This window comes from Aegilops tauschii, chromosome 3 (genome assembly GCF_002575655.3).
Source record: "Aegilops tauschii subsp. strangulata cultivar AL8/78 chromosome 3, Aet v6.0, whole genome shotgun sequence".
NCBI classification, from domain to species: Eukaryota; Viridiplantae; Streptophyta; class Magnoliopsida; order Poales; family Poaceae; genus Aegilops; species Aegilops tauschii.
Genome location: NC_053037.3, coordinates 18,595,263 through 18,666,312, shown reverse-complemented (window position 1 = coordinate 18,666,312; position 71,050 = coordinate 18,595,263). Strand labels below are relative to the sequence as shown.

At 43.0% G+C, this 71,050-nt stretch overlaps 5 protein-coding genes and 1 pseudogene across 6 annotated transcripts; all 6 read right to left on the bottom strand.

Annotated features, from left to right (window-relative positions):
• Window positions 1-8,956: 8,956 nt before the first annotated feature.
• Window positions 8,957-12,480, bottom strand: LOC120976367 (serine/threonine-protein phosphatase 7 long form homolog). Its single transcript, XM_073511470.1, has 7 exons — window positions 12,351-12,480; window positions 11,903-11,988; window positions 10,918-11,325; window positions 10,532-10,827; window positions 10,178-10,442; window positions 9,649-10,092; window positions 8,957-9,569 (listed from the first exon to the last, which is right to left on the bottom strand). Exons 1-6 carry the CDS (start codon window positions 12,478-12,480, stop codon window positions 9,862-9,864), a joined length of 1,416 nt encoding a protein of 471 aa, XP_073367571.1. The 3' UTR covers window positions 8,957-9,569; window positions 9,649-9,861.
• On the bottom strand, window positions 11,433-18,009 carry LOC109739033 (uncharacterized). 2 transcript variants are annotated; one of them, XR_012204075.1, is made up of 7 exons: window positions 17,772-18,009; window positions 16,765-16,906; window positions 16,483-16,523; window positions 16,352-16,405; window positions 15,476-16,266; window positions 11,850-11,988; window positions 11,433-11,766 (listed from the first exon to the last, which is right to left on the bottom strand). XR_012204075.1 is itself a non-coding variant. In XM_040402084.3 (5 exons), exons 1-5 carry the CDS (start codon window positions 17,885-17,887, stop codon window positions 16,167-16,169), a joined length of 453 nt encoding a protein of 150 aa, XP_040258018.2. In that variant the 5' UTR covers window positions 17,888-18,009; the 3' UTR covers window positions 15,064-16,166. The 2 variants fall into 2 exon arrangements, 1 of the variants encoding a protein (XP_040258018.2); XM_040402084.3 differs by lacking the exons at window positions 11,433-11,766; window positions 11,850-11,988 and having other exon boundaries at window positions 15,064-16,266.
• Window positions 18,010-33,767: 15,758 nt separating this feature from the next.
• LOC141042620 (LEAF RUST 10 DISEASE-RESISTANCE LOCUS RECEPTOR-LIKE PROTEIN KINASE-like 1.4) lies at window positions 33,768-34,317 on the bottom strand. Its single transcript, XM_073511469.1, has 2 exons — window positions 34,312-34,317; window positions 33,768-34,166 (listed from the first exon to the last, which is right to left on the bottom strand). Exons 1-2 carry the CDS (start codon window positions 34,315-34,317, stop codon window positions 33,768-33,770), a joined length of 405 nt encoding a protein of 134 aa, XP_073367570.1.
• Window positions 34,318-35,399: 1,082 nt separating this feature from the next.
• LOC109775211 (LEAF RUST 10 DISEASE-RESISTANCE LOCUS RECEPTOR-LIKE PROTEIN KINASE-like 1.2) lies at window positions 35,400-40,719 on the bottom strand. The gene is made up of 4 exons (XM_020333959.4): window positions 39,843-40,719; window positions 37,133-37,177; window positions 36,533-36,802; window positions 35,400-36,446 (listed from the first exon to the last, which is right to left on the bottom strand). The coding sequence occupies exons 1-4, from the start codon at window positions 40,615-40,617 to the stop codon at window positions 35,533-35,535; spliced, it is 2,004 nt and encodes a 667-aa protein (XP_020189548.1). The 5' UTR covers window positions 40,618-40,719; the 3' UTR covers window positions 35,400-35,532.
• A 2,814-nt stretch (window positions 40,720-43,533) lies between these two features.
• Window positions 43,534-47,679, bottom strand: LOC109775210 (COBRA-like protein 5). The gene is made up of 2 exons (XM_073511468.1): window positions 47,578-47,679; window positions 43,534-43,953 (listed from the first exon to the last, which is right to left on the bottom strand). Exons 1-2 carry the CDS (start codon window positions 47,677-47,679, stop codon window positions 43,534-43,536), a joined length of 522 nt encoding a protein of 173 aa, XP_073367569.1.
• A 22,486-nt stretch (window positions 47,680-70,165) lies between these two features.
• On the bottom strand, window positions 70,166-70,782 carry LOC109739082 (COBRA-like protein 5; annotated as a pseudogene).
• Between the last annotated feature and the right edge of the window lie 268 nt (window positions 70,783-71,050).

Here is a 71,050-nt window from a genome sequence, read left to right as displayed (position 1 = left end):
CCGGTGTTGCAACCACCACAGCAACGACCGACGAGCGACCGGGACAGCAAGAGTAGATACTGGAGGCAGAGGGAACCTCTACTGGCGACAATGGGGGCGAGATGCTGCAACCGGCATTCGTGGTGCTACAGCGGGCATCACCGGAAGCTGGAACCAGCGTTCCCGGTGCTGGAACCAATGCACCATTTTTTGCGTTTTTGCTACCACCGTTTTGTGGTTTGCTACAACCATAGTCAATTTTTGCTACCATCCCCTTTTTGATTTTGCTGGAACCAAGGCTCAGTTTTGCATTTTTCTACCACATGTGTTTTTTTTGCTGGAACAATACCAATTTTTGCTACCACCATTTCTTGGTTTGTTGGAACGCCTAAATATCCCAATTTTTCTACCAATGTGTTTTTGATTTTTGCTGGAACCATCATGCTGTTTTGCTACAACAGGCAGCAATTTTTGCTGCGTCCAATAAATCGAGGGCGAGGTACAACACAAGCTCGACGACGAGTGTTGTGGCGCCCGTCGCCACCGGAGTTGCGGTCATCTCTACCGGAGATGCAACGGCGGGGTGCACTGTGCACTCTGTTGCATGCGTGCCGACGAGAAACGCATGCGGCGACCAGCGGGGAGGGCGGCGGCCGGCGGCGAGGCCGGTGATCGGTGGTGACCGGCGGCGAGGGACCTGCGGCGGTGGGCTTCGAAGGTTGTTGCCTGGGTCATCCATGGCAAGTGTTGGCGGCGGCCACTGTTTTTTTGTGCTCCCCTCTATTTTTTGTTGGATGTGATTATTTTATAGGAAAAAAGCGATTCTCGGGGCCGTGATCTGATGGCTACACGCAGTTAAATCGGACGGCTGCGCATTGACCGGCCGAAAGTTTAGCCGGTGCGCCAGCGCCTATCAATGCCCTTTTTTATTATTTTCTTGATTGTCTGTGTGTGAAAATTCAACCGGGCAACGCTATTCCTTTTTTAGTGAATCACAAGTATTGGGGCCGACTTCAAGAGAAAAAAAACTCAGACCACCTGAGACAATAGCATCTCTAGAACATTTGACAGTTGTGTATAATAGCATTGTATTTCGAGGTTAAATGACAGTTCATCGCACCACATGATTGTCCTTATCAAAGCAGTTGATCAACTAATCTAACACCCATAATAACTATAATTTTGTGGGGTTTCCCGACTCCAGTAAGTGTAACAACCTACAATTACAATACTTTGTCGATAGGCTTCAACTCCGTTGGTAAATTGTCATAGTTGCCCGGAACAAAGTCAAACTCGAGGACGCGCTCCTTTCCATCAGCGTCCATCTCATGTTGTTTCACCACCTTACAATCTTGATCAAGTGTTTGGCATCTGCATTAAGATAGGAAATAATCTTATCAGTACAACATTAATCAGAATATTCGTAAACAAAACATATTGGTTTAGTTCATGATACTGCTAGCGATAGAATCATATATATGTGACATAGACTGCAACCTGGGCTCTCTGTCCTCAACAAGAATTCCCAATCCATACGATCTTGTACCTTTTGAATGATCATTTTCAACTGCAAATAGGAAACATTGTTAAGAAAGCGGATGAAAGGTTGAAAGAACACCAACATCTCTACCACAAATACTTAGCTACTGATAATTCTTGGTGATATGTTCATGTATTTGGCAAAATACCTGTCCCGACCCCCGCATCACCTTGCTCGGGCGACACCAGGGGAACCCAGCACCGCCGCCGCAAGGCCTCCACTCCTGCCCCCCCCCCCCTCCGCATCGCCGCCGCCTAAGCCCGCACGTTCCACGGGAAGGTGGCGGCGGGGCATTTCCTCTGTCTGCGTCATTGCGGCGCGAGGGTTGTGGCTTCTGGTGGATCTGGGCGCACTTCTCGCGCATCTGCTGCCTGTGGTGGCCTTTGCGGCGGTGCTGCGCTGTCGCTCATCCCGATGACCATGGTGGCCGACAGCAAGGCGGATGGGCTGTATGGTGGTCCCTATGTGGCGACGGCGTGGTTGCTGTGCAGGCTAGCTTCGGTCGGCTGCCTGAGGGTGTTCGTCAGGTCTGCTCCGAGTGCAAGCTTTGCCCAGCTGGCGGTGGCGGCGCCTTCGGGTGTCGTTCCCTTTCTTGAGGGCACCAACGTGGTGTTCTTCGACCCGCTTCATCCTTGGATCTCGTTCTTCAGGCGAAAGTCTAGAGCCATCTAGGTCGGGCAACGACGCGCCGTTTCCCCCTTTGGGGCGTTGCTTTGAAGACCGGTGATCCTACCATGCGCTTCCCTTCGGCTGGACATGAATGGCATCACGGTTGGCAAGTGCCCAACCGGTGATGCGAGTGGTTGGTGTTGCGACTTGTGTGGCGACAACGATGATGTTGTGTGGAGCTGGGTCGCGGCTTGTCCTTCTGATGTCGACGGCCCGGTTCGCCAATGAGTGTGCCTGCGCTTATTTCTCACAGCGACAGAGAAGTCGGAACTGCGTGTGGCGGGGGCCGTGCGGCATCGATGACTCCTTGAGGGTGGTTTGAGCGGATGGTGCTCTCCGGAGGTTGCGTTGGGTTAGGTCGGTGCGAGGCGTGCAACTTTCTCCTATAAAGCGCATCGGCGAAATCGGAGCTGCCGATCCTCGACTCTTCGGTGATTGTTTGGCTTTGGCTGGCGAGGTCGTCGTGTGTCGTTTGTTTCGAAGGGGTCTTCATGGGTCGTCTGCGGCGAAGTTGGAGTTGCCTGCTCGGGGAGAGATGATGACGATGACAATACATGCAGCCTCGACGGTGTCCACTTCTCGGCGGTGTGTGTGGTCTTGTTGGTGCCAGGTTGGCCGGGTGACCTTTCTTAAGGGCGTGTTGTAACTGTTTTCGCTCGGGTTTCCATAAATTAACCGGGCAACTCTATTCTAATGAACTGGGCCTAAGAGACCGTGTTTCAAAAAAATAATATTATTGTTCATGTATTGTGTCTTCATGGTCTCCTTAGAAATCATTAATTTACAATTCTACTTGTCTAACAAAAACTATAACATGAGTTAAAGGCCGGCATCAAAACATCTTGCATCAGATTCTCGAGCAGTCAGTCCACAATATATAGGAACACTAAGGTACTTAGTATAAGCAGGTAAGATATTTAGGGCTGAATGTATTTCGAAAATTCTGCGATGAATATGGGAAACATTGGGTTTTTGTTGAACAAGGCATAGAGCTGAATTAGATAATATATTATGGCCACATCAAATAGAGAAGCTCGGGAGCAATTTTTTATGTAGCCTTTAAAAAAATACTTACTTTGTATCAAAATATAAGACGTTTTTTGATACTCCCTTTGTATCAAAAAACGTCTTACATATACAGAAGGAGTAGGCTATAACAAGGTTGTGCCTGCAAATAAATTATTTCAAGGAATTGAAGGGTTGCAAACCTGTGACACTACATGTAAAGAAGGGTGGAAACTTATACGCCAATGCTGCAGAAGACTTGGAGGGGCCTAACTTCCCCTGGTAAGAAAATAACAATGATGAGTCTTAAATAAATCAAGACATGAATAGATAACTCCAAATTTAGTACATATTATATAACTGGAGGAAAACGTTTGAAGGAAGGCAAAACATGCAAGTTATAAATCTCCCACAGGGTGAGTTCTCCTGAATATTGCCACCGCGTTGACTACTCGACAAAAATATTTTTCAATGAATTCTTAATTTTACAGGAATTTCAAAATAACTTCAAGTGAAATAGTTCAGTTCCTGCAGGATTCTGTAAGAAATATGCAGTACTCCAAAACAAACCATCAAGACAGGAAATGCTTATGAAGCATTGGTTGCCAGGATACAGTGTCATAAAAGAAAATAACTGAGGTGCAGCTGACCTTTACAAGTAAATCAGTATTAAGCGGCCAACTTGCAGCTACCTGAAACGAGGAATTGCCAACATCGTCTGTTGGTTTGTCTTTATCCACCCTAAAGTTCACACAAGATAGAGTTGTAGTAAACTGAATCGGTCGCAAGACTGACAAATATGTCTTCTTTTACCTTGTGGCTAGCTCAAGTCCAAGATCAATGTAGTTTAAAGTTCCAAAAATATCTGGTTCACCCCGATACTTTAGTTCCTGATGTCATATAAAGACTGTTGGTTAGAATGAAATATCTAAATAATGCAATTTCGTCTTTGAACTCATGAAGGACAAAATTCTTTCTGCTAAGTGTCGCTCCTGTAATTCACCGGGTGGTTATGATTTCTCCTAATTTCGTAATTTTAGAAAGTAATCCCAAATTGGATTTTATTCTGCTAGAATTCCAAACGATGTGATATTTGTTTTAAATGCTCATAATAAAATTTTAATGCATGCATTAAACATTATTATTCGAAGAAATGAAATATAATATACCCCCAAATTAAATATTGTAGCCTATCAAAATGTTTTGCTAAAACCTTTCAAGAAAAATGTTTTCCTAAAAGATCAAATAGAGGACAAATAAACCAGTCACCAAGGGCTAGCAGTATGAACTGCTTGAGTAAATTACTAACTAGGATAAAGGAGATATCTTTTAAATCTCGATTCTAGTTGCAGGAGGGAACACTAGGTTTCAAGAAATGAAATGCAATTGCACTTACCTTTCCAGAAATATGGTGCTGATAGAATGATGCAACCAGCTGCACACCAAGGACACAGAAATGCCATTGTGTGAGAATAGTTACATGTAAATTTTATTGCATATGAGATTTGATGAAGGGAAAACTACATGTAAGATATCAAGGTTCCCCTTTAGCATAAGAACTCTGTTTCGCTGTGATTGATCATTGGTTAGAAAGAAGTGCATAATATATAAGTAAATAACTTATGAAAATTATAAACAGAGAATGGTATAGTTTGATAATTTTTCAGAGAATAATCATGTTCACAATTCAGCAGTATTAATTATTTAAAGATCGGAGCATCTTAATTATATGCATCACTGCATCAGATACACATCATGGCTGGCAGTCTGTTTATAATCTTGCAAAACTATGTAAGCCATTGCAAGCTAACAAATTAATACACATCATGACCGGCACTCTGTTTATAATCTTGTGAAAATACCTAAGCCATTGCAAGCTAACAAACAATAGGAATCTTTCTTGTCAAATAATAAGGAATAAATATAACAAACCTGTGAACTTCTAATGAGCTCTAGTGCAAAAGTAAATGAAGGACTGAGTGGGCTAGTTGAGCCAAGACCATAACCGATTGCAAAATTCCAGTTCTTCAAGTCTGTAAAAGGCATAGGATCCTTGCTTCCACCTGTTGGGATTATATATTTTTAGACAGAAGAGAAAATCAAAAATGCTTTCGCCAGTGACACACAATAAAATGCTGCGAAGTGTAAATACAGTGAACATCTATATCCTGATCATCTTTATGTAAAAAAAACCACATGACTCCTAAGAGGAAAATGCTTGTAATAATAAATATATGCCATGTCAGCAGAACATTAAATTTGATGCAGTGCAAATTACAATAACCTATAATCGCAACTAGTTAATACCATAGCTTGCAAAATGGTCTTACATTATGGGACGGAGGGAGTACATAGCATGGAATTTATAAAAAGAAAGGTCTCCAAGTGCACAGACTTGTGGATACATGTACTTGACTAGTTGGCCATTTATTTCTTTAAATTCCTTGAGTATAAAATACACAGTAGGTTCTACTAATATCCTAGTTAAAAATCTACTGTAGATAAAAATCAAGTGATATGACATCATGCTGTTTATTGTTTGCACTTAGCTTCCCAATAAATTATGAACAATACACTATTTTTTTACAGCAAAAATGAATTTGCAGCTTATAAACCCTTATAACATAAAAAAAAACTTATTTATGGTCCTTTCTAAGTCGAGTAAAACATTGTAAACATAAAGCCTCAAAAATGTAAAGAAGCATCTTCCATGTGGACACAGAAGAGTATCAAATATTCAAATAAAAAAGGATATGCAAGAGCCTCATTATCTTTGGCCTAGAATGTATTGCTCTGACAATCAGTGAAAGTTTAGTAACACAAACCTAGTGGTTTGTATTGTACGCCTGCACTTAAATTCCCTTTTCTCCCAGCCAACCATGCACCGTAGGGTACCTCACCAGGCGCTACAAACAAAAGTAATATCAGCATACCATGACATAACTGAATGCAAGTATTTTATTAGAGAATAACATAAGAAATAGATTCAAAATTGATACTAATACGTGGAACACAATATTTTGACTCTGTAATTATAATTCAATACTCCAACTAGAACTATAAGTAATAACATACAAGGAAATGGGACGAAGGAGGCCCCAATTGATAGATTCTCTGAACCATATCGTAAACCCATGACACCATAATCTTCTGAGCATGCTCTGCAAAACAGAAGAATAAAATTCACCATGTTACTAATCATATTTCCAAATCAAGAAAGAGAACATCTTTTACTTGGTAATGGAAATGTCTTGTACTTGGTCATGGAACTCTCTCATGAAGATGTTAGTGGGAAGCTATGTACAACTAAATGGATGATTGACAGCCACAGTCAAGATATACAACCGACCTGTTTGCGCTAATTTTTTTTAAATAATACATTTTTTATTAAATTACAGAAATATTACGCTGAAAAAATAATTTTCAAAAATAATACACCGTCGGCCCGCTGCAGGCCGACTGAGCCTAGTCAGCCCACAGCAGGCCGACTGGTGGCCCATCTGCTTGCTGCTGGCCGATTGGGCTGTCGGCCACCAGATCAAGTCCAGTCGGCCTGCAGTTGGCCGACAGGGTCCAGTCGGCCTGCAGTTGGCCGATAGGCCCGCAGTGGGCCGACTAGGCTCAGTTGGCCTGTTGTGGGCCGACTGGTGCATGCCACCATTTTTTTCCGAATGATCCCTGATTTTTTTTGTAAAACTATGACGTATTCCGCACAACCCTTTCCCGCCATATGTTCGCGCCAACTATTTCCCGCCACCCGTTTCCCGCCACCCATTTCCCGCCAACCCTTTCCCGCCATACCGCAGTCGATCTTTCCCGCCATTTTCTCCTCTCTACCTATAAAACCCCCTTCAGACGGAGGTGGATAAGCATTGCAGTGTAGTGTAGTTGAGATGTCCCATTATCCTTTCGATCGTAGTTTTCACCCTGGGATGAGCAGGACTCTTCTGAGGCTAGCTACCAATTTCAGGATGGATAATAGGATAGTTCCATGGGACGAACTCACCGGTAGTGACACCATAATGAATGAGTTGGCTCACCAATTACGTAGGTCTGGGTGGCCTGAAAGGACCTATGAGGAGGTACGTAAAGAACTTCTTAGGTTGCATGACAGGTGGAAGAAGGTAGTGGTGCCGAAGAGTGAAACTTTCAGAAGGATTGCAGCAAATAATCCATGTTTATGGACTGAGGAGAGCGAGGACGAAGATGATATCTTCATGCCGCCGCTTCCGGGTTCTGCATCATCGAAGGGCAAGAGTTCTTCATCATCGAAGGGCAAGGTTTCTACATCGTCGAAGGGCAAGAGTTCTTCATCGTCGAAGGGCAAGAGTTCTGCATCGATCGAGGATGACGATGATGACTTCATGTAGTTTTTATGCTGTATGTTGTGAGTTCAGTTACGTACCATTTAATTTAGATGTAGTTCTATCTAGTTGTTTGTAATGTCTCGTTGTATGAATATTATGTTCTATCTAAATATGATATTGTAGTTCGGATAACAGAGTACTAAAATAGAGTAGGCATATGTCTCGTACATAAGTACATAGTCATTTGTCTCATACATTGAATAGACATAAGTCTCACATAGAAATAGATGGTAATGTCTCTACTGATAGATAGAAGCGTCAGTGACGACGTCTGGCCTGGCGGAGAGGCGGATCTCGAATGACAAATTCATCACATATAACTCGGTTTCCTGTAGCAATGCAACTCAACAACCCTTTTCCATTCCCATTCGCTCAGCATTTCTTGAATCTTGCCATCATCAGTTATGTCAATCAATTTTCTTTCCCCAGGGCCATCTGACTGCTTCCTGCTGACGTAGTACACAAAATCGTCTTCCTTCAACCCTTGCTTCAACATGAATTTAGTCTTCAACCAATCAAAAGTGAGGTCCACTTCACTAACTTGCACAACACTTGGAGAAAAGCCTTGGACATGAACAATAGGGCTAAGCACCCACTGAGTACCCTTAGCCATCTGCAACACACAAATCGCATTGAGTACCTAACCTACCCCTTAATATCCCCACTAACAAATATTAGACATGTCTATATATTACCTAGCTATATATTACAGAATATTAACGGAGCAACTAATACAATTCACCCACCTACAAGTATATTACGAATATTTGCCGTAGCAACTACAAATATTGATAGATTAATATATTTGACTGGACTGCCTATAATACGGACCTTTTTTCTGGACTACTACATATACTGACACTCCTAAATACTTGACATCCACATATAGTACGGATTATTACCGGAGCAACTACACATTTTTACACAACTAATTAGTTGACATCTAAATATATTTACGTATACTACCGGGGCAAATAACAATAATCGCACACCTAATTTATTTCACATCGAAACATATTAACAAATACTACCGGAGCACCTACGAAAAATAAAATGTGGGCTGAAATATACCTTTGAAGCGTGTGTGCGAACGAAGAACGACGAACGGCGGCCACCAAACTGTCGGTGCTCCGCCTCCAACGAAGAACGACGAACAACAGCTTCACCTCCACCACACTGCCCCAACTTCACCACCACCACACTGCAATGCTTATCCACCTCCGTCTGAAGGGGGTTTTATAGGTAGAGAGGAGAAAATGGCGGGAAAGAACGACTGCGGTATGGCGGGAAGGGGTGGCGGGAAATGGGTGGCGGGAAACGGGTGGCGGGAAACGGGTGGCGGGAAATAGTTGGCGCGAACATATGGCGGGAAAGGGTTCTTCATCATCGAAGGGCAAGGTTTCTGCATCGTCGAAGGGCAAGAATTCTTCATCATCGAAGGGCAAGAGTTCTGCATCGATCGAGGATGACGATGATGACTTCATGTAGTTTTTATGCTGTATGTTGTGAGTTCAGTTACGTACCATTTAATTTAGATGTAGTTCTATCTAGTTGTTTGTAATGTCTCGTTGTATGAATATTATGTTCTATCTAAATATGATCTTGTAGTTCGGATAACAGAGTACTAAAATAGAGCAGACATATGTCTCGTACATAAGTACATAGTCATTTGTCTCATACATAGAATAGACATAAGTCTCACACAAAAATAGATGGTAATGTCTCTACTGATAGATAGAAGCGTCAGTGACGACGTATGGCCTGGCGGGGACGCGGATCTGGAAGCGGCGACCATCCCAACCTGTCGGGTGCCCTAATGTGACGAGGAGGAATCTCAGACTCTCCCTGGTTATGCTGTGTATCCTATATGGGGCCTGGTGGAGGAGTCGAAAACATGTTCATCCACTGGGTGTGCTGCGACATCTGAGTCTGTATGTTCTCCTCGGGATGTTGATCACTCCCCCACGTATCATGTGATGCCGACATAGACGCCTGATATCCATAGACTCCTACGCGATGGAACGTTTCATCATGAAGAATGAGGTCGCGTCAATTAATATTGAAAACAATAAATATGAAGACACATACCTGCTGGCTGTGACGTCTGCTCTGGCTCAAACACGAAACTGGACGAGGGACCGTGCTACTGTGGCTGTGGAGATAACACGAAGCTCGGCGAGGGACCGTGTTGCTGTGGCTGTGGAGAAAACACGAAGCTCGACGTGGGACCATAGTGCTGCGGGTGCCACGTAGAACTGCCAGGTTGGTCAGGACGGGGTGGCCTGGTTGTCGGCTGATGTGCTAGACGTGGACGTGGTTGATGTCGGTGCATGGAGTGACGCGGCTGCTCCTGCTGGTGCTGAACAACATCGGTTCTCCGGGTGCACGTGATAGCCTCGTACACAGTCCGTATCTTATTCTGAATTCTTTCGAAGAAGGGTTGTAGCACTGGACGATGCTGAAAAGAGGTCCAGACAATAGTGATCGTCCAAAGGTGGTCACGTCGTCGTAGAGTTCGCGTGTCAAGGTAGCCTGCAAATTTCCATGACGATTAATAATGTCTGTCTCTTGCACGTCAAAGTATGTGACAACATTACGTAAAGAAAATATATCTTACCGCGTACTGCCTAGAGCCCGAAGTATCATAGCTCGGGTACATATCCGACGGAGTAGGATCCGGTATCTCCTCTGGGTGGGAGTACTCAACAATGCGTAACCGTGTTCCGGTCATGTAGCGCCGCAAATAGAGATTGAATTCATCGAGATCGAAATTGTGATTCTCGTGCCATAGATTTGTGTTTGCTGTCTCCCATTCTATAACATACGGCTCTAGTCTGACTAGCCAGTCAGCAGTAGTCCTGGTCATGCCCTTCCTTGTCGTCCTAAAATTGTGGTGTGTGTTCAACAATTACCTAAAGCTTCGAATGGAGTACTATGAAAGATAATGCAACATTAAAAAACTAGTTAATACCTGTGGATGTGTGCTGGCACCGGGTTCTCTATAGGGGGAGGTAGCTCCAACTGCAGAAGACCAAATTGCCTCATAACCCTCTGTTGTGCCATCTCCTCGACGAAGACATCCAAGATGATCTTAGATTTTGTCATCCAGTAATCTCGGTCCCTTGTGCATAGCACAGACATACCACCAGGGTATCTCGCTTGTATGGCTGCTTCCGTGTAGGGCTGCCAGATGACCCCGGTGTACGCATCGAGCTGCTCGTTCAATGCTGTGTATGCCTTCCTGGTCTGATCACTAGCAAAGCGTCTCTGCAGAGAAGAAAAGTTAGTAGCCGCTAGCATCAAACTATCTCTTGTGCAGAAAAAAGTTGCATTAAACTACAACACGGTGCGCCATACCTCGCGACGTGTCCAACACAGACCGAAAGTAGACATGTCGATGCCGTCAACATCAAACATGGCGTCTATAGGCTCATGAACACGTACATCTGGTCGCCTTATAGAGAACCTCTCCCACGACCACAGCTGTAGGAATAGAGGGCATCCAAGAAGGGCTGGCTTTCTCGATGTAAGCTGGCAACCGTTGCACATACCTCGGTATGTAGCCGCTAAGACCGCCGAACCCCAACTCCTCTGTCTGATCTGATCCGCCGTCTGAGCGCTCGCTATCTCGAGTGCCATAGGGATGTAGAGGGCGCTAATAGTGGTGACATGGTTCTCCGTGAACATCACCTTGCCGAAAAGCCACAGTAAGTAGGCCTCCAGGCTCCGAGTGATCTGTTCCGCAGTCAACGGCGCCCGGAAGTTCTGGATATGCATTAAGCGAAGAGAAAGTTTTAGTAAGCCGCAATTATTTTCTGTAAAACTGTATGCACGATAACTTGAAGATAATAGGTAGGGGAAATTACCCGGAAATTTGGCAACCACTCATACTTAGGTCCGTGATGCTCCCATACCGGATCCGGAGCATCCGGAAAAACACCATGAAAACGTTGTGTAAGAGCTCGCTCCCAACCAGCCGGTGCGTCCAACGGTCCTACGACATGACCTGCCAACGGTAGTCCGAGCAAAAGTGACACATCCTCCAGAGTAGGAGCCATCTCTCCCCATCTGAAGTGAAACGTGTGGGACTCTGGCCTCCAACGGTCCACTAAGCAGCTCAGCAAAGACCCATCGATGGCGAGGCGTTTCTCACCCGGGATAGACTCAACCAGACGCGCGAAAGGTAAAAGGCCGGCCCATTTCAACCTTCATCAGAGAACTTTTCAGTTACTGTCTCCCATCTCAACCATTAATATGCATGTCAGTGTGCAAATTAATAAAACACATACCGCTGAAGCCATCCTGAGTGTATCTTCCAGTTTTCCTTAGGAGTGCGAGTGACCAGAGGCTCACGCTTGTGCTCATACCATATCGCAGCACGATGACCCCTATAAATGTCCCCATTCAGCAACCACAATCCCGACATTCCTGCACATACAAAATTCTGAACATAGTGTCACACTTAATAATAATTCAGAACATAGTGTCACACTTATTACAAATTCAGAACATAGTGCCACACTTAATAAAAATTCAGAACATAGTGCCACACTTAATACAAATTCAGAACATAGTGCCACACTTAATACAAATTCAGAACATAGTGCCACACTTAATACAAATTCAGAACATACTACTGCTAGCTTAGCTTCTTCCTCTTGCTCTTACTCCTCTACTGCCTCTACCTCCGCTTCTTCCCCGGTTGCCTCGTCCACGCCCAGTGACGAAAGTGGGACAATTAGTGTCCCTATGGCCAAATTCATTGCATAGAATGCATTGCCTAGTCGGACCTCCTGCTTCAGATTCATCCATATCATTTCGGATGCGCTGACACTGCCGTCTGCCTCTACTTGTACGCATATGCTCTGGGTTTGGAATGTAACGCCTTTCAGCGGGGTTGACGCTGTTGAAATTACCCATTGATCGAAAACCCATCAGCTCACCTATCCAGGTATTGAGGACAGACTCTTTCAGAAAAAATGGAGACACAAACAATATTGCGTCCATTCCAAGCTGCCCGCAAGCAGCAAGTACATGTGAGCAAGGTAGGTGAAGCAATTTCGGTTTATTGCATGTGCACTCACACGTTGGCCAGGCTTCATTGCCAATTTTCACCTCATGCGTCCTCAACTCATTTGCACATCTGAATTTATTGTTGGCTAAGCGGACCTCAAACCTTCTTTCTTGATTACCGATGGCGACTACAGTGTGTGACCTAGCTTTTTGCATCTTGTTGTCCATGTACTTCGTGACTCTTTCACAGTACCGTGTATTTGGGTTGTTCAAGATATGCTGCTCTGCTTTTTGACGTCTGTCTCTGAAATACTTGGCGGTGCCATAGAAAATACTCTCAACGATGGCTGTAAGTGGCAATGCCCGGTTTCCTCTGAGGACAAAATTGTATGTTTCCGCGAGGTTCGTTGTCATGACACCGTACCTTGCTCCATGTGTGTCATATAGCAAAGACCACCTCTCTAGAGGCTCATGCTCTATCCACTGCTCAAAGGTTTTAATCGACCTCCCGAGCCTTCTCCTAGTACCAGGTGGGTCAAAGCCTGACAGGTCACATAGCCCAACAGGCTCCTCCTCCACGGCCGCTGTTCCTGTTGCCAACTGTGCAGCTACTGCTTCAACATGTGCCCTCACCGCTGCATCTCTTGCAACTTTCCTGTCCCTCACGTGTCTCTGCGTGCACACATTAAGTCTGTCGCGTATCAAATTGTACTTCCATAACTGGTTCTGCTTGCAGAGTTTTTTGAACAGATTCATCAGGTTCTTATTTCTAAACTGCGAGAAGAAATTAGCCCCCAGATGGCGCATGCACCAACGGCTCTGCAAGTCCTGCCATGGAACTTGTTCCTCAGGGCCTGGGTTTGTCAGTGTCCTTATCGCACTGAGTATACCTGCATGCCTGTCATGAAGGATGCACACATTGGGCTTCTCCTTCACAACTGATATTTTCAACTGCCTGAAGAACCATGTCCAACTTTCAATGTTCTCACTCTCCACAAAAGCAAATGCCAGTGGGACGACTTGATTTTGGCCGTCTTGACCTATGGCTGTCAGGATCTGACCCTTGTACTTGCCTGTGAGAAAAGTACCGTCAACACATATCACCGATCGGCAATGCCTGAAAGCTTCAATGCATACACCGAAAGAGAAGAAGAGACAATGCAACACCCTCACAGTTGGGAACTCTGGCATGAACATGTCTTGGATATCAATATAGGTGCCTGGATTCCGCTACTGCAGGGTGTGGAGGAGGTGGACAACAGAGTCATATGCATCAAAATAAGAACCAAATCTCCTCTCAAGCGCCGCATGCTTAGCCCTCCAAGCCTTGCCATAAGAAATTCTGTACTTGAACCTGGCGAAGACTTTTGTCTGGACTGCCTTCACTTCCATAGCTTTGCCCTGCACTATCTCATCGTAAAACAATCAAGTAATAAGCGTGGATGAAAGGTTGGCATGATCTTGAGGGGTGCAGGGAATAAGACAAGTGTGATTAACTAAGTCACTTATCACCCAACTTGTGCCATACTTAGGGAGAAAGCCGTGCACCCTGGCGGGACAATCTGCGTTCTTGCATACCATTGTCAGGAATTTCTGACTGGACACCTGAGCTGTGAAAACCTTTGCGTGGACATTGCCCAATTAATTATTGCATCCTTCAGGGCTAGCTTGTTCGGATACATAGCACCCGTCGCAATATTGTTTTGGTGATATTGCCAGGCTGAATCATGTCCATCATTCACGGTCATTGCAGATGATAAGTCATGATTCCACCATGCAGGATTCGGGACCTCCTCTGCATTTTCTTCTTCATCTGACTCGTCAGAATCATCGGCATGACCCCTTTCAACATCGGTGTCTTCTTCTTCCATCTGGTTCTGCATGTGCCCATCTACCTCGTCAGCGTCCACCTCGCCATTGTAATCACCATCGGCATTTCCTCCTTCTACCTGACTACTCTGCCCTGGTTCATAACCATAAGCATTTCCTCCTTCTACCTGACTGCTCTGTCCTTGTTCGTATCATAAGCATTTCCTCCTTCTACCTGACTGCTCTGTCCTTCGTAGCCACCCTCGCCTTCATGTGCAGTGACCTCCTTCACGACGGGAAGCACTAAAGCAACAGGATTGCATCCCCTTCGTTCACAACCTTGTAACCACCGCACCCAATCGGAGTCTCCCTCTATTGGCCTCAAATAAAAGTAAATTTTTGAACTTGACCGTGTCCACAATGCATGAACACCGACGGTGTGTGTTTCAGTATCAAGACCTAAACTTGCCGCAATCCATTCTTTCAACTTACTGACAGACCATGTTTGTGGTGCGCTCATTGGCACCTCTATGTGAGTAAATTCACTCAGATCTGCTCCCAACTCAGTTGTTTGGACAGTACCAGGACCGTAGTAAAATCTGAACTTCACTACATCGGACATCTCGACTCACCTATTTTTTTTTCAACAACGAAATACAAGTATTAAGCAACAACTTAATATCCCCACTAACAAATATTAGACATGTCTATATATTACCTAGCTATATATTACAGAATATTAACGGAGCAACTAATACAATTCACACACCTACAAGTATATTACGAATATTTGCCGTAGCAACTACAAATATTGACAGATTAATATATTTGACTGGACTGCCTATATTACGGACTTTTTTTGGAACTACTACAAATACTGACACTCCTAAATACTTGACATCCACATATAGTACGGATTATTACCGGAGCAACTACACATTTTTACACAACTAATTAGTTGACATCTAAATATATTTACGTATACTACCGGGGCAAATAACAATAATCGCACACCTAATTTATTTCACATCGAAACATATTAACAAATACTACCGGAGCACCTACGAAAAATAAAATGTGGGCTGAAATATACCCTTGAAGCGTGCGTGCGAACGAAGAACGACGAACGGCGGCCACCAAACTGCCGGTGCTCCGCCTCCAACGAAGAACGACGAACAACAGCTTCACCTCCACCACACTGCTCCAACTTCACCACCACCACACTGCCCCAACTTCACCACCACCACCTCCACCAAAATGCTCACCACGACCATCACGAGCTACCCCATCAGTAGATCGAGACCTCTTTTGGCTGCCCTAACTGAGTTGAATCCATTCACGGTGCCAAAATCGCGAATAACTTGCTCATTTAGGTGTATAAATTAGTGGCATTTTTGTGTAGAGAGAGGAGAAGGTAAGAACAGAAAAGAACAGAAGAAGGGAGGAAGGGGAGAAGAAGAAGGGAGGAAGGGGAGGATAAGGCAGCAGCCGGCCAGCCGCGCGAGGTGGCAGCACCCTGTCGGCCAGCAGCTGGCCGATCGGCCCGCGGTAGGCCGACAGGGGCGCACCCACGCCGACAGCCTACTCCCTCCCCCTCGCGACGTGGCCCGCCCAACCAGAGGCCGCCGCGTGCCAGCCGCGCCTGCAGTCGGCCTGCTGCTAGCCGATCGGCCTGCTGTGGGCCGATTAGGTCCAGTCGGCCTGCAGCGGGCCGACGGTGTATTATTTTTAGAAATAATATTTTCGGCGTAATATTTCTGTAATTTAATTAAAAAATGTATTATTTAAAAAAAATAAGCCCTGTTTGCCATATTCAAAGGGAACGTCCCAAAGGCGCCAATACCATACTTCGGATAGTAAACGCTTGAAGACAGCCGCATTGTGCTGGAAAATATAAGTTATAGGCTGAATCAGTACAATTTCTGCACCTTGCATAACAGAATTAGATGACTAACAAGAGATCACTTACGGTTTCAGAGTTGACACAAGAAAGTCCACAAATATATGGGGGTCGTTCAAATCCCTACAAAAAAAATTGTCATCACAAGCATGCATTAAAGAATTAGGGAATATAGCTATGGTAAACTATGCAATAAGCACCTCTGCCATCGAAAGTGAGCTTCCCCCCCATTTGTCGACATCTAATGAATTAAGTCAGGGAAAGCAACTTCTCTTGCAGGAAAAGAGACGATCCTGAAACAGAGCAGCTACATATATATAGAAAAAACAAAAAGAGTATATACATAAGTTAAGAAACTCGTTTTACACCAAGCTTCAACAGCAACCATATATATACTACTGAAACACAACCAGATGGTCATGAACCGGACAGAGCCAAATACAACAAAAAGCAGCAATCGCATATATTTGCTTGATGGATACGGTGGCATTCAGATCAGCATGAGAATCTCCCAACTGCTTTAACACAATATGCGCGTCCACACCCCCAGAATGGAAATAGTCATCAAAGAGGCTGCGTCGCGCGAGCTTCCCGAACATGAGCTCATATGCCGGGACCAACATCCTGCATGATTGATTAGGTACTTGAGTGCATATACACAAATCAAGAGCAACAGAGATATATATAATGTTGAGAGGAGTGGACATATTGCATCTTAACTGCAGAAGGATCACTTCCGGCACACAGATACCCAAGGAGCATGGAGGCACCTATCACATATGCATATATCTACTCCCTCCGTCCCCACAATATAAGATATTTTTGCAACCTAAAACAGCTTGCAAAAACGTCTTATATTGTGGGACGGAGAGAGCACATCTGAACTAGCTGGATCGAGGTTGGGCAAATGAAAGGCAATCCTTCCGCAGAAGAGTGGTAGATTGTCATGTCAGATGTCTGAATGAAAGCTAACTCTGGAGAAGAGGTCTTGAGAGGCAGACTGTCAGGATGTCAATTCTTTCAGTTCGTCAGTCAGCAGCTCTTGTTTTCTTCTTCAGTTAAAACGAAACCATCAGACAGTCCACAGCGAAGCAGGAGATGTGAACGGCTCAGATGGGCCAAGCGCGAGAAGGAGATCTTTATCAATTTCAACTTTCAGCTAAACTGGTGTTCAACTGCTAATCGCCGGTTAAACTCAATGCCATAGTTTTCCTCAATCCCCATGGTTTCAAATGCCAAAACTTCTATCTAGTTTCTCTCCAGCCCACTGTTTGTATAGCTTAGAACATCTCTAGCAGACCCCACTAAATCCCAGTTCACTCAATCCCCAATTTCCCTGCGATTTGCGCTACGAAATCGACATACATCATCAGTTGGTGAGGTGGTGTTCCTCCTCTCGGAGTCGCAAGCGATAGGAATCAAGAGGGGGAAGTACTAATTGATAATCAAAAAGATATTTCAAGAAAGAGAGGAGTCGACGGACGGCGACCTGGTGCGGGCGGCCAAGGGAGGGAAGTCGAAGACGGGCGGCACTAGCACCTGCGGGTCCGGCTTTGGCTTCTCCGGCGCCGGCTGCGGCTGCAGCTGCGGCTTCTTGGCCCCCATCTCCTGCTGGATGTCTGGATCCAGCCTACCCTCCTCCAAAAGCACCTCGCCGCAGATAAAGATCAAGTCATTTCGCCAATTATTTCGACGAACCTTATGAGGGTCTCAAGGTCCGGCGGTGACTGTATCCTTTCTTCTTGCTAGACAAGAAGAAGAGTACTACTACTAACCATGGGCCGATCTATGCGGGCCTCGTGGCTATGTTTTTTTGTTTCATTAGATAAAGGGTAGTGATATGCGCCGGTGCACCGGCCCAACGTTTCGGAAGGTCGCGCGCGGGCCGTCAGATCAAATCGCGGAGACCGTCAGATCTAGGTAAAAAACGATTCGCCCAGCTCCCTTCTTCCTCTCGCAGAAACGTTGTCTCCTCCCCCGAGCGCCGCCGAGACCACGCCATACCCCGCGAGAAAACGGCCGAGCTTGAAGCACCACCGCGGCGTTCCCTCGTCGCCGGTGGGCGCCCTCGCCGGCCTTCTGCGTTTGCCCAAGAACAGCGGTCGCCATGGATGCAGCTCCGCCGCCCGCGCTCGTCAGAGATCCTCGCTCGCCATGGATGTAGCTCCTCTGGCCGCGCTCGCCATGGATGCAGCTCCACTGGCCGCGCTCGCCATGGATGCAGCTTCGCCGTCCGCGCTCGCCATGGATGGATCCCGCCTGCGCACGCCATGGATGCAGCTCCGCCTCGCTGGCGATTGACTGGTTCCAGCAAATATAATTGGCCGTTGTAGCATTTTTCGTTGTTGGTCGTAGCAAAATGGAGACACGGTTGCAACAAAAAAGAAAGGTCGCCATTGTCGCTGGTTGTAGCTCGCCGTTGCAGGTAGCAAACATTTGCATTCTAAAAAAATGAACGGATGCAACAAAACCCGTTGCCGGACGTAGCAAATACCTATGACAGTTGTAACAAAAAGCCGTCGTCGTCGTCGCGGGTCGCAGCTCGGCCATGATGGATGTAGGAAAACATTATGCCGGTTGTAGCAAAAAACGATGCTAGTTGTAGCAAAACCGCGACGCCGGTTGTGTGTTGTAGCAAAACGTGACGCTAGTTGTAGCAAAAATGCTATGCCAGTTGTAGCAAAAATCTATGCCGCCAGTCAATCAACGCCATTTGAATGAATGTAGCAAAAAACTTCTGCGGTAGTAGCAAAATCAAACTACGGATGCAGCAAAAACGCCATCGCCGCCTTCACGAGGTCGCAGCTCCGCCTTACATGGATGTAGCGAAAACCCCCAACGTAGTAGCAAAATCCTGCTACGGTTGCAGCAAAACATCGTTGTCGTCGTCGCGAGGTCCGAGCTCCGCCTGATGGATGTAGCAAAAAGCTTCACCGGTAGTAGCAAAATTCAACTACGACTGCAGCTTCCCCTTTTTGTGCAGTGCCATTGAAGCTTTCTATGTCTATGGTTGAAGCTTTTTTCAATGGTTGTTGAAGCTTTTCTAGGTGACGGTTGCAACACTTCTATACGTGGGTGGATCCGGGCATGGCGGGCAGGCAGCCATGGCGGGCGGCGAGGGAGCGCCTGGCCGCCGGCGACGGAGCTTGTGGTGGCCCAGTCGCTACCCGGGAGGAGGAGGGGGGGAGGGGATGCGCGCGCTTGAAGGCTCTAGGTAGGGGATGGATCTGGCCATGGCAGCAGGCAGCCATGGCGGCCGGCGAGGGAGCGCCTGGCCGCTGGCGATGGAGTCCGTGGTGGCCTAGTCGCAGCCCGGGGGAGGGGAAGGATGCGCGCACATAGGCTGGAGGTAGGGGATGAAGGCGCATAGGGAAGGAGGCGGGGATGCGGGGCCACTGCGCGGGCGTGTTTGCCAACATGGCGTGCGAACCGGCGCAACGTTTCGGCCGGCGCACAACGTTTCGGCCGGCGCACCGCGCCCAAACGTTTCCCTTAGATAAAGGGCCCCCGGGCTTACGGCGAGACCTAAACGGACAAGAAAATATTCGTTTTTAATTTGTTTGGATGGCTAGATGGATATGGCCTTGTCCACCATTTCCTAGTCCACCCTGTTCGCTTTTTATTAATTTATTATTATGGCCATTCTATACTTTTTCTGTTGGAATAAATAAAATATTGCATGGGATTAAAAAATAAGTCACATAGTTTACAATCAAATAAATAAAAATCATATAGTTTACAACCAAATAAATTTAAAATTGTAGCAATTAAATTGGAAGAAAATGAGAAGATAGAACTTGAAGGAACTGTTGAAACATTGCCAAGTGCACCCTTGGGCTCAACCAAATCAATGATACTCCCACCCTTGTTCATAAATTCTATCATTATATCCATCCTCTACGATTATGTTGTGCATGATCACACAATTAGTCATCACCTATAACACAATGTCAACACTCCATATTTTTTTTCCTTCCGTCAGAGTCACGGTTTGCTTCTTCGAGAGGCATGGTTGTGCTTTCACGAGTGACGTCCGTGCCTTTCGAAAACGAAAAAAAAACGTGTCTTCTCTTTTTTTTTCGCGAGAGGCACGGTTATGATTTCACGAAATGAACGAACGTGCCTCTTTCAAATAGAGGAAAAACCCGTGCTCGCGGTTCGGTTTACGTAAAACTTTGGTAACTTCACGTATGTGCAGAATCAGGTTCGTAACTTCACGTAGGTGTAGAGTTATTGTTGGATGACTATAGACAGTCAAGCATCTAGCTCTTGTCGGCCATTTTCTGGATATTGCACTAACCGAGGCAATCCATTTGGTCCGCCCTGTCCTTTTTCTAAATTAATTTATTATTTTGTCCATTCCATACCATTTTTATTGGAATATTTTAAAATATTGCACAGAGTTAAAAAAATGAGTCACATAGTTTACAATCAAATAAATAAAAATCACATAATTTACAACCAAATAAATTTAAAACTGTAGCAATTAAATTGGAAGAAAATGAGAACTATTGGTTTCCTAAGTGAGTCGACATATACTCAACCAAAACATTTTAAAGAATAATATGAGTTGCTCGATCGTGCATTTCATGATAAACTTGGGGGAACTATTCAATCGTTGCCAAGTGGACCCTCGGGCTCAACCAAATCACCCTGATACTTTCACCCTTGGTCATAAATTCTATCATCACGCTTATCCTCTACGATTATGTTGTGCATGATCACACAAGCAGTCATCACTTGTAACACAATGCCAACGCTCCATGTTATAGCAGGGTGTCGAATAATAGCCCAACGATATTGGAGCACACGAAAAGCACGCTTCACATCCTTACTAGCACTCTTTGTTCTTTGGCAAATCTAGCACTCTTCTTACTTGGGGGATTGGAAATCGCCTTCACAAATGTAGACTACAGAGGATAGATACCGTCAGCTAGCTAGTATCCCTTGTTGTACGGATGACAATTGATCTCATAGCTGACCTTTGGGGACTTGCCTTTCAAAAATTTGAGAACACCGGAGAGCGCTGAAGCACGTTGATGTCATTTTTGCCATGCCGAGAAAAGAGTGCCAAATTAGGAGATCTTGTACTGCCACAACTTTAAGTATGATTGTGCACTCTCCAACATGTCCCTTATATTGCCCCTGCCAAGGACAGTTCTTCCACACCCAGTGCATACAATCTACTTCCTCCGTCCGCGAATAAGTGTACTTCTAGCTTTTGTCTTAAGTCAAAGTTTTGAAATTTTGACCAACTATATACAAAAGAGTAATAACATATATGACATCAAATTGATATATTATGAAAGTACATTTCAAAATAGAACCGGTGATATTAATTTAGTGTCATAAATGCTAGTACTTTTTCCTATAAAGTTGGTCAAAGTTTTAAAACTTTGACCTAGGACAAAAGCTAAAAGTACACTTATTCACGGACGGAGGGAGTATGCTTCCAAGCATCCCAAAAAGCCTCTCGAATCATTGATCGACAACAACCGGGTTGTATCTTCAGTATTGATTAGTCCCTTTAGTGATCCGGTAAAAGAGTAGAAAGGATTCTCACATTTTTTTTCCTCATAGGCTTAATCCATCTATGGTTTAGCTCATGACCCAATGCCAGCCCATTGCATACCAGCCTCCACATGTGAACTCTAACCTTATTTGGAACATTTGCACTACATAGGTTCAGCCAACATCAGCGGTTTGCCAGCCCATTGAAGGACAATGCATATACATTATAGTTAAAGTGGATGTGATGAACCAACTTGTAGTTGGATAGTTAGGAGGATAGTGGTATCAGCACACCGTTAGGGTTCAAGTTCTACAATTGGCATGTTGGTGCTCGCATCTTTCTGAATTTATTTCAGGCTTTTCAGCGAAGTTTGTTCAGTAGGAGGAGATATTCCCTCAACTATGAGGCGTGTATGTTGACTTCATCAATCTCAAAATATTGTGTCGGCTCGGTATCTCAGACGTACTCATAGGGGTAGGGTGTGCGTATATTCACTAGTAGAAAAAGGGTCAAATGTGAAGCACATTAGTGCCGGTTTGATTTTGAGCCGGCACTAATGTGTCCATTAGTGCCGGTTCCAACAGCTAGGCGGGAGGAGCTCTTTAGTACCGGTTTGTGGCGAACCTTTAGCACCGGTTCGTGCCACGAACCGGTACTAATGAGGCTGTGGCCCCACGAGCACCTTTAGTACCGGTTCGTGGCACGAACCGGTACTAGAGTTTCTTACTAAGCTATTTTTTAGTCCCACCTCGTGAAGAGAGAGGCACTAGGAGCGGTTTATAAGTCGTGAGTGCAGAGACGATGAAGAAGAGGCGCAATGCTCACCTTCACGTTGCTTAGCTTCAAGCCTTGAGGAATAAGGTAGACTGCATGGAGCTATGTGCAGTACAGTCTACACTATTCCGAAAGGCTTGAAGCTAATTAACGAGCATTGCGCCTCTTTTTTATTTTTAATAACTTATTACAACTCCGGACTTCTTGTGTTACGGCAAAAACAGGATGCACTTAGTGTACAAACTGGACAATCTCTTTCGAAGTATCAGGGCCGGTTTCGGACGAAAACTCATCTATTACACCGGCACTTTATTTTTTAAACTTATTACAACTCCAGACTTTTTTTGCGTTCAGTAGGCACCATTCAAAGCAACGTCATCAATTTTCAACACTTTCTCACATCATTTGATGTTTTTCAGTCATTTATCGATTTCTTTTCAGAGCTAAATGATCGTGAAATTGAAAATCGCTACAAAATGAACTCTGAAAATGTTGAAACTTGGCATGGTATCATCATTTCACCCACATAGCATGTGCAAGAGAGTAGAGAGGGTTACGGCAAAAACTGGATGCACTTCGTGTACAAACTGGACAATCTCTTTCAGAGTATCAGGGCTTCGGACGAGAACTCATCTGTTACACCGGCACTTCATGTTTTTTAAACTTAATTGAATTCCAGACTATTTTTGCGTTCAGTACGCACCATTCAAAGCGACGTCATCAATTTCCAACACATTCTGACATCATTTGCTGTTTTTCAGTCATTTACCGATTTGTTTAGAGAGCTAAATGACCGTGAAATTGAAAAAATCGCTACAAAATGAACTCTGAAAATGTTGAAACTTTGCATGGTATCATCATTTCACCCGCATAGCATGTGCAAAAGAGTAGAGAGGGTCTCGGCGAAAATTGGACGCACCTCGTGTACAAACTGGACAATCTCTTTCGGAGTATGAGGGTTTCGGACGATAAGTCATCTGTTACACAGGCACTTCAATATTTTTAAAACTTATTTGAACTCTAGCCTATTTTTGCGTTCAGTATGCATCATTCAAAGCGACGTCATCAATTTCCAACACCTTCTGACATCATTTGCTGTTTTCCAGTCATTTACCGATTTGTTTAGAGAGCTAAATGACGGTGAAATTGAAAATCACTACAAAATGAACTCTGAAAATGTTGGAACTTGGCATGGTATCATCATTTCACCCGCATAGCATGTGCAAAAGAGTAGAGAGGGTCACGGCGAAAACTGGACGCACCTCGTGTACAAACTGGACAATCTCTTTTGGAGTATCATGGTTTCGGACGAGAACTCATCTGTTACACCGGCACTTCAATGTTTCTAAAACTTATTTGAACTCCAGCCTATTTTTGCGTTCAGTATGCATCATTCAAAGCGACATCATCAATTTCTAACACGTTCTGACATCATTTGCTGTTTTTCAGTCATTTACCGATTTGTTTAGAGAGCTAAATGACGGTGAAATTGAAAATCAATACAAAATGAACTCTGAAAATGTTGGAACTTGGCATGGTATCATCATTCCACCCGCATAGCATGTGCAACAGAGTAGAGAGGGTCACGGCGAAAACTGGACGCACCTCGTGTACAAACTGGACAATCTCTTTCGGAGTATCAGGGTTTCGGACGAGAACTCATCTGTTACACGAGCACTTCAATGTTTTTTAAACTTATTTAAACTCCAGCCTATTTTTGCGTTCAGTATGCATTATAATAAAACAGAAAATAAATAAAACAGAAAAGACAAAAACTATATAAAAAAATTACTCAAAAATAAATAGTAGAAAATTTAGATATCTGAGATTTGATGATCTAATTAAAATATTAATATATAGAACTAGCTACTTTATTTTAGTAAGAAAATTAATAGAACAAGTTTATTTTTATTAAATGCTTAGTTGAATTAATAGAACTAGTTGAACTAATAGAAGTAGTTGAATTAGTTGAATTAATAGAACTAGTAAGTGTTTAATGTTTCACCTATATGAACATAGGAAATGTCGTCTGACGACAAAAAAGATTTCATTAAGTGCAAATACTGTGAAGACCAGCGCGGCCTGTGCGACAGAAATTTCCTTGTTGATGATAGGCGCTTCAGTATCAAGCTGGATGAGACCTTCGAAGTGGATACAGTAAGTCACAACGACAAGTCTTTTTTCGTAATTAAGCATGACTTATATATGCTTCATTTGCTTCAACTTATAATTTTAAATTTTCACTATTCTACTAGCGCATCCCCTGCCATGCAAGAATTTTTGTCTTGAATAAGATAGGTTTCAGTGCTATGAAAACTATGGTGGTAAAGAGAGTTTACCTGAAGACCGAGCATGGTTATACTTTCAACGTCAAATTATACAATGCAGACACGTACACCTATTTTGAATGCAAAACTTGGCAAACACTATGCAAGGCTTATGCATTTGAGCCTGATATGGTTATCACCTTTGATATTCGTCCGGAAGATGATATTGAAGGTAATAGAGACATCTGGGTCGATGTGCAGACACCTCCAGTTCTACCATTATGTGAGTTTCTCAACCATATTTATGTCTTTGATATTGTTTATTCAAAAATAGTTGACAACTAATTTCTATTGACAGCTTATTTCCATTCAAGCAAACATGTCCGGCGCTTGGTAGACAGGACCTACTACTGTCCCGGAGTTGAACTAAACTGCGAGGAGATAAGTCATTATGTTTCATGGCTTGAGGATCTTCATACTATTTGTCCTCAGTGCATCTTTTGCACACATTATTTTTTTGCTAAACTTTAATTGCTAAGTATATTAATTACTATACGATGTTCTTCAACAGGGACTCCCGATGACAGTTGTGCCTCAGTGGATCGAGACTAAAGGTCACATGTCAATGGTTAGCTTACGGCCAAGATATCCTACATTGCACATGTGTGCATTCAGGATTTCTAATAGCGATGAATGCTTAATAGTGAAAGATTGGAGCAAAATTGTTAACGATCCCAGCAGAGAAGTACTAGGGGGCAACAATGAGAAGCGCAGCCCACGATTAGGAGACAGGTTCATCTGCATGCTCCAGTATGATGAATCCAGAGAGCTATACACTACTTCATGCTCTTAGTACTTTTGTCTTCTCATGTTCGTGTTCTTCGTCCTGAACTTAATCTCAAAGGGTGATTTGCTTTTGTGGTGTTATGAACGCTTATAATATGATGACCATGTTGAACTCGATGATATCTTTGCTTCTGGTACAAGTTAATGTTTTTTCTTTAAGCTAGTGTTGGTGCTGATTAGATAGCGGTAATGACTATGATGATTAAACAGTGGTAATGACGACTATGATGATATTTAGCTAGCTAATTTACTGTTGTTGATGATATGATGCAAGAGTTTTTATATTAATATGATGATGATGATGATGATGAGTTATTATATCATTTATAAAAGAAACCGCAGATTAGTTTCAGCTGGATGGATCCTAGCTAAGTGATCAAGTATATGCCATATCCATATTATACTTGATCACTTAATTATAGGTGATCAAGTATAATATGGATATGGCATATACTTGATCACTTAGCTAGGATCCACATGCATCCAGTCAAAACTAATCTGCGGTACTTTCACCTAATGATTTAACAACTAAAATAATCACTAAATTAAATTGAAACACAAAATTAAAGGAAAAATAAAAAATAATACCAAAACACCCCCAAACATTTAGTACCGGTTGGTGTTACCAATCGGTACTAATGTCCTGCACGTACCCGGGCCTGGCTCGTGCCACGTGGTGGCACTTTAGCGCCGGTTCGTGATGAACCGGTACTAACGGGGGGGGACCTTTAGTCCCCACTCTTTATTGCCTGTTGTGGAACCGGCACTAAAGGCCCTTACGAACCGGCGCTAAAACCCGGTTCTGCACTAGTGATTCGTTCATATGGAGTGTATCTATGTGTTTGTGAGTATCTGAGGTTGTACTCTGTTTAAAAAAATTAAAGTGGATGCGTATGTATGCATATGTTAGTATAACTTTATATCTTCAAATTACTTAGCAATAAAAATAAACTATTATTGGGGCTAAATTATGCACTCAACATATTATTTCAGCAACTATACATTATAATCAAATAAATAATATCGAATTAGTGTTTATGCAACATGTTCAACTTATAGGGGTATTTCAGACATTCACCATCAGCTACAGACACACCAGCCGTCCTAAAATTAGTTGGCAAACATTTCTTTTGGCTTTCTTAGCTTCTACCAGCCCCAACCGCTTCTCAGCTTCTACCAACTCTGGCCGCTCCAGTTGTTTCTTATTTAGACGCAGCCCAAACAAACTGGATCTTGGTCGTGCTCCTCGGCCTAGAGTGCCCATTGTGCCCGATCTGGTGTACTATAGTACTTGGTGGATCTTTTGGACATGTTCACTTTTGTAGATTTTTTTTAAACAGAGGCAAAGGATTTGCCTTATTCATTAAATAAGAAGGATGATAGAGTTTATTCGAGTTATACTTTTTTAGCGAAAGACACGAGCATGTTTTCACCCCAAACGACCCAAGAGGTTAACATTTCAAGCAATGCCATGACACTTCTGTTGGGGATGGTGCCTTTGATGAACACCTGGTTACATTGTTAATGCAATGGAGCCGGGCGTGAGCCCTTTACCTCTAAAAAACTTCTGTTAGGGGTGCAATCTGTAAGACCAATCCACCAGTCCTTGGTGGAGCGGAGCAGGCACTAGTAGAAAATAGGCCTTTGGTTCGGCCAGAAAAGAGCATTAATCCCGGTTGCATTACGAACCGGGACTAATGTGAGCATTACTCCCGGTTCGAGCGGCTAGGGCACCGTACATGCATTAGTCCCGGTTCAAATGGGACCTTTAGTCCCGGTTGGTGCCACGAACCGGGACTAAAGGGTGCGATGCCCATTAGTACCGGTTCGTGGCACGAACCGGTACTAAAGGTCCCATTTTCAAACTCTATCGCCCCCCCCCCCCCGCCCCCCCCCCCCCCCCCCCCGTGGATCGCCTTTTCAGTTTTGTAAAAAGCAAAAGAAAATGATAAAAACTTCAAAAATTAAAATCCTTCTAGATGTAGTTATGTTACTACATGTACTAGTTAGGAAAATTTAAAAACTTAAATTTGGACATGTTTTGCAAAAAGTGTAGGGAAAATGTAAAACGGCTATAACTTTTGCATACGATGTCAGAAAAAACCGTACACCGTACAATATATCAAAATGTTTAGCACGAAAATCCGCATCCGATTTTGACGGCCTATGGCCTGTTTGCAAAATTTAAGAATCCTCAAGTTTTTTTTGAATTTTTGTTAAATCTGGTCAAACTACTTATTCAAGAAGTATTAGTGTTACTAAATAATTATTCAATAATATTAGTGTTACAAAATAATTATTTCAGTTTTTTTGAATTTTGGTCAAATCTAGTCAAATTGTGGTCAAACTATGGTCAAACTCTGGTCAAACAATGGTCAAACTAATTATTCAAGAAATATTAGTGTTACTAAATAATTATTTCAGTTTTTTTGAATTTTGGTCAAATCTGGTCAAACTGTGGTCAAACTATGGTCAAACTATGGTCAAACTACTTATTCAAGAAATATTAATGTTACTAAATAATTATTGTTTTTTAGAACAATATTTCAAACTCAAACAGTGAAATGTGTGACTTCATGCTCAAGCTAAATTCCTGAGGGTTAATAGGATTGACATCTTACTATTGTCAGGAAAACAACAAGTGCATACTTGGAAACGAGGGAGAATAGAACCCGAAAGTTAAGCGTGCTTAGGCTGGAGTAGTGAGAGGATGGGTGACTGTTCGGGAAGTTAGATAATTTGGAATGATGAGAGGTGATTAGAGATTAGAGGTTAAATTGAGCAGTGATGAAGGGTGATCAGAGATTAGAGGTTAAAAAAATTCAGAAATTTGAAAATAAAAAAAATCAAAAAAAATTTGAAAAAAAAATTATAAAATTTCCTTTAGTACCGGTTCGTGTTACCAACCGGGACTAAAGGTGGACCTCCAGGCAGCGGCCACGTGGAGGGCCTTTAGTCCCGGTTCGTGTAAGAACCGGGACTAAAGGGGGAGGCTTTAGTAACGACCCTTTAGTCCCGGTTCCAGAACCGGGACTAAAGGCCCTTTTTCTACTACTGAGGGGCCAGGAAGACATGTCGACGCAGTTCAGCCGAAGCCAGGTTTTGAGCATGTCCCAGAGTCTCGATGTGAACCGACAAAGAGTAGATAGTCGACGATTTTGATCTCGCGCTTGCATAGAGGGCAAAGGCCACAGTTTAGCCATCCTCTCTTGACTAACCTATCTGTGGTCCAAATCCGGTTTTGCATGGTGCAACGAATTTCACTTTTGACGGGGACCAAGCTTTCCAAATCATGTTCCATGCTTCCATCAAAGAGCGGATCATGTCAAGGAACTGCACCTTGTAGGCACACTCCGCGGAATAGAGACCATTATCATTGTGCATTGATAGAACGATGCGATGTCGGGCGCACAGAATGGGTCACAAATTTCCTTTCATTCAAGTACAGATCAGTTAGTCTCGGACTCTATCGATCAGCTGCTATAATTGGAGGTGGTTGTGATAGATTCTGTGGATCGGTTAGGCTAGGATTCCGGCAACAGTGGTGGTAGGTATTACCTTCTTCTTGTGGCTCGAGGAGCTCCCGGTGCCGGCCATGGTGACGGTGGCCGGTGATGGCAGAGTAGCGGTGGCGGTGCTTCCCGTCAGCACTGCACTAACCCTAGATCAGTAGGGGATTAGGTGGGGTGTACGGCATTGCGACGAACCTCGTATTACGAGCCGCTGACCCCACCTCTTTATATATAGTGCAGGTGACAGGGGCCCGTCAACCATAGTGGGTTGAGCGCCCCCGATCAGGGCACGGATCTAAGGGCCTGGTGGGCCGTTGGGCCCACACGGTGGAGATCATCCTAACATTCTCCCCCTTGATCTCAACTTTTACTTTTGACCTTATACTTTTACTTTACTCGTTTCATAACAGATCAGTACATAGAACATGTTTCATCGTCACAGCTCAATTGCCGATAGAATCAGACAGCCACAACGTACCTCTCAGTTTTGAAACAAATTCTTTAACCTTGGGCCCTTTTATTGTCCGGAAATTTTAGACTATACCATAAAACCCATGTCGACTGTGTGTTCTCCAAACACACTGGGCGGTAAGCCTTTAATAAGCAGATCTGCAAAAACTTGTTTGTTGCTTTTATGCTTCAAGCATTTCAACATAATTCCGGACTTTTCTCCTTAACAACGTACAACTTTGTGTCAATGTGTTTGGCACCACACTTGACTTGTTGTCATAGGAGTGAATTACTTAAATGGTTATCGCTGCTGTCAACCATTATCAACTCCGGGTACAGGTTTCCATAACGATTTTGCCTGTCCCTCAGCCTCATATCATGCTATACTTTATATTTGCATCACGTTGATGATAAATGATTCATTCTATAGAGTTCTTCCACACAAAAACTCCTAATGTGAAGGTCAACGACAATTGTGGATTTCGTTGTACATTTCACAAGTTTTTATCTTTGTACTCACAACCTTTTGAGAGCACTTGTTTCTTTCAGCATGAGGCCGATATCTTTAACTCCATTCCATCAATTTAAATATGTACTGGACATTGCCAAAACAACCCGGATATGTGAACTATGTGACGGTAATGTTACACTTTTGCATTCATAAAGCTTCCAACAGCTGAAGCATATGGTACCATATTCATTTGGTCTATTTCACATTGACTCTTGGAACACTAAAGTTCCCAAAATCATTACCTTTTACTATAAGAACAGGCGTAGGTTTTCTCACATGCATACTTTAGAGACTTTTCAAAGTATGCTCATGCGACACTCCTAATACCCCCTTTTTTTCTTTTCTTGGTGAATCTCAGTAATTATAACGAGAGTCACTCTACTGACAACATTCTTTTGAACTTTGAGAACAAGAACTTCTTTTCTCCTGTTGCAGTAGATTGACATCACCATTAGCAAGTAGGACGTCATGCACATGCACAGGATTAGGAAATGAATTTCCCGTTCTATAACTTTGCATGAATACAATTGTCTTCTCATTTTCTTTAACCCAAAAAACATCTGATTCTTCTAACTTTAAATGCCACTGTCTAGAGACTTGCTCTAGTCCACAAAAGACTTCTTGAAGAAGTATCCCTTGTGTTCTTTACTTTCATCTGATGTAACTCAGATCATGATGTCGCTCATGATGTGCCACTAACAGGCAAATTGATCCTATAGTCTTTCATCTCCAAGAAGCAATAGGTATTACAGGACCTGTATCACAAGATCCATGTTTACTCATTCCACCTTTATGGAGCTAACAACAGGTGTTGTATAAGTCATACAACATGCTCCCCCAGATACAATCTATTCGAGTCTTAGGTATTTTCATACCATGCGCCCCCAGATTACTCCATCTTTACTAAAAATGGCGTATCTTTAAACTTTATTATTTGGGTTTATTCTGTTAAAACTTTCTTCTGTATGGCACTTTAAGCACCGTCTTAGTATTCCTTAGTCTGCTTTCGGAACTGTAAAAGATCCAGGAATACATCTATTTCTTTTCTTTAGGGGTATTATTATGATCGTCGTACTCCCCTAGATGATCACATTCTTCATTAATGGATATCTCATATTTCTTTCTCCCCCTCGAAATGTGGCAAGAACTTTTCTGCCACAATTTCGAAAAACCATTCACAACTCTTGTGAATTGAGGAAACTTTGAGTATCTACTTCATGTATCTGATTACTTCATATGTAATGAAGTTATCTGTTAACGGTATGGGAGTACTTTTTCCTTATTCCTCATTCCATTTCGGAAAGTCAAAATAGTTCTTTATCATTAGTACTTTTGCAAGTCACACTTGCATATCATTCTTATCTTTAGGTTCGTCTATAACTTTTATTCTCTTTGGATTTATTGAGTGCTTAATGACCGTTACACATAAGGTGTACGGTCGATACTAGGAAAGCATAATAGCTACTCCATACTTTTCTCCCAGAGTGGGACACATCAAACGCACATGAGTCATCATATCTTTCTCCTGTCATACAGGATAAGTCCTTTGCCTACATTCTCCTATCATACATTTTTTTTTGACATAATACTATGTCAACTTTACCCAGTTATGCAGGTATTTTCCTAGACTTTTCCCCGCCATGCGGGTTTTATCATAATCCTCTTTTCCCGCTATGCGGGTAATTCCTTGTAAGGAACATAAATGCCAGAATTGGCTCTTTTGACTGCATATGCTATCATCAAATTCAGAAATAAATCAGAAACGCTCTTTGACACACATGCTTAATCCGACGTTGGTCAAATTAAACACGCATGTTGCTTGTTTCATCTCAAATCATGTTGACTGAAAAATCTTCTTCATATAGAATACATGAAAGACATTCATCAACCAAGACTCTCAATGATCTATTTGTTTTCTTCTCTTGGATTAATATCCAAGAATTCTTTTCTTTTGAAGCCATTCTTTAGTGAGAACATACTCCCTCATGTTATGACCTTTCCTGGTCATCTTTCGGGTCACAAGTACCCAGCCATTTTCTTTCACGAATGAAAGCATGGAAAACGTTTAGTCTGAGAAAACATAGCCAATAATCAACAATAATGAGCATAAAAATAACCCAACGTTGGTCTGGTTAAAAAATATGCACATTAAACTTTTGTAAAACTTCCTTTTTATACTCTAAATCACCGTTGTGGTAGAATTAGAATAAAACTCATTCTTCTACATTAATTCCATATCACCATTGGGCGAAAATGGAAATAATGCATATAACTCATAAACAATGTGATGATAGTATTTCTATTAAACAACTTTGCTAAGAAATAATCATCATCATCAACTTTATTGCAGCGGAAATAAGAAATATACGTTCTTCTAGTTCAAGAGCATTTCTTCATCTTTAACTCTTCTCTAAAAAATGATCACTTTGATACAAAAAATTATCAAAGATTTAAGCTTTGAACATAAGACTCATAGTACTGTTATCATCAACGTTGGTCGAAAATAACAATACCATATTTTATCTTTAAAAGAAATATCTTTCTTTTATCATAACAGAAACTATCTGCATCTTATTTCACCTGCATCTTATTTCACCCACAGGGGAAAAACAATGTTAAGAACAGTTCTTCCAATTAAATTTTCCTGTTGGTTCCAATTAAATTGGAGAATAAAACTTTTACTTTGCAGCGGAAACTTTACAATATTCTATTCAGAAACAATTCTGTACTCTTTTACTCTCTAAGCAATTTTAACCAATTGGTTCAAAAAGCATTAGAGAAGCAACAGTTTAATCTTTTACTTTAGTTCTATTCACTTTTAAAAGAGCACTTATATATTTTATTATTATTTTGCAGCGGAAACATGATAGAAAATTCATGAACTTTTTCTTTTTACAGAAACTTTTCTTTCACTAAATAAAAATTCATGAACTTTATTATTTTCTTTATAAAATTCATAAACATTTCTTTTTCTGAAAATTTTCTATTTTCATTTTCAGAAACTTTTTCTGTTAACTTTTCTATTTTCTAAACAAAAATTTTCGTTGGAAAAAATTGCATAGAAAATCTATCTGAAATCTGCCCAAAACCTCGACAAAAAACTAAAAAACAAAATAGAAAACGCAGCTGGCCCAGCGCGCTCGGCCCGCAGCGGAAAAAGCCGGCACACGGCCTGCCCTGCGCGCCGTGCCTCGCGAAATGCCTCGACCCGGCCTGGGCCGCCCGCGGCTGTGTCCTCGGCCCAGAGACAGCGCGCGCGGCGGCTGCTGCCCGCCTGCACTTTCGGCCCGAAAAGCCAGTTGGCAGCTAGGGTTTTGATCCAGGCCGTTGAACGCGATCGGACGACTCACCATCATTTTCGCTGGATCAAAACTATCCCACCGCACCAGCTCGGGTCAAACTCTCATCCTCTCGTCTCCCGCCCGACGCTGTCCCGGTCGCCGGCGACCGCGCCGTGCTCGGCCGCCGCGCCGCGCCTGTCCGGTCGAGCCGCCGCCGGCGGCGTCCACCACCGCGCGAGCCTGGCCGTTCTCTTTCTTTCCCCTTAGATCCCCGATCAGAGCACGGATCTAAGGGCCCGGTGGGCCGTTGGGCCCACACGGTGGAGATCATCCTAACAGGTTGATGGGCTGATCCACTGGTTCATCACGGAGTCGGGCGACCCGTCTCTCCTCTTCTTCAGCGACACGGCGGCATCCGTGATCCTGTGGTGAGCCTGCCTGAGCACGTCCAGGACCTCGCCGATGGACGGTCGCACGTCCTGCTCCGGCTGTAGGCACCGGAACGCCACCTCGGCCACCATGTCGATAGTCTCCTCCGTCTCGCTCGCCGACGACCCGTACCCGAGCCGCGGGTCGACCAACCGGTTGATCTCGCAGCACTGTATCATGCGCACGGCCATGCATGCCAGGTTCACGTCGGCGCCGGCCTGGGACATGTCCACCGCCGGCCTAGAGGACACGAGCTCGACGAGCACCACGCCGAAGCTGTACACGTCGCTCTTGTCCGTCAGCTGGTACCGGTGTTGGCACCCCAATCAGTAATTGGTATTCAGGGATCCAAACTTAGGAGTTCCAACCAAGTGTCTACTTTTCATCAATGGTCAGCACACTGCTTATTTTCAGGCACAAAATGGCTTTGGCAGAAGGAAAACGCACATCCATGCTACATGGTAGGGAAACATTGGCAGCTTCATACTGATATTGGCAATGCTCACAAGAGGAGATTGCAACCTAATGCAACAGAGATCAAGGGATTCAAGAGCAAGATCTGGCTAGGCTTTGGCATCCCATTGGGACAAAGTAACCTAACTAGGAACAAGCCGCTGTTGTTTAGTACTAACCCTACAAAGGATTTGCGATTGTTGCAGCCAGGACACCCCATCCTTATTCTAGCCATGTCTAGTCATCAGCTCCCAGGTGACATGAAGTCTGTTATCGAACATGTGAAGATAGTGGAGATTACATTGAAGTTGATTCAGGTTGGAGTCATTCCCTTGCTTGGCAGTAACTCTCATAGTGGCTGTCACTTGGAACAGTTATGGGATCCTGGAGGCAACACTTCATCGGTGTGGCTCTATCAAGGTATATTTATTGGTGTTAGGCATTTAGTGGATCCAATTGAGTTCCCGTCTAGTTGTGAGGCAACTCCTTTTCAAGGAGAGAGGCATATTATGGTCCCTACTTTCGTCGCCCACCACTACTACATCATCGCCATCCCGGCAAGGTTGATTTCGTCCACGCATACTACAAGGTTCAAGTCGGCACCGGCCATAACATCCTCAAGGACTACTTCAACTTTGACCAAGTCTGCGTCAACAAGGACTACTACCTCGACACATCAGAGCCTTCGACCTCGTTCGCGTCTACCTCGACCATTGCTACTTTTGTGAAGGCTACCACCACCAATCTAGCAGCACCTTGGGACCCCGGCAGAAATTTTTCAGAGCCGGCTTGGGGTCAAGCCGAGTTTCAAGGAGCGAGGAATGTCACGGGAACAACTACAGTATTACATTAGGCACTTCAGGTGAAGCCAAGGACGAGCCGCTCGGCCCAAGCGGGGGACGAAGCCCAACCCACAGAACAGGAGATGACCAAGTCTAGTAACCGAAGATATATGGGGGATTCTTCTTCCCGGAGAGGCATCGAATAACAGATACCAGAACCGGCCGCCGTTGGGCGTGAACCTCCTTCCCACCTCCCTGGCTCTTTCCCTCGAATCCCCTTCTTGCTGCTTAACACTTGTATCTGAAGCTTGTATCATAAATTCGTGAGATAATCGAGAGTCCTGTAGTAAGTTCGTATCATGCCCGGCGCACATAATGGGTCACAAATTTCCTTTCATTCAAGTACAGAACTGTTGGTCTCAGGCTCTCTCGATCAGCTGCTATAATTGGAGGTGGTTGATGGGCTGATCCACTGGTTCATCACGGAGTCGGGCGACCCGTCTCTGCTCTTCTTCAGCGACACGGCGCCATCCGTGATCCTGTGGTGAGCCTGCCTGAGCACGTCCAGGACCTCGCTGATGGACGGCCGGACGTCCTGCTCTGGCTGCAGGCACCGGAACGCCACCTCGGCCACCATGTCGATAGTCTCCTTCGTCTCGCTCGCCGACGACCCGTACCCGAGCCGCGGGTCGACCAGCCGGTCGATCTCGCAGCATTGTATCATGCGCACGGCCATGCATGCCAGGTTCACGTCGGCGCCGGCCTGGGCCATGTCCACAGCCGGTCTAGAGGACACGAGCTCGACGAGCACCACGCCGAAGCTGTACACGTCGCTCTTGTCCGTCAGCTGGTACCGGCGGTTGTACGCCGGGTCGACGTACCCGGGGGTGCCCTGCGGCGCCGTGGACACGTGCTGCGTGGCGCCCTCCGCCGGGAACAGCCGGGACAGCCCGAAGTCGGCCACCTTTACGTGGAACCCATCATCGAGGAGGATGTTGGTCGTCTTGACGTCGCGGTGCAGGACCTGGTGCGCGTGGAGGTAGGCCAGCGCGGCAGCCGTCTCGACGGCGATGCCGAGCCGGGTCGGCCACGGGAGGAGGAGGGGGTCGCCGCCGCCGTCCTTGCCGTGGTGGAGGTGGTCGGCGAGCGTGCCGTTGGGGACGAACTCGTAGACGAGGAGGAGGTCGCGGCAGGTCGGCGAGGAGGAGGTGCAGCCGTAGAGCGCGACGAGGTTGGGGTGGCGCAGGCGCGAGAGGATGTCCACCTCGTTGGCGAACTGCTCCACGCCCTTGTAGCTGTTCTTGTACAGCCGCTTCACCGCCACCACGCTCCCGTCCCGGAGAACCCCTGAGCAAACACATCGTACGTCGTCATTCTACCACTCTGAAGAACAATCCAACAATGGCATGGCTGCACGTGTGGCTGTGATGTACCCTTGTAGACTATCCCGAAGCCGCCGGCGCCGAGCTCGTTGGTGTTGCTGAAGCCGTCGGTGGCCGTGTCGAGCTCCTCGTAGGTGAAGATGTGGGTGCACGGCGAGCCGGCGAGGCCGTTGAACTCCTTGCGGAGCGATGCCAACGGCGATCCTTCACGGATGAGGCCGTCCATTGACGCAGATCGTTTCTTGTTCTTGGCTCGGTTGAGTTGTATGAGATGGCACACGAGTCCCAGTACGATGACAAACAGAACAGCACTTGTGATTCCTGAAGGCATATATGTGCTGAGTGAGCAACCAAGATGTCTACATGAAGTTATCAACATTTTGGCGGGGTTATAAAGTTAGGAACCCTGATAAGTCCTGAACGTTTGGATTTTCCCCATGAAAAATCGATGGCAACTTTGATTGACGCGAGAATGACAAGTTTAGTTGGTAAGCATGACAATTTTGTCATGTAAAAAAACAAATCAAAGATAGAATTGTCATGCTTACACACCAAATTTGCCATCCTCACGTCAACAAAAATTGCCGTTTAATTTGCCATGGGAAATATCTGAACGTTCGGAATTTATCATTTCTCTAAAGTTATCAATACCTGTGACATACTTTATTCCAACATCCTTTGCACCTGTATCTGTATCTGCATGCCGGAATGTCCAATGAAGAAGAATCAGGACATTTGAATAGCAGTAATGCAATATGTAAATGAAGAAATATAAAAGGAACAAAACCTTAATTGTAAAGACTAGCTAGTGACAAATATCCTATCTCATTCGTGGTATATGTTTCTATGAGACATATTTTTTATTTGTTAAAGGGATCCCTTTGTTAAAATAAGGCTGTGAGGATGCGCAAAAAAATAAAGGTTGTGAGCAACAATTACTTGATTTGCAAAAAAGAAGCAAAAATTACTTCATTAGTGCATAATTATATTTGTATTCAAAATTCAATAAAAAAATCATGTCCCATCTGCAGTGACAACAACGATGATGACCCATGAGTAGTGATGGTGTACCAGTGACGGGTTGCCACGTACCACTGACGAGCCATATATGTGACCCATTAGCATTCTGCAGTTTACGAGCGACCGACATATCTAAAATTTAGAATGCCTACTACCCTTGATAGTGGTCGTCATGTGTGGCTCATCGATCCTTCGGATCATCTTTGTATCCCTTTAAACTTTGACACATGAAATAAAGCGCAGTGTTCTTCTAAAAAAATCTAAAAAGTTGTTAGCCGGTGGGCTAATTCGATGCCCTGGTTGACGGCGATAGGAAGATGTGCCAAGAGCTATCGTCCCTGCCGTCTTCGGGATTTCAAATATGAATTTTCAATTATTTTTGAATCACTAGGATCAATTGAACCCGAGCTCCAAATCTCTGTTCTGGCACAGATAGCGTCAGATCTTTCATCAAATTGTTTTGCAATGTATTTTATCATTACTGTTTACATGCATATTGATCTTGGGATGCAAACTGATGGATGTTAGGGATTTTTAGTTCATTTGATTGATCTAGTTACAAAATTTATTAGTCAAAGTTGCAAATTAGAGACTATGCAAAGTCAGAAAGAAAAACTATTTTCTACCAAAAATTGATTGTGGATACATACTCCCTCCGTTCAAAAAAACTTGTCACAAGCTTGTCTAGTGCTAGATACATCCATTTGAGAGACAAGCTTTTTCGGACCAAGGGAGTATTTCCTAACAAATCTAGTAATACGAACTTGTCCAGATTAATGATTCTTTTTATAGGGATGATGATCAAATCTAAACATGTTTGACAAACACAAACTGTATAAATTCTTATGTTACCGGGAAGAGTACATAACTTCACTATGTTTGGGTACCATTTCCAGTTGAAACGCACTCTAATATGCATAAATTTGGGCATCTAAATTTGGAGTGATTAAAAAGACAGATTAGGATATTAGACTCTAAATTTCTTCACCATGAAAAAACATTTTGCCAAATTAACTACGTTGATGATGGCCGTACATATCATGACAGTGATATTTTTTTTTGCGGGTGACAGTGATAGATAGTTAACCGGTCAGAACAAACTGTGAAACATTATTACCTGCTGACCAAAAGTTTGGCTATCATTATCAGAACTCTTTGGATAACCCTTGTCATGTCTTGACGAGTAATATCCTTAATGCTTAGAGTAGTAAATTAAGTGGGGAACCCTCAAAAAAGAAATGGCAGTATTCACTGACGCGACATGCAAGAAGAAGAAAAAAAAAAGGGGTAAAAAGCCAAAAGATCAATTCTGCACTGTGCACAAGTTAAGGGACACGACAAAATGAAGTGCCATGCGTGGTAGGTTGGCTGCCGTTCTCCTCACGTCGAAGGTTTCGGTAGGAAATATCAAACAAAGTGAGCTGCCATCTTGATATCCATGGAAGACTTGGGGAGAAGACTTGCAGATCAGGTTCCCTTCATACTAGGGGCAGACCAGATGAGTCACCTGACCCCAAAATCCACTTTCTCTCAGGATCTAGTTTAGCCACGGTTGCTTTCTGAATTTCCACTCTGAAGAATAAGTGTCCATTTTCATCTTTTAACTGTCCACAAAGATTATTGTAGGCTTTCGAAAAGGGTGTGGCCTAGCTCTCTCATCTAGATCAGAATTAACCAAATCTCATCTAAGCTCTCAGCATTGACTTTTTTTGTGGTTGTTTTCATGTTTTCTTCAGTTTTCACGTTTTTTTCTCCTTTTATTTTTTCTTGATTGTTATTTATTTTTGGGGGAAATATGTTACGCATGGCGTCGAAAAAGATAAAAATGGCACAAAAATTTAAACCAGTCAAAAGTAAAAAAAAAAAATTCACACAAATCTTCACCTAAAGTCAAATTGCGAGTTAGATAAGACCTTGTTATTCATTTTCGAAAAACCTCAAAGCACAACTCTAATGCAAAGGTTGGACTAGATTGGAAGGTTGAACGGTCAGATAAGAAAACGACATTTGCATCACAAATTCACAATCGACTACACAACTTTGACAGGGATAGCATGAGCGGCTGCTACCCATAGACGGTCAGACCATAGATTTGTATTCTACAATGAGGTTAGCCCTATGAACGAGCGACAGGAACATATAAACCAATTTGGCGCATGACCGAACTTATTCAAAGGCACGCAGTCCAAGCTCACGAATTGACCATTTCAGTATATCTAACTTAAATTAAGTGATGGCATGGTGCATAAGGCATCTTAACGCAGTACTGTAATGCAGTATTACTCTTGCTGATTCTGAGAATAATCTGTGCAAGTTAAGAAGGAAAACGATCTTGAGTTACCTGGAGGAGTTGTTGAGTTGGTTTCAGTGGAGTTGGGGCAGAGCTTCCCGTCGGGGCAGACGCACTGGAACGCAAACTCAGCGAACCGGCACTCCCCGCCGCTCATCCGTCTGCATCGATCGCAGTCCCCTAGCGGCGCCGGAAGCTTCAGGAGGAATCCATCCCTGATCAGCCGCTCGTACTGCTCATGAGCTCGATCCAGTCCTCGGCGCACCGGCACGCTCACCGAGCTACAGTTCGTCGGAACACCTGCCGGCACCGTGCCGCCTTCGTACCAAAGACCAGAGATGTACGCCCCCATCGTGTGGTTGCCAGGGCCACACCGCCGCGGCAGCCGGAGCGCAGAAGGCACGGTGCAGTTGTAGAAGAACACGAGACGCTTGTTGGTGGCGCTGATGTTGAACGGGAAGAGGGCGAGGCTGGCCGACACGTTGAAGTCGGGGACGGAGCAGCCGCTGTCGCCGGCGAAGATGGTCTGCACGGCGGCCACCATGGAGTTGCTGGCGTAGGAGATGTTGTCGACGCGGAAGATGTTCTCCCTGAACGTGTTGCTCAGGTAGGCGCGTCGGGTGCCGACGTCGCAGGTGAGGTCGAAGGCCGGGTAGCCGCAGTAGAGCGGCTGCGCGCCGGCGAGGGAGAAGGGGTACCTGATCCTCAGGTCCCCGCATGACTCCGGCGTGCAGCTCCCGTTGCCGCCGGTGCCGGTGGAGGCTATGGCTGAGCGGAGGAAGGAGGCGAGCTGGAGAAGCAGCAGCGGCGGCAGCATCATGGCCATGATTTCCAACGAGGAAGAGGAGGGAAGCACGCGCGCAGTTGGACTGTGGACTTGGCACTTGTGAGGGATGAAGAGGAGGGAAGCTGGTGTCGGTACGCCGGCGGTTACAGAGTGTTTGACCGGTATTGTTCCCGGTTTTCGTTACGCAAGTCTCCATCGCATCTTCGTCGTAGCAACGGCACCGCGGTTTTCTCCGCCGCAGGCTTCAGAGCAAGCTTTTTCTTTTTCGAGAAAACTTTCGATCTATTCACCATTAATCATGACTCGAGAGTAAGGCTTTAAGCACATCTCGATGATTATGGCTACCAAGCTAAAATCTAAAATATGGGTTCCATACAATCAAGCATTTCAAAAAATTTAAATGTGTATAGGAAAAATGTTAAATCTGTATTAAAAAATGTCCTAACGTATGTGAAAAATGTAAATTCCATGTGGAAACATCTTATTGCCATTAGAAAAAAATCACCGTGCATTGATATTTTTTTACCATTTATTCAAAAGCAGGGACAGAGGCGATATTTGCACTTATAGGAGAGGGATGCATCAAACTGCACATGGTTCACAGCCGGAGACGCGCCATCATCTGAGACCCTCCCGAAAGAAGAATTCCCCGTCACTACACTTAGACCATTGAAGAGGAAGGCATCGAACCACGAAAGGACTGGAGTTGGATCCACGCCATCATCGTTGCCCCTCAGCTACCACTGCACTGCAACCACCAGTCGAGGAAGGTGTCACCCGCGGCAGGCTAGATACGGGGTGCACGTGCATCGGTGTCGAAGGCCAAAACATAGGCGGCGCCGCGACGACGATGGGTCGCAGGCGCAGCTGCTCCTCCTAGTGCCCATCTCATGGCAGGTCGGTGGCGGGAGCAGAGCTGCCTTAGTCGCTGGCAACCTCCTCCACCACCTTCACTCATCTGCGCCTCGTCCCTGGCCGCAACCTCCTCAAAGGCAGACGGCGATCCCCCATATTCAAGCCTCTTCGTCGGCGTTCCTACTCCTTTTCGTCTCCTCTCAGCCCTCGCCGACCGAGCAACCAAAGAAATGAGAGAGGGAGAGGGGGGGGGGTGAGGAGATAAGGGAATGAGTGATGGGGACGTTCGACATGGGGTGGTTCTAGCCAGTGATTCCAAACCCTGACGTGGCTCTCGATGATGCGCGTCAAGATTCATGCTGTTTGATCTGACGGTACACATAACATTCAATGGGAACCCCTCGAGCGAAGGTTTGCCAACTATCATTCCGGTTTTATGTGCTTCCTTTCAAAAAACCACCAACTTCAGAACCGGCCATCTGTTCTCTCTAGATTTAAAAATTATGGGAAAAAATGTCATGAATTTTAAAAAGGTTAAAAAGCTGAAAAAATATTCATGAATTTTAAAATTCTTCACAAAATAGTACTTCATTTTAAAAAAAATCATGAATTTGGCAAAAGTTTGTGAATTTGAAAATGAAAAAGGATGAAAAACTAATCAAAACTAAGTAAATCCGGCATTAAAACACAAAGAAGAAAAAACTGGGGAAACCAGGTTAGAAGCTTCCAAAATGTTCCCAAAACCAGTGCTCTGTGAAATGATTACATTGGCCGGCCCATATAAGAACACTATGGGCGCGCCATATTTAGGAATTTCTTGATCCACTGGCTAGCAGTGAGGGCTCGCCTCTAGGGGCACGGTAGTGGCCTCGCCATTTATAGTTGCTATGAGCACTATTTTTTTCCTTTTATTATTTTCCTATTATAAAATAAAGAAATTTATACACTTAAAAATATTTTATTTAAATTTTTGAAAAAATTCTTACCATTCAAAAATATTATTCATGGCATTTAGAAACTGTTCCCGAGCTTAAAAAAATGTTCATGACATTTTTGAAAAATTATACAATACTATAAAACTATGTCCATGTAATTTAAAAGAAATGTTTCATACCATTCACCAAAATGTATGTGACATTAAAAAACCGTGTTCACAAGATTTTGAAAATATATTTTTGTTTTTTTAATATGTATATACAATGTACAGAAATGTTCACATCATTGAAAATTTTGCTTCATACCATTCAAAAAAATATGATATTTAAGAAAATGTTCAAACAATTCAAAATAAATATATAACATTTAAGAAAATGTTCAAACATTTGCACACAGGGACAGTCTGGCCAAACTGGCCCGAACAATTTGGATGTACAATAAACATCCAGAACGAACTTGAGGTGGGATCTTTGGCCTGCCGACATGGGTCATTGTGCAAATGCGTGGAGAGCCACAACTGATATATAGTGTTGTACTGACCACATCCCAGACCACAACGGTCGTTCAGCGCACCTGCTATGTGTGGATACACCCAACGTATAACAACCTCGTCCACGCTGCATTGCTATGTGTGGATACACCCAACGTATGACAACATCGTCCACGCTGCACTTCCATTCACATCAGCCGCCGTCATGCGCTGGTTGCAACTCGTCATACTTGATACACATCACCGACATGGCAAGTGTGGTTGTCTCTGCATGGTCTATCGTCGGTGTTGCCCTCTACATTGTGTGTCGCACTGCCATTCTCGGAGGTACCCCCCCCCCCCCCCCCTTAATTGATTAGAGTGGGGATTGCTAAGTACTTTCAATGGTTATCTCAATTAGGGATAATTAGAATTTTTGCGAAATAGTGCTAATTTTGATCGTACATGCAACCATTACAGGTAAATCTAAGATCCAAAAATAAAAAATACAAAGAAACTTGCATCTAATTAAGGATTACAATGGAATCACTTGAAGATATCTTCTTTGCAAGATAGATAAAGTACTCGCAAGACAAAAATGCCCCCACCTACAAGACTGCACTGTCTTTTACAAAATTAATTGGAAAATTATGCCACCAGGATAGATCATGATGCCAAGAGTAGCAGCAGCAACATCAAGTACGTTGAGGCAGGGGTGATGATGAAGAACGTGGCGGAACAGAGTTGGGCAGGTAAGGGTAGGAGCCCGGTGGCGGCATCTTGCACTCATCGCCGTTGAAGTAGATCTTGTGTGGGAAGGCCCACCCCTGGCTGAAGGTGAAGGTGTTGTCATCCTTCCGCATGAGCACCTCCGACTGCACGTTGCCAAACGGGCTGGACTCCATGAGTAGGTCGTTGTAGAGCTTGAGCCCGTAGAACATGTCGGTGTCGTTGATGTTCCCGTAGGGGAGTAGGGGCTTGTACTGGAAGCTGAAGACCTCGGTGACGTTGTTGAGGTTGGGGTGTTGCGCGATGAGCGTCCACTGCGTGTAGTTCATGCGGTAGTTGAAGTTGGTGACGGTGATCTTGGCGCACCAGTAGTCCTTGTAGTCGAGCTACTAGTAGAAAACATGGCTTTGGTTGGGGCTTGGCCAGCCCATTAGTCCCGGTTCTTACACGAACCGGGACCCATGGCGGCATACGTCGCGGTTCGTGCGCCCAGGGGGGCGGCCGGGCCTCGGGAGGCATTTGTCCCGGTTCGTGTGGACCCATTTGTCCCGGTTCTAGGTACGAACCGGGACCAATGGTCCTCGCTCCTGGCCCACAACCATTGGTCCCGGTTCGTGCCTAGAACCGGGACAGAAGGGTAGCCTTTAGACCCAGTTCGAGCCACGAACCGGGACCAATAAGGTGGCTATATATACCCCCTCGACGGCGAGCAGAACACTCCACGCTGCTCTGTTTTTTGTGGCCGGCGAGGGGAGAGCTTTGAGGTGCTATAGCTCACCTCCTATGCACATGAGGTGTTCGATGAAATGCCCGAGCCACTAGTTAAGCTCTCTCCTCTCGAAACTCGACCTCCGAGCTCCATTTTCCCCGAGATTTGTCTAGGTTTAGCGGTCCGTCACGTCCCGTCCCCGTCTTCACCGCCGTCGATCGCCGGCACCGATCTCGTCGCCGGCACCACCGTGGTGAGCCTCTTGTTCTTATCTTCTTTTTGAAAGAAAAAATATTCTTACTTTAGATAGATACTTGTCTAATTTTCTTACTTTTATTATTGCTTGTTATTATATAGTGCGATGGTTTTGGTATCCGCCCCCGTCGGCCCTCGTCCTGTCTATGATTCGGATGTGGTATATATATTATCTTTTTATAACTATTTGGTTCATTTATTGTTTATGACAATTATGCCGACCAATGTGACATAGATTTCATTTATGTAGGAGGTAGTTGAACCGGAAATTCCAACCGACCCTATTGTCGAGAGGTTAAATTTAGTTGAAGAAGAAAACAATTACCTTAAGGCAAAAATAGAAAAAATTGAGGAGGAGAAGATGATATTGGAGTTGCATGTTGCGGATGTCGTCGATAATCACAAGATCAAGATGGATGCAATGCGGTTGAAGATTAGAAAGATTAGAAAATATGCCATTCATACCGAGGCTTGGTATCATTATGCCGTTGGATCAATTGTTACCTTGGTTGTGATTATAATCGCATTTGTTGCTGCATTGAAAGGTTTTACATAGTTTCAATGTAAGGTTTAACTAGATGCTCTGGAGAGCTATATGTTGTTCAATGAGAACTATGTATGTACTTTATTTTTAATGTGATGATGAACTTCTATTAATTTGGTCACTTATCTATCCATGTAAATCTGTAATGGTTTTTGACACACATAATTATATATAATGCACGCAGTGCATCCAGTTTTTCCTGTAACCCTCTCAACTTTTTACCACATGCTATGTGGGTGAAATGATGATACCATGCCAACTTTCAACCTTTTCAGAGTTCATTTGTAGTGCTTTTCAATTTCAGGGTCATTTAGCTCAAAAACATCAGTAAATGCATGAAAAATAACAAATGAAGTAAAAAAAGGGTTGAAAATTGATGATGTGGCTATGAATGGTGCATTTTGAACACACAAAAATTCTGGAGTTCAAATAAGTTCAAAAAAAATGAAATCCCTTTGTAACAGATGAGTTTCCGTATGAAACCCTGATACTTCGAAAGAGATTGTCCATTTTGTACACGAAGTGCATCTATTTTTTTGCCGTAACCCTCTCAACTTTTTTGCATATGCTATGTGGGTGAAATGATGATACCATGCCAACTTTCAACCTTTTCAGAGTTCATTTGAAATGCTTTTGAATTTCAGGGTCTTATAGCTAAAAAATCAGTAAATGCATGAAAAATAACAAATAAAGTCTGAAAGGGTTGAAAATTGATGTTGTGGCTTTGAATGGTGCATTTTGAACACACAAAAAGTCTGGAGTTCAAATAAGTTCAAAAAAATGAAATCCCTTTGTAACAGATGAGTTTCCGTATGAAACCTTGATACTTCGAAAGAGATTGTCCGTTTTGTACACGAAGTGCATCTAGTTTTTGCCGTAACCCTCTTAACTTTTTTGCACATGCTATGTGGGTGAAATGATGATACCATGCTAACTTTCAACCTTTTTAGAGTTCATTTGAAATGCTTTTGAATTTCAGGGTCTTATAGCTAAAAAATCAGTAAATGCATGAAAAATAACAAATAAAGTCTGAAAGGGTTGAAAATTGATGATGTGGCTTTGAATGGTGCATTTTGAACACACAAAAAGTCTGGAGTTCAAATAAGTTCAAAAAAATGAAATCCCTTTGTAACAGATGAGTTTCCGTATAAAACCTTGATACTTCGAAAGAGATTGTCCGTTTTGTACACGAAGTGCATCTAGTTTTTGCCGTAACCCTCTTAACTTTTTTGCACATGCTATGTGGGTGAAATGATGATACCATGCTAACTTTCAACCTTTTTAGAGTTCATTTGAAATGCTTTTGAATATCAGGGTCTTATAGCTAAAAAAATCAGTAAATGCATGAAAAATAACAAATAAAGTCAGAAAGGGTTGAAAATTGATGATGTGGCTTTGAATGCTGCATTTTGAACAAACAAAAAGTCTGGAGTTAAAATAAGTTCAAAAAAATGAAATCCCTTTGTAACAGATGAGTTTCTGTATGAAACCCTGATACTTCGAAAGAGATTGTCCGTTTTGTATACGAAGTGCATCCACTTTTTGCCGTAACCCTCTCAACATTTTTGCACATGCTATGTGGGTGAAATGATGATACCATGCCAACTTTCAACCTTTTTAGAGTTCATTATCATAAAATAATTATCAAAGTATTTTCTATTTAAAACATTAAAAGCAAAAAGAATTTTAGAAATGAACTTTTTTTGTTACAAAACTTTAATAGCAAAAAGAATTATCATAAAATAAAATAAGTAAGTAGAAACAAAATAAAATAAAAAAGTAAAAACAAAAAAACTTTAATAAATAAGTAGAAAAAAATAAAATAAAATAAACTCTAAAAAAATAAGTAGGTAGAAATAAAATAAAATAAAATAAATTTTAATGAAATAAAATAAAATAAAATTTAATAAAATAAAATAAATAAACTTTAATAAAATAAATAAAAATAGCAACAGTAAGTATTTTGTTGTAAGTAGAAACAAAATAAAAAATAAAGCAACAAAGAAAACAAAAAAACTGGAAAACAATATAAAAAATGCCACCTACTGGGCCACGACGGCCTGAATACGACTAGAAACCCAGCTAGTTGGGCCAGGATTCAGGCCCGCGGAAGGCCCAGCAGGCCCACAGGCATAGCAGTGTCATATTAGGCCCATAGGCCTGCAGTTCAGAGGAGTTCGAGAGGGAAGAGGCAGCGGAGCTTATAAACAGGTGCGGGGTTCTCTCAACTAGCGAGGTGAGACTAAACTCCCACCACCACGCCGCTGTGCAAGGCCATTGGTCCCGGTTGGTGGCACGAACCGAGACCAATGCCACCCTTTGGTCCCGGTCCATGGCACCAACCTGGAGCAATGCCCCCCCTTTACTCCTGGTTGGTGCCACCAACCGGGACCAAAGGCCTCTGCTTCCCGCCCTTTGGGCTGCTAAAAAGAGACCTTTGGTCCCGGTTGGTGGCACCAACCGGGACTAAAGGGGGCATTGGTCCCGGTTGCTGCCACGAACCGGGACTAAAGCCTTTGTTATATAAGCCGCCGACGACGCCGCCAGGCTGCCCGAGCTCGCCCCGTCGACGCCGCCGTTGCCCCGCCCCGACCATGCCGCCATCACCCCTGCCCCCCGACCACGCCGCGCGCCCTCGCCGTGCCTCTGCCTCGCCCTGCCCGGCCCGATCGACCACGCCTCCGTTGCCCCTGCCCGACCACGCCGCCGTCACCGCCCTCTACACCGACGCCGTGCCTCTGCCCCTGCCCCGACCACGCCGCACCTCTCCTTGGTCAGGCCGGCGCCGTGCCCCTTCCCCTGTCCTCTCCTCCCTGTTTTTTTCCACATATATATGATGTTTTTTTCCAGATTTTATGTATATGTGTGAGTATATGTATGTGTGTATATCTGATTATATGTCCTTTTTGCAGATTTTTTTGTTCATATATATGATGATTTGTTTTTTGCATTTTTATAAATATGTTATGTTCTTTGTGTATATATGTTCATGTATGCAAAAGATAGATTTTTAGAAAAGTTTTATCTATGTATGTTCTCTGATTTACTGCATTTTAGCTTAGTTTCATTTTTTGAAAAGTTATATATATTTAGGAAGAAGGAAGAGAAGGAAGGAAGAAGAAGAAAAAGTTTTATAAATGGAAAAGTTACATTTTTAGAAAAAGTTTTTTATATCTAGCTAGGAAGAAGGAAGAAAAAGAAAAACTTTTATATATGCAGAAGTTAGATTTTTAGAAAAGTTTTATCTAGGAAGAAGGAAGAAGGAAGAAGAAGAAAAGGAAGAGGAGAGGGAAAAGGAAAATTAGAAGAGGAAGAAATAGAAGAAGAAGGAGAAGAAGAAGAAGAAGAGAGGAAGAAGAGGAGAAAAAAATAAGAAGAGGAAAAAATAAGAAAAAAAAGAGGAGAAGAAGAAAGGAGTAGAGGAGGAGAAGAAAAAAAATAGAATTATTCTATTTTTTCTTCTTCTCCTCTATTCCGTTCTTCTTCTTCTCTTTTTATTCTATTTTTTCTTCTCCTCCTCTATTCCTTTCTTCTTCTCCTCTTTTTTTCTTCTTTTTTTCTTCGATCTCCTCCTCTATTCCTTTCTTCTTCTCTTCTTTTTTTTTCTTCTTCTTCCTCTTCTTATTTTTTATCGGGTATGTCGTTGTCGATATACCCCCTCCCCGATAACTTCGACATGAGGGGGGAAGTCGATATACCCCCTCCCCGATAACTTCGACATGAGGGGGGGGGTCGAGGGTTCGAGGGGCGAGGGTCGGGAACTAGGGTAGAGGTCACCGAGGGTCGAGGGTCGTCGAGGGTTCGAGGGGCGAGGGGTCGAGGGTTCGAGGGTCGTCGAGGGGCCGAGGATTCGAGGGTCGAGGATCGCCGAGCGTTGTCGTCGAGGCCACCCCGAACCCTTGAAGCGTTGCCGAGGCCACCCCAAACCCTAGAGAAGCGTCGAGGCCACTAATATGATTCCTTGTTGTGATTAGGTAGCTAGGTCTACGTTTGCCACTAATATATCCACCTGCTGTCATGTTTGTATAATAATTGCCATGTTGTAATATTTGCAGAATACATGATTATGATGGCTCCGGTGACCGAATGCCGGTGCAAGAAGGAGACCGTTATGACGGCTCCGGTGACCGAACAGAGTCCGGCCAGGTATATATATTAATTAAGCCTGTGCTGACTAGCTAATTGATGCATTCATTGTTTTGGTATGTATACATATTAATTAACTCTCGTCTTTCTTCTTTTTTCTAGCCCTCCGGATCGAGCACAACTTCAGTAAAGAACGAGGCCCGAAGAAAAAGTTGCGCTCGGATGAAAGGTTTGAGATCACAGCAATCGCGCGCGATGGCCAACCGGTTGAACCCATCCGGACCAAGGAAGCATTTTCTGCTCAGTGCGGGGTTCTTGTTAGGGACAAGATCCCGATCAGCATCCACCAATGGTTTAAGCCTTAGAAGGAAGACCCTGAGGTGTCTTATGTCAACGATATGCAGAAAGATGATCTTTGGACCGCGCTGAAGGCAAATTTCACCCTACCGCTAGAGGAGGATCCGGAGAAGCCAGTTAAAGAGCAATTGATCAAGTCTCATGCTCTTAAGAAGATGGCAGATCTATTCAGGAGGTGGAAGAATGAGCTGAAAACAACGTTTGTCGACAACGAAAAGACACCAGAATTCACCGGCCGGTATGAGAAGATCAGAGATCACTGGCCCGCATTTGTGGCCCACAAGACATCGGACAAGAGTAAGAAGATGTCAGCGACAAACAAGAAAAATGCTTCAAAGAAGGAGCTTCACCATCGCACGGGGTCAGGTGGCTACCTCAAAGCCCGACCGTTGTGGGCCAAGGCTGAGAATGACCTGCTTGATAAAGGGGTCGAACCAGAGACATTGAACTGGCCAAACCGTTGCCGGACTTGGTTCTTCGGGGTTGGCGGAACCTTGGACCGTCTATCAGGGAAGTGTGTTTGGACGAACGAGCAAATGCGAATACCCGCCACGAAGCTTCAGGACTATATCGCCGCAGCGCAGCAAGGGACGTTCGTTCCAGACAGAGAGAACGACGAGCTCACAATGGCCCTCGGGAATCCTGAGCACCCTGGACGGACACGAGGCACGCCAGGCTCTGTTCCGTGGAAGGCTGGGTTTCCGGATGCAGGCGGTTACAAATGCCAGGAGAGGAGGAAGAAAGTGGAGCAGACCCAACTGCAGGCGCTGCACGCAAGGGTACAAGCGATAGAGGAACGAGAAGCAGTTCGCAGCAAGCGACCCGCCGAAGCTACCCTGCCATCTCAGCGGAGAAGCAGCGTGGCTTCCACCGAGCTGCTTCAGCTGGAGCCTATCTTCACGGCTCCTGCTAGCTACCCCGTGGATGCTTTCACGGAGTCTCAACATTGCCACCTTATGACGCAATGGCAGAACTTCAAAGTCAAGGCGGCTGTCGGCTCTGTTCGACCTCCTGAACCCAGCGCAACTTTTCACTGCCGTCCAATTCCAGAAGGATATGCTAGGGTGATGGTGGACGAAATAACAGAGGGAATTGAGGACCTCGAGCTTGACCAGCCTACCGGTGAAGGGGAGACTCGGCTGGGTTATGCTCTGAAGACTCCATGCCTATGGCGGAAGGAGCTAGCTCATCAACCTTCCGAACTGGACGCCACCGCCTCCTCCTCCTCCTCCGGCGAGTCAGGGCACTCAGCCTCTTTCTCCGGCGCGTGGCGACACTCTGTAGGAGATATGCCCTAGAGGCAATAATAAATGATATTATTTATCTCCAAGTTCATAATTATGTTTATGTTCAATGATATAACTGCAATGATTCTCGAGTCTGCAATATCCACGAGGCTCGGAGGGAGACTCATATGCACGTGTGGAATAATAAACGGTAAGAAGTATTCCTAGTCTGGCCTCTAAAACTAGCTCAAGTGTTGCATGATGGTTCTGTTTTCCTGATCATGGGCATGTCTATGCCATCAACTTTGAGGGCACAATGTTAAGAGAACATTTGTGTTGAATCGACCCGGATTGATGTTATGCTATGAGATTCATTCGTCACAAGTTAATGGTACATAACACAGAGATGGTTAACGTTTGCATGATTCCTTAGACCATGAGAGTATCGAGTTTCTTCATGCTTGCTTCATGAACTTTGGGGTTTGTTAAACGTCATCCGTAAATGGGTGGCTATTATGGCGGCTTACGGGTTCATGGAAAAGTATGTCAAGTAACTTGATAGCTCAAGATTGGGATTTGCTCCTCCGACGATGGAGAGATATTCTCGGGCCCTCTCGGTGTTACGGTATCCATAATCGTCTGGCCAGACACCTTGTGATTTGATCACTGGGATGCCGGAACACGGAAACGAGAAAAGAGAACAAAACCGGTAACGAGGTAACTTGCATGGTGGACAAATTGTTCGTCCACGGGGATGCAATAAATCTCACCTCGGGTGTTTGTGACATATCGCGAAGCAACAGGAATAGCTCACTGCAACTGGAGGTTCGCTCGAATATTTATTCGTGTGGGTATAGGGGTCAATATGGGTGTCCACGGCTCCGATGTTGATCATTGATCGGAAGGGGTTCCGGGTCATGTCTATACTTCACCGAACCTATAGGGTCACACGCTTAAGGGTCATCTATCTGTTGAATACTAGACAGGGAGTCTGAGAGAAAATCACCGAAAAAGTTTCGGACAGTGGAAAAGTTTCGCAGAGAGAGGTCATCGGATGAGTTTTGGTGAAACCGAAAAGTTGTTTCGGGATATACTATTAAGTCAAATTGGTTTCGGCACATGCCTGATAATTCTTGGAGGGTGCCAGAGTCATTCTGGAAACTTTCTGGAATTTTCCGGGATAAAAGCTGGAATTGCTCCGGAGCTGCCGGAACCACTTCAGATGCTTTTCGCAGATGAAAATCACTAATCCGGAATTGTTTCGGAACGCGTTGAAAATTATTTGAGTGGGTACTGGAAATGTTCTAAGCCCACATAAATATTTTCAGTTCGAACGGACGCTGAAAAATGTCGTCGTGAATAGTAAAAGTGCTTTTTGGGATATTTATGGAAAGCCACCTTTTGGGGCTTTTCCCAAAAGGCTTCTAGAAGGACTTGGGGATCAAGGAACCCCCTTTGGGGGGCCCCCATGAAGGTGGGACGTTGGAGGGTGCAGCTCCTCCATGGGGCTCCACTTGTCATCCCTTTATGCCCTTTATGTGTGACATAAAGTGTGGGCATTTTTGGGTTTTTCATGTGTCCCCTACCCCTTGGGTTTTCCTATAAATAGAGGTGGAGAGGCACTCTCCACACTCACTCTTTTCTCACATACAAGTGCCATTGCAATGATCTGGCTTCTCTCTCCCTCCCCGTGAAATAGTTTCGTAGAGCCGAAAGGCTGTCTGGGTTCCGGCAGGAACTAGTTCTGGACGGCGAAGCCCTGCTGGATAGATGACACCGTATGTGTGCAACTCTGTAGAGAGATTCTAATTTCGGTCTTAGTTCGAGAGTGCCTCCCGAAGGGCTGTCCATGTGATCGTCCGAGTTTCAAAGGTCCTCCCGAAGGGCTGTCTGAGTGACCGTCTGAGTTTCGAAGGTTCTACCGAAGGGCTGTCCGCGACACCGTCCAGGGGACTGTTCGACCACCTCCCGGAGGGCTGTCCGAGGGGCAGATGAGGGTATACATCCTCGCGGTTGGGAGGTTGTAAAATCCTAGCTGCAGGGATCTGCACCGCCGATCGTCATCGACTCTACTTCCCGTTGCGCTACGAGTCGGTAACGAAAAAGATCAAACCATGTATGCAGTCTCCATAGTGGTCCTGGGCTGGTGCGTAGGTCGGAATTTTTTGTTTTCTGCTGCGTTACCCTACAGTGGCATCAAGAGCCATGCTATGCGTAGATGCAGGTTTCGATCTAGAATACATGGAGATGTATGGGTATTGCATAATATAATTAGGTAGTAGATGAGATCTATTGCTGAAAATTATTTATGCGGGTGACAGATGAAATCTGTTACCCGACGTTCTTGTTGCTTCCCTAGAATTTGCGTTTGCTCAATCTCGAGACAGCATGGTGGAATTTGACAAAGTTCTGGCAATCCGTGATCCTGATTGATCATGGAAGTGCTATCAGTTCTTTGGGTTCTGCCGTAGTCAAAAGAAAGATGAAATTCGCAGATGAAAGGGCATTGCAGATATGATCTGTACGGGGGTCATGTGTATGACGAAGTTTAGTATGGGGCTCGAGATTTAATTATCTCGTGTTTCATACACCCCGAGATGTTAATCTAGCAACTTGAATAATCATACTTGATGATAAAACGTTGGTAGCTGCGGTTTAAGTCAAAACCTTAGAAGCCACGAAAAATAAAATTTTGCATAAACCGATTAGAGGCGTCTAACTTGGTTTTGTAGGATATGCATGTGATGTGGTATAGCAGTGCTCATAATAATTTGATTATGTATGAGATGACTATATGATGTAAATTGATTAACATGACCTGCGTGTCATGATTCGGCATGATGGCTGGAGCCATATGATTGTCACTTTAATGACCTGCGTGTCAACCTTAAGTAATGCACTTATTTTATTAGCTATAAAGATAGCAATATTATCTGGTGCATCGACAAGGTGGTGGCAATCTTCGTGAAGGTGAACACCGACGCGAATGCCGAAGACGAAGGAATGAAATACTTCTCCGTCAGAAAGGGCTATACCATATCATGCTATTATGAATTGCCTGAGATGTTTATCCCTCATGATGCACCCTTCTTGATTGCGCGGTAGTCGCTTTTTATTAGGGTGATCTCTCACTTAAAATATCAAAGTAGTTAGTGTTCACCCAAGTGTAGCACCATCTGAAATTCGTATCTTTTCGGGGTGCGCCATGTACACATGAGCACGAACGAATCGAGAGGAATGAGGCGGGTGAGGTCAGACCTCGCAGCAAGATCACTTGGTTGTCTTTGACGTTCAGGCAGGAGAGTCCTGAGCTCAGAACACGCCCATCGAAAGATGAACAAGAATCACATAGAGATGTGATCGGCAAGTTGGCCTACCGATTGAAATTCGTGTCATCAATGATGAACCCGTCAATGGCATCGAATAGAAATATGGATCTTGAATCACTCTAAATCAATTATGAGAGATATTGAATTGAGTGGGAGCGCACTATAGAATTAACTTGTTTAATTCTCAGTGCAATTAATTATGAACACTGTCTAAGTGTTTCTTGCAAAATAGTTGTAGAATAATGGCTCGCGTTTCCACTTCCCTGTTAAAATTGAATAGCTGTTAAATATCTGGTGAAAACTTTACGTTTGGTAACGTAATGTGAGGATTGTCCTCAAAAGTGACGAGAAGGATTTTGTCCTATCGCATGCTTTCCTTATCCTCCCGCTAATGCTATGGATCATGTGACTCTCGTCCTTCGATCCAAAAGCTAGAATTCTGTTACGGTCAAATGGAATATGTTTGCTTCCATGAAACCCAAACTTCGAAAGTTGGGATAGTTATATGATATTCATGGAACTGAAAATTATTTTCAGATACAAACAAAGCAATGTTTGTTTGCAAGTATTAGTAAAAGTGTTTACTATGCATTTGACTGTTGGGAAAGGGATCCAGAAGAACGCCTGTCATATAATGAAAGGTGAATAAAACAACAACTTAAAGAGAAAGGAAGTGTCCAAAGGGTGTTAGTATGACTTACACACCTAGGAAGTCCGGGGCTAACGCCACTCTTAAGTTGGGTGCTTTTTTTGCGAGTAGGAGAAATACTAAAAGTTAAACATTTAGAAGTATAAAGGCAGAAAGAGAGATGACTGGAATATCCAGCTCATGTATGAATGCCATACAAGTTTTTGATGTATAGTAGGCTGGTCAAAGATATAGTTCTTGGGAATTATGGTTAAACATGTTAATCACTAATTCTTGGGTATTGTGAGTTATCACAAAGATACCCGCTTGATTGCATTCTGTTGCGAATCAATGTAACATCTACTATGGCCTAAAAAGACTAGCCAAAAATGAGGTTAAGGTATACACAGGGAACATAGTAAATGTTACTATACCTTCCATCGATGTATTGCCGTCTGTATTTATTTTCATAATTCATTTAGAGTTTTACAAACTCTAGCCCATTGCATAAGGTATCTTGCAAGAAGGTTGTTCATAAGAGAACTTTTTATGTTCGATGTTATGAATAACACAAGGGCCATACTTTCATTATGAATGAGATGTATGTTATGAATATTGATAATAATACAATACCTCTGGGTTTACTTTCATAATTCATTTTAGAGTTTCTTACACTCTAGCCCATTGCATAATGTTTATTGCAAAAGGGTTGTTCATAAAAGAACATTTGTTGTTCAGTATTATGAATAACATGAAGGGCCATGCTTCCATCCTAGATGGGATGCATGTTATGAATATTGATGGTAAAATGATACATCCATAACACTGACGCTAAATGTCGCAAGACTATGAGAATACCACACATATGTGGCACTACATTTGGTCACATTGGAGAAACCTGCACGGAAAAATTCCATTATGATGGATTTTGATGTCGTTTGATTTTTAATCATCTAACACTTGCAACTTTCCTCCGAAAAGTGAAGTGACTGAAATACTGTTCGCATGCCATAAGGAACGAGCAACAAACTTGTTGATGATCATACATTTTGATGTGTAGTTCAATAAATGTTGTTGCAAGTAGTGGATTAATCTATATTCAGAAATGAATCAAGTAGATATATGGATATTTGCTTGATAAGACGTAAGTCTGGATCTTTTGAAATCATTCAAAAGGTTTTCAAAAATGAAGTAGAAGTTATTGTAACAAGGAAATTATGTTTCTACAATTTGATTGCGGAAAGGAATATCTGAGTTACAAGTTTAGCGAATGTCTGATGAGTTGTGAAAAGAGTTTCATAACTTACACCTCCCGGAACACCACTATGAGTGGAATGTCTGTGAAGATGTAATCAAAACATTTATGACATGGTAAGATCAAAGATGACATAAATAAATTTGCCATTATCACTTTTAAAGAGTAATGCTTTAGAGACTGCGGCTTTTACACTGAAAAGAGCTCCATCAGGTCTGTTGAAATGATGGCATGGTATGGTACGCCCAACCATGTTATATCTTTTCTTAACATTTGGAATATGGGGCTTGTGTAAAAGGTTACAAACCTATTCCAAATCAGACAAGTGCTACTTTGTAAGTTATGCCAAGTCATTGGGTATTCCCCCACCACTATACCGAGGCAAAGGATTTTTGCCACAAAACGGTATGCTTTTAAAGAGAATAGTTCTTGCAAAAGGATAAGTGGGAGGACAGTGCAACTCGACGAGATAACAAGTATCTTCGTCATCACGTTAAAGGAAAGGAACCTTGGAAGTGATTCTAGAGTTTCCTAGTGCGACTGACACGGAAGCCTCTACATTAGATGTATGGACTTCGGTCGAACTTGCAGCTGAACAACGTAGGCAAAGCTCGTGCAAACCTCTCAGGTGTGCAAACGAGATATTGTTGTTAGACAACAGTATACCTATGATACACAAGGAAGCGTTGATGGGCCCTCACTCCGGAATTGGCTAAATGCCAATATAATCCGAGCTAGTTTCCATAAATGATTCAAGATTTAAATCTTGATAAACCCTCCGAAAGACTTGGAGTCTAACGGATTGTAATGGGACTAAAAACTGATACGGATAAAAATGTTTTATCCATTAAGCTCGACTTGTGGCAAGAACAAGTTCAAGGAGTTGACTACAATGAGATTGTCTCACCATAGCAATGCTTAAATTCGGTTCGGGTTAAACTAGCAATTAATACATATTTCAAACATGAGATATGAAACATGGATGACAAAAGAATTTCCATGAAATGGAAATACAACCTAGGACTTGTATGTGATACAATCCAAAGTATTTTGTCAGTCCAGAGTATGCTAGTAAGTATGCAAACTTTAGAGTTCCAGCAATGGACAAAAGAGAGCAAAATGGAGTTGGAATCTTCGTTTTTGATGGAATGGTCAAAGGGGTTTGACTTCATCAATGGGTAACGAAGATGCTTGTGGTTTCAAGAAAGTAAGTGGGAGCATAATAATATTTCTGAAAACCTTGTGTGCTTGACACATTGTTAATTGGAAATAAATTTCTTGACATGAATTAGGACTTCATTTGAAAATAGTTTTTCGATGAAGTGCTTGGGCTAAATAGCCTTGATATTAGGCATAATGATCTATGGAGATAGATTTACCTAATAGGGCTGAGAAAAAAATACATATTGACAAGATGCTAAAACCTTTCAGCACTAAGAACGACAAGGAGTGATTCTTGCCAAAGTCACATGGAAAGAGTTTTTGCAAGAATCGGTGTCCCAAAACACTGATGAGCAGAATACATGATGGAGATTCCACACACTCATGTGTTTGGATTAATCATGTATTCCATGGTATGTAAAACAACCAGATATGTCCAATACTCCCAAGCTGTTGCGAGTATAGATACCAAAGTGATCAAAAGTACTGATCATGGGACAACAGTGAAAAAAGGATCATTGAGTACTAAAGTAGCACTGATGACATGTTTTCTCGCAAGTGGAGATCATGAAGAGTTCGTTGTAAAAGGTTACATCAATACAATCTTCATCATTTCACCATGCGATTTTCGATTCAAATTGAGGGTTTTGTGTAACACACAATATGGTGGTGCAGTTAGTTGGAAATTGTTCCAAACAAGTTACTGTGGCGAATTCTATAACAGAGGCGAAGTATGTTGCCGCTTTAGAAGCGACAAAGACAAAGATGTTGAATCATATAGTTCATTCATGAACTTAGTATGGTTCCAAGAAGGCTTCGGTCAATGGGACACTATTGCAGATAGTTGCTCCATAACTCAGTCCGAGGAATCAGGTTTCGACCAATGATTCACATATATACAAAGCCAAGTCCGCACAAAATATGAATTTTGTGAAAGCGTGAAAACGCGAGGATATGCAGAGATACACATGGAGCTGAAGTTGTCAGATCCGGTGGACATCAGGCTATACCACATGCAAAGCATATTTTACACCGGTATGCCATAGGTGTAAAGTGCATTAGCATTAACTAGATTATTGACTCTAGTGCAAGTGGGAGTCTGTAGGAGATATGCCCTAGAGGCAATAATAAATGATATTATTTATCTCCAAGTTCATAATTATGTTTATGTTCCATGCTATAACTGCAATGATTCTCGAGTCTGCAATATCCACGAGGCTCAGAGGGAGACTCATATGCACGTGTGGAATAATAAACGGTAAGAAGTATTCCTGGTCTGGCCTCTAAGACTAGCTCAAGTGTTGCATGATGGTTCTGTTTTCCTGATCATGGGCATGTCTATGCCATCAACTTTGAGGGCACAATGTTAAGAGAACATTTGTGTTGAATCGACCCGGATTGATGTTATGCTATGAGATTCATTCGTCACAAGTTAATGGTACATAACACAGAGATGGTTAACGTTTGCATGATTCCTTAGACCATGAGAGTATCGAGTTTCTTCATGCTTGCTTCATGAACTTTGGGGTTTGTTAAACGTCATCCGTAAATGGGTGGCTATTACGGCGGCTTACGGGTTCATGGAAAAGTATGTCAAGTAACTTGATAGCTCAAGATTGGGATTTGCTCCTCCGACGATGGAGAGATATTCTCGGGCCCTCTCGGTGTTACGGTATCCATAATCGTCTGGCCAGACACCTTGTGATTTGATCACTGGGATGCCGGAACACGGAAACGAGAAAAGAGAACAAAACCGGTAACGAGGTAACTTGCATGGTGGACAAATTGTTCGTCCACGGGGATGCAATAAATCTCACCTCGGGTGTTTGTGACATATCGCGAAGCAACAGGAATAGCTCACTGCAACTGGAGGTTCGCTCGAATATTTATTCGTGTGGGTATAGGGGTCAATATGGGTGTCCACGGCCCCAATGTTGATCATTGATCGGAAGGGGTTCCGGGTCATGTCTATACTTCACCGAACCTATAGGGTCACACGCTTAAGGGTCATCTATCTGTTGAATACTAGACAGGGAGTCTGAGAGAAAATCACCGAAAAAGTTTCGGACAGCGGAAAAGTTTCGCAGAGAGAGGTCATCGGATGAGTTTCGGTGAAACCGAAAAGTTGTTTCGGGATATACTATTAAGTCAAATTGGTTTCGGCACATGCCTGATAATTCTTGGAGGGTGCCAGAGTCATTCTGGAAACTTTCTGGAATTTTCCGGGATAAAAGCTGGAATTGCTCCGGAGCTGCCGGAACCACTTCAGATGCTTTTCGCAGATGAAACTAATCCGGAATTGTTTCGGAACGCATTGAAAATTATTTGAGTGGGCACTGGAAATGTTCTAAGCCCACATAAATATTTTCAGTTCGAACGGACGCTGAAAAATGTCGTCGTGAATAGTGAAAGTGCTTTTTGGGATATTTATGGAAAGCCACCTTTTTGGGCTTTTCCCAAAAGGCTTCTAGAAGGACTTGGGGATCAAGGAACCCCCTTTGGGGGGCCCCCATGAAGGTGGGACGTTGGAGGGTGCAGCTCCTCCATGGGGCTCCACTTGTCATCCCTTTATGCCCTTTATGCCCTCTATGGGTGACATAAAGTGTGGGCATTTTTGGGTTTTTCATGTGTCCCCTACCCCTTGGGTTTTCCTATAAATAGAGGTGGAGAGGCAATCTCCACACTCACTCTTTTCTCACATACAAGTGCCATTGCAATGATCTGGCTTCTCTCTCCCTCACCGCGAAATAGTTTCGTAGAGCCGAAAGGCTGTCTGGGTTCCGGCAGGAACTAGTTCTGGATGGCGAAGCCCTGCTGGATAGATGACACCGTATGTGTGCAACTCTGTAGAGAGATTGTAATTTCGGTCTTAGTTCGAGAGTGCCTCCCGAAGGGCTGTCCATGTGACCGTCCGAGTTTCAAAGGTCCTCCCGAAGGGCTGTCTGAGTGACCGTCCGAGTTTCGAAGGTCCTCTCGAAGGGCTGTCCGCGACACCGTCCGGGGGACTGTTCGACCACCTCCCGGAGGGCTGTCCGAGGGGCAGATGAGGGTATACATCCTCGCGGTTGGGAGGTTGTAAAATCCTAGCTGCGGGCATCTGCACCGCCGATCGTCATCGACTCTACTTCCCGCTGCGCTACGAGTCGGTAACGAAAAAGATCAAACCATGTATGCAGTCTCCATAGTGGTCCTGGGCTGGTGCGTAGGTCAGAATTTTTTTGTTTTCTGCTACGTTACCCTACACACTGCACCTCCTTCTCCGCCTGCGCCGGCGCGCCCGAGCAGCCAGCCTCCTCCTCCGCCTAGTCAGCAAAGGCGGAAGAGACCCACCGCCGCTCTGGCTGCTCCGGCGCGTCGTAGTCCTTCTCCTCCGTCTCGTAAGCAAGGAAAGAAGACAGCCGCAGTCGCTCCGTCTGCTCCAGCGTCTAGCAGTACAGCCAAAGGCGGGAGGCAATACAGATTCGGCCCATCTCTCAAGCCTCTAGAGAAGTTACCATACGAGATGACCGTGGAGGAAAACAAGAAGATCGTGGAAGCCGAAGTGAGGGACTACTTTGAAGGGGTGAAAGCAAAGAAACATCCACCTCCGGAGGAGAAGATAGATCCGGTGAAAGCGAAGCGCACTATCGATGCCCTGAAGCGAGCACCACCTTCTCCGCCGCAATCCAACTATGATCGCATTATTCAAAGGTCATATATGGAAGCGGAGCGGTCGGGAAGTACTATCAGTGATCAAAGGTTAGCAGAACGACGAGCTGGGAAAAAATTGCCCAGCTCAGCGAACAAGCGAGCCAATCGTGCCCCCCGCTCAAGGTGTCTAGCGATATCGTCGCTAATCATCCGGAGATTTTGCCCAATACCAATCTTGGAGATTACCTGCCCGACGATGTACATTATGATTTCTTGGAGGTGGACGAACACAAATACCATTACGGGAAGCCTCTCGTCAAAGATGAAAGATTTCTAACAACGATGATGCCAAGATTCCATGATTGGTACATGAAAACCTGCAGAGAGTCTGGGGGGATGAATACATTGACGCTGAGAGTTAAAGAGGAGCATGACCTCGTTGGAATTGATCTGTTGTCTGTTCCATTTGAGGAGTTCTTCCAGTTTTTCAATCAAAAGGCCCTCGATAAATTAACGGCCACTTGCTACTGTCTGTAAGTACTACTTCTGTCATTAAGTCTCTATATATAGCTTAGCTCTTTCATTGCATGTATATATAATTATCCTCACTATATTTTGCAGATTGAAGATCGCCGAATTGAAGAAAAGACAAATCGGTGATATTGGGTTCATTAACACAAATCTCATAGATCAATTTACGGTTGAATTTCAAGCCAAAGATACCGAGGCCAACTTGCTACGATCGTTGATAATAATCAAAACAAAGATATAGTACTCTTTCCTTACAACTTCAAGTGAGTGTTACTGTCTTGTGCATATTCGGTTTCCCTATTAGTCGAGGTTATAGTAATGTAATTGATGAGTTATGCATGCATGCGCAGGTTCCACTATATTCAACTAGAGATTAAGCTTGAGCAGGGACTAGTAACCATCTTAGACTCGAGACGAAAAGATCCCCAGGAGTATGCGGACATGACTGAAATGCTCGAGAAGTAAGTTAAATCAATCTTTAGCGCACCATATCGGCAACTTTGTTCACTTCCTGATATCAAGTAATTGTTTTCTTTGTTTGGCAGAGTTTGGAAAAAATTCACCGCAAAAGCTCCGCGACTGCCGGGGAAGCTGCGATTTAGACACCCGAAAGTAAGTACTACTAGCTAGTTCCGCGCATCTCCTAGTTATTCAAGCGCTAGTTTTATAAATACCATTTAGCATGCTTGCTTATCAGTTTGATTTACCTCTATTTCTTGTAAAATGGTTGTGGCAGGAAGCTGGGAATAATTACTGTGGATACTATGTTTGCGAGTCCATCCGCCACACGACCTGTGAGCGGGACTACTCTAAAAAATAATATGAAGTGCGTAAGCAATAAATATTCACAATTTTATTTTATTACCATCATTTGTGTTGAGTTTCATTAATTCATATATATGTATTGACCCCCTTCTTCAAATTAATAGATGTTTCAGATGCGGGATGAACTCCTAGCACCAGATCGCATGCGAGTAATTCAAGAGGAATTGGTGGCATTCTTTCTTGACCACGTGATCAATAAAGACGGAGAATACCATGTGGACCCTAAGTTCATATATAATTAGGGGATTATATTGTAAGAGATCTTATATTGTATATATGTAGCCCGTAGCGTCGGATAGATATACGAAAACTTGTTGTTCGACCAATCTCTCGGAGAAGGAGAGGTCGATATCACTTCTCTCTGTATGCATATGTTCATGACGATCTTCTGTATTTAATGGTTTCCTTCATTTGCTTACTAGCTAACGTGTCGAGTCCTCTCTATACGTATAGTACGTAGCGTCGACCAAGCACGGAGATAAGAGAGGACACTTCTCTCTATTAATTAGCTAGCTAACACAATATATGAAACACCTAAATTAACCCCCCAAAACCCCCTAAACCCACCCCCTTTTAAAAAAAACAAAAACCTCATCTCCTGCCAGCTGCTGACGCGTGGATGCCTTTTGGTCCCGGTTGGTGCTACCAACCGGGACCAAAGGCCCTCCTGCCTGGGCTCGCCGCAGCGGCCACGTGGAGGCCATCTGTCCCGGTTGGTGTAAGAACCGGGACTAAAGGTATAGAGTACCGACCCTTTAGTCCCGGTTCCCCAACCGGGACAACTGGGCCTTACGAACCGGGACAAATGGCCCTTTTTTCTACAAGTGGCTTGACGTGCTAGTGCATGCGGATGGGGCACATGTGGTTGGTGCAATGCACCAGCTGCACGTCGAGCTTCACTGTTTCTACATTTTTTCTGTTTCTTATTTTCATTTTTTTCTTTCCTGTTTTTACTTTTTTTGTTTATGTTTATTCTATTTATTTTTTACTTTTTCCTTTTTCCATATTTTATTTTTTTGGTATGATAAAAAAGTTCACTGCATAAAAAATGTCCAATTTGTATTACAAAAATGTTCATCTTATATTAAGAACATGTTGATAGTATATGAAAAAGCTCAACATGTATTATAAAAATGTTCATTGTATATTAAGAACTTTTTCAATGGTATATTGAGAACAACACGGTATAGTGAACTGGGATCTACAGTACTGGGTTACGACCCCCCCCCCCCCCCCCCCCCCCCCCCCCGACGTTCTTTTTTACTAGGTATATTTGTGATCTGGCCTAGCCCATCAGAGATATGTCTAGAAGCCACAACCCACTTTCAGCACCGCTCGGCATCACAGATCGAGAGGTGGTTCCTATATGACGTCTGATAGTTGAAGCATAAACAATAATTAGGCCGGCCCCACTATGTAGCGTATATAAACAAAAGAAGAAAAAAGAGCACTGCCAGAGATCGATCCCAGGATGCCTGCCACTTAAAGGTTACGAGGCAGACACATATTACTGGTACCCATGAAACAGGCTAGCCACTGCACCACCTATCAGGTCGTGTTTTACTACTCGAACGCGTGCTATTTAAGGCTGCATTCGGTTGACAGGTGTTTGAAGGGTATTTCACAAGGATTGAAGGGGATTAAGTCCCATACAAGTCAAATTCCCCCAAATTCCCCTCCAATACCCTTGGGACAGGGTGTAACCGAACAAAGCTTACAGGATATGAGACGGACGCGTACTACTGGTTCCCATGTATATAAGGTCTGTATTTATTCATTTTCTTTTGTTTATTCTTCTTCTCCCAGTTTTTTCATTTTCCTTTTCCTTTGGTTTATTTTGTTTATTTTTTGGTTTTTCAGTTCCTTTTTTATTTTCATTCTACATTCTTATATACTTGTTCAATAGTTTTAAAATATTTGTTCAACACTGAATACATGTTCAACATTTTTCAAGTACATGATCAACAATTTTTGAAATATTTGCTTAAATTTTTTTGAAACAATTGTTTGACATTTCTCATATACTTGTTCAACATTTTTATATACATGATCAACAATTTCTTAAATACTTGTTCAACATTTTTATATACATGATCAGCATTTGTGAAATACTTGTTTAACATTTTTTAAATGTTTGTTCAACATTTTTATATACATGATCAACGTTTTTTTCAAATACTTGTTCAACACTTTTTCAAATACTTGTTCAACATTTTTATATACATGATCAACGTTTTTTCAAATACTTGTTCAACACTTTTTCAAATACTTGTTTAACATTTTTAAAATATTTTTTCAACAATTTCTAAATATTTTTTTGAAGATTATTTTCTGGTAATTTATATTTAGAATATTTTAAAGTACAAATAAATTTACAAAAATAAAAGTAAAAATAAAAACATAAAACATAAAAGAATAGGAAAAAGAGGTTGTGGCCTACGGTGCTCATGGGTAGCCAGCTTGCTCACCCCTACAGCGAGTCTGAAGCCAGACTCGCTTGAAACGAGATATAGGGGAATATCCTATTTGCCATGCAAGTTGTCTGGCGGACGCACATGGAGATCGAACGAGCGTTCAGGCGTGGGCCGGCCCGTGAAATGTTTCGACTTGGATGGATCTTTCAGCGCTGTTTGCAGAGATTCTTTCGGTATTTTCTTAGGTGCCTCAGTGATCAAGACTCAGGGAATTGTGGATCCTGCTACTCTCGAACCTTTGGCGTGTCGGGAAGCGCTTGCACTAGCATCTGACTTGTATATTTCCCGTGCAGTTATTGCTTCCGATTGTCAAGGAATGATCTATGACATAAACAACGGCACAGTAGGTACGTTTGCCAGTACAATCAAGGAGATTAAAGAGACGGCAAGGGACTTTAATCACTGTACCATCTTCGAGGGTAGATCTACCAATCTCGAGGCACACAGCCTCGCTAAGCATGCTTTCGTCCTAGATTTATGGGCGCCACTTGTGGCTTATAAAACCACCAGATCTTCATTGTATTCCTATGAACTTTTCTTGATTAAATAAAGTGTGTTTAGACTAAAAAAAGGAACCGCTTGTTCCCAGCCGGTTTATTCTGGTTTTGGGAATCTTCTAGGAGCTTCCTAACACTTTTTTCTCTGTTTCTTATCCGGTTTTTCGTTTTCATTTTTCCTGTTTATTTTTTTCCTCTCTATCTTTTCCTTTTTTGTTTTTTCAAGTATTATTTTTAATCTTTTTTCGTTCTTTCTGTTTCCATTCTTTATTTTTACTCATCTTCACTTTTCCATTTTTCATAATTTTTAAAATATTCAAACTATTAAAATTTTGTTTGCATTTAAAAAATATTCATTTTCACAAAAATGTTCGAAGTTTTAAAAATTGTTTGCACTCTGAAATATATGTTGAAAGTTTAAAAAAAATTCTAGTTCTCAAAATAATTGTTCATGTATTCAAAAAAGTTCACATTTTCAATTTTTTTTAGAGTTTTCAAAAGGTTCTCCGTTTTAAAATTTGTTCTTCAATTTTCAAAAATGTTCGTGCTATCTAAATCTCTTTCTTTCAATAATTTGTTCTGTTTATCAAATCCTTCACAAATTCATAATTCATAATTCATAATTCATAATGCTTCACAAAAATGTTCGTGCTATCTAAATTTCTTTCTTTCAACAATTTTTCGGTCCTACTAAAAATTGTTCATTTTTTATTTCTGTTTTTATTTTCCATTTTCCATTTCTTTTTTCGTTTCAGTTTCTTTTTTCCCCTGTTTCTTTTGTTCGAAAATTTCAAATATTTGTTTGAAATTGCAAAAAAGATTCTCACTTCCTAAATTTGTTCAAATTTTGAAAAAAGTTAGGAATATTTAAAAATGGTCTTCTTTGTCAAATTTATTCAGAATTTCAAAAATTGTAACAATTTCAAAAGGATATTCGTGTTTGAAAATAAATATCATATTTCCTATATTAGTTCACAATTTCATTAACTTTACAGTAATTTAAAGATGTTCTCATTTTCAGAAAAAAATCAGAATTTAAAAAATTGTTGTTGTTTTCAAAATATGTTCACAATTCAGAAAATATTCATGTTTCGAAAAAATGTCCTTGTTTTCGAAATTTGTTCACTATTTCAGGAAAAAAATTAGGTTTCAATTTTTCAAAGGAATATTTTCCAAATCTGAACTTTGCGGTGTATTCTTATAGTGTCTTGTGCCTTTATTTTCAGCAGCCATTGTATGGCGTAGTGGCTAAAGGCTCGCATTAAGAAATCTGTCGTACTCGGCAGTTTTCCAGGTATTTTTTTGCTATGGCGTGATAGGAAACAACAAACGGGCGCGTCGGTGGGCTTGCCCAGTCACGCGTCGGTGGACTCTGCGTCGTATAGGAGGTCACAGAGAGGGAAAATTCTATTCGCCGCTGGCTGCGGCAAACTGTCGAGCGATCGCACAGGGACAGCGCAGCGAGCGACAGAAATGGGCCGGCCCAGACATAATGCGTCCAAACTAGTTTTATTCCCAGAACCGGGTTTTTCTTCCTGTATCGTTTTTTTCTGGTTCTTTTTCGGCTTTCTATTGTTTTTTATTTCTCTTTTTTTGTTTCTGTTTCTTTTTCATTTTTTCGTTTTTTATTTCTTGTTTCAAGTTTATTTTTCTTTTTCAGAATATGTTCGTAGTTTTACAAAATGTTTATGATTTTCTTTTTTATTTCCATTTCTTTTCTTCTCTTCCTTTAAAAAAAAATCAAAAATTTAGATTTTGTTCGTGTTTCCAAAAAATGTTAAGTTTTTGAAAAAATGTTCTCAAAATTCAAAATTTGTTCTCGTTACACAAAAAAGTACAAAACTTCTGAAATTCAGAAAATGTACTGAATTTCAATTTTTTGGTCACATATTCAAAAAATGTTCGCGCTTCCAAATTTGTTCAGGATTTTAAAATATCTCTCTCCGTTTCAAAATATGTTTTCAAGATTCAAAAAAATGTTCATGCTTTAAAAAATTGTTCGGACTTCCAAATTTGTTCGGAATTTTTCAAAATTTCTCTCCGTTTCAAGATATGTTCTCAAGATTCAAGAAACGTTCGTGCTTTAAAAAATTGTCCGCGCTTCCAAATTTGTTCAGGATTTTTTAAAGTTGTTCATGTTTCAAAATTTGTTCTCAAGATTCAAAAAATGTTTGGGAATTGAAAAAAATGTTCTAGCTTTCCAAATTTGTTCACAAATTCAATAATAGTTCATATTTTTCAAAAAAATTCACAAATTCAAAAAATGTTCTGGAAGTTTTAAAAATATAATCATTTTTATTTTTTGTTCACAAATTCAAGAAATGTTCCCCTTTTTCAAATTTGATCACATCATCAAAATGTTCCTGTTTTACAAATTTTGTACGAAAATTCGGAAAATGTTTTTATTTTGAAGAAAATATTCATAATTTTGAAAAATTCAGTTGTAGGAGGTCGTTGGTTCGACCCAATAAATTGTCTGTAGTCTTTAACTGTCGCGCTGCTAACTGAACATGAGAATGTCTACATAGCAGTGGTTTGCACGGCAGGCCAATTAGTGCGAAGTCGTGAGTTCAAGTTACAGTGCTAGCGCTAAATTTTTTTTTGCGATTTTTCATCTCGGGAACGTTCCGCCGCGTGCCACTGTAAATGGGCCGGTCCACGCTAGCCGCTCCTGTGCGAAGCGCCGGCATTTCGCCGCAGCGAGCGGCCTATAGGAGGTCTCCGCAGAGAGACCTCCTCACTGGCGCATAAACCAAACCAGCGCCCACTCGCCTGCGTACATGGGCCGGCCAAGAACGAGCCGAAGAGATCGCTCCCGACGAGCGCTTTCCCAGCTTCCCTGATCGATCATTTGTGGTTGACCGGTCAACCCTTAAGGGGTCAACCATTGAGCATTAACTTTTTTAGGTAAAAATCAATTACTCAGAAAAATAAAGAATTCAAATTTAAAAAATCACATATTACGAAAAGTTCATCAAAATTCTGAAAAAAGTTCAAAAAATTGAAAACAAATCATTGACTATGAAAAAATTGGAAAAAGGTTCACCAATTTTGAAAAAAAGTGCATTGAATTTCAAAAACATCATAAAACCCAAAAATAGTGCACAAATTTGAAAAAGTTCATCTATTTTGGAAAAAAGTTCATCGATTTCAAAAAAAGTTCAACGACTTTGGAAAAAGTTCATCCATTTTGAAAATAAGTTCATCGAATTCGGAAAAATGTTCACAAATTGAAAAATTGTTCATCAATTTTCAAGAAAAAGTTCATTTAATTTGAAAAGTTCAACAATTTTCAAAATAGTTCGCCGAATTTTAAAAAAATCGACAAATTTTTAAAAAGTTCACAAATTTGAAAAATGGAAAAAAAAGAAAAAAAGAATCTTAAATAAAAACGAAAAACGAAAAACTAAAAGGAACTATAAAAAGAAAACGAGAAAATATAAAAAGAATAAGAAAAGGGAAAGGGAAAGGGAAAAAAGGAAAGAAATAGGAAAGAAAAAACAGATTCTGGACACGATTGAAGAAAAGGAATAGATAAAAAAAATCATGAAGAGGTGCCGTAGCGTAGTGGTTACTACACCTTGTATCGTACGTTTAGGTCGTGGTTAGAATCTTGGTGCCGTATTTTTTTTTGGAGTTTTCAACAGGAAGAAAAAAGTAAACTGGGCCGGTTCCTGGCCGGTTTTAGGGACCTTCTAGAAGGTTCCATGAACCTGTTTTTTTTCTTTTTTAACCGGGTTATACTATTTTCTTGCATTTTTTTCTTATTCTTTTTTCTGCTTATTTCTTTCTATTCATTTTTCATTTTTGCAGTTTCTTTTCTCTGTTTTCCTTTTACTATTTCTTTTCTTTGTTTTCCTTTTTGTAGTAAATAAAAAGTCCATCGTGTATTAAAAATATGTTCATTGTATATTAAGAAAATATTCAACTGATATTATGAAAAAGTTCGCCATGCATTACAAAAATATCTATATTGTATTACAAAAATGTTCATCGTATATTAAAAAATTGTTCACCTTGTATTTGAAACTTGTTCATCATATATTAAGAAATTGTTCAACATATACTACAAAATATTCATTGTGTATTTTGAAATAGTGTTCTGTTTAAAAAAATTGTTCGGTGTATATTACAAAAAAAAATCAATGTATATTTAAAAATTGTTCATCCTACATAAAATGTTTTTCAATTTTTAAAATATACAATATTGCGACCAATAGATATTTTGTTGCAATAGGTAGCCAGTGTTTTCCAACAATATTTGTGACTAAGGCAACGTCTCACAGGTGTCGCAATATTTTTCCGAATATTACCACGAATAGATATTCTGTTGAAATACCTAGTCTCTATTGCAACAAAATGACTGTCTCGCACAACGTAATTTGTTTGTTGCAATATCACTACCATGTTGCAACGACGATGTAGTTTGTTGCAATACAGGGCCTCTATTTCGACAAAAATGACTCTTTATCGCGACCAAACTCAGTTGTGGCAGTACGTGCATTCTATTACCACAACTATGGAATTTGTTGTAATATTGTGTTCTATTGCAACAAAAGATTGTTGTAGCAATAAATTTTGTTGCAATAGACCAGAATCCTTGTAGTGCGCCGGGTGTCAGCGCTCGCTTGGAGTCGGCACCGATGCACCCATCGCTGTGGCTCAGCTCGTCGTACTCGATACACATCACCGACATCATAAGTGTGGCTGTCTCCTCATGGCCTACCGTCGATGTTGCCCTCTACATTGTGCGACGCACCGCCATTCTTGGAGGTAGCCCCCCCCCCCCCCCCCCCCAAAAGATTAGAGTGGGGATTGGTAATTACTTTGGATGGTCATCTCAATTACAAACAATTGGATGGTTATCTCAGTTACGGGCAATTAGCATTTTTGAGAAATAGTGGTCATCTTGTTCATACATGCGACCATTACAGGTACACTACTTTTGATCTAAGATCCAAAAATAAAAATACAAAGAAACTTGCATCTAATTAAGGATTGCAATTAAATCATTTGAAGATATCTTCTTTGCAAGATAGATAAAGTACTCGCAAGACCAAAATGCCCCTACCTACCAGACTGCGTTGTCTTTTACAAAACTAATGGGAAAATTATGCCACCATGATGCATCAAGCACGTCGAGGCAGCGGTGATGATGGAAGAACACAGTGAAGCGGAGTTGGGCAGGTAAGGGTAGGAGTCCGGCGGCGGCATCTTGCACTCATCGCCGTTGAAATAGATCTTGCACAGGAACGCCCATCCCTGGCTGAAGGTGAACGTGTTGTCGTCCTTGCGCATGAGCACCTCCGACTGCATGTTGCCAAACGGGCCGGCCTCCATGAGCAGGTCGTTGTAGAGCTTGAGACCGTAGAACATGCCAGTGTCGTTGTTGTTCCCATGGGGAGTAGGGGCTTGTACTGAAAGCTAAAGACCTCGGTGACGTTGTTGAGGTTGGGGTGCGGCGCGACGAGCGTCCACTGCGTGTAGTTCATGCGGTAGTTGAAGTTGGTGGCGGCGATCTTGGCACACCATTAGTCCTTGTAGTTGAGTTTGACGTGACAGTGCACGCGGATGGGACACATGTGGTTGGTGCAATGCATGAGATGCACACCGTCCTTCTTGGGCGTGTTCACACCGGCGCTCAGGGCCCGCTTGGAGTCGTCGGCCATGCACCCGTCACTGTGGCTCTTGCTGCTGCCATGCGCCATGGCAAGTGTGGCTGTCTCTACATGGCCTACCGTCGGTGTTGCCCTCTACATTGTGCGCCGCACCGCCATTCTGGGAGGTACCCCCCTCCTTAATGGATTAGAGCAGGGATTGCTAAGTATTTGATACGTCCATTTGCATCATGTTTTCTTACTGTTATTTATAATGTTTTTATCCATAATAATGCTTTTTGGAGTAATTCTAATGCCTTTTCTCTCATAATTTACAAGGTACACACAAAGAGGGAGAATTCCGGTAGCTGGAAATCTG

Excerpts from the sequence above, each read along its gene's own strand:
- LOC109775210 (XM_073511468.1), bottom strand. The coding sequence starts at position 47,679 with ATGGCGGCATGGTCGGGGCGGGGCAACGGCGGCGTCGACGGGGCGAGC. Across the intron at positions 43,954-47,577 it reads TAACAAAGGCTTTAGTCCCG|CTCGACTACAAGGACTACTG; the intron begins GTTCGTGGCAGC and ends TTCTACTAGTAG.
- LOC109739033 (XM_040402084.3), bottom strand. The coding sequence starts at position 17,887 with ATGGGGGCCAAGAAGCCGCAGCTGCAGCCGCAGCCGGCGCCGGAGAAG. Across the intron at positions 16,907-17,771 it reads CCCTTGGCCGCCCGCACCAG|GATGTTGGTCCCGGCATATG; the intron begins GTCGCCGTCCGT and ends TCAATCATGCAG. Across the intron at positions 16,267-16,351 it reads CTTGTGTCAACTCTGAAACC|CACAATGCGGCTGTCTTCAA; the intron begins GTAAGTGATCTC and ends TATATTTTCCAG.
- LOC120976367 (XM_073511470.1), bottom strand. The coding sequence starts at position 12,480 with ATGGGTAATTTCAACAGCGTCAACCCCGCTGAAAGGCGTTACATTCCA. Across the intron at positions 11,989-12,350 it reads GGATGAATCTGAAGCAGGAG|GAATGTCGGGATTGTGGTTG; the intron begins GTCCGACTAGGC and ends TTGTATGTGCAG. Across the intron at positions 11,326-11,902 it reads AGCACAAGCGTGAGCCTCTG|AACTTCCGGGCGCCGTTGAC; the intron begins GTCACTCGCACT and ends ATGCATATCCAG.
- LOC109775211 (XM_020333959.4), bottom strand. The coding sequence starts at position 40,617 with ATGGCCATGATGCTGCCGCCGCTGCTGCTTCTCCAGCTCGCCTCCTTC. Across the intron at positions 37,178-39,842 it reads CAACTCAACAACTCCTCCAG|ATACAGATACAGGTGCAAAG; the intron begins GTAACTCAAGAT and ends TCCGGCATGCAG. Across the intron at positions 36,803-37,132 it reads TGGAATAAAGTATGTCACAG|GAATCACAAGTGCTGTTCTG; the intron begins GTATTGATAACT and ends ATATGCCTTCAG.